The 61,316-nt window shown below is 40.1% G+C and overlaps 2 protein-coding genes across 3 annotated transcripts; one reads left to right on the top strand and one right to left on the bottom strand.

Annotated features, from left to right (window-relative positions):
* Positions 1-8,125: 8,125 nt before the first annotated feature.
* On the bottom strand, positions 8,126-34,809 carry CCDC170 (coiled-coil domain containing 170). 2 transcript variants are annotated; one of them, XM_053461379.1, is made up of 13 exons: positions 34,592-34,809; positions 31,811-31,887; positions 31,114-31,141; positions 26,940-27,071; positions 24,374-24,630; positions 23,813-23,957; positions 21,572-21,757; positions 20,989-21,306; positions 14,466-14,666; positions 13,805-13,978; positions 13,119-13,361; positions 11,537-11,773; positions 8,126-8,605 (listed from the first exon to the last, which is right to left on the bottom strand). In XM_053461379.1, the coding sequence occupies exons 1-13, from the start codon at positions 34,748-34,750 to the stop codon at positions 8,468-8,470; spliced, it is 2,295 nt and encodes a 764-aa protein (XP_053317354.1). In that variant the 5' UTR covers positions 34,751-34,809; the 3' UTR covers positions 8,126-8,467. The 2 variants fall into 2 exon arrangements, with proteins under 2 accessions (XP_053317354.1, XP_053317355.1); XM_053461380.1 differs by having other exon boundaries at positions 34,676-34,788.
* Positions 34,810-52,486: 17,677 nt separating this feature from the next.
* ZBTB2 (zinc finger and BTB domain containing 2) lies at positions 52,487-59,602 on the top strand. The gene is made up of 3 exons (XM_053461383.1): positions 52,487-53,052; positions 56,714-56,902; positions 57,821-59,602. Exons 2-3 carry the CDS (start codon positions 56,730-56,732, stop codon positions 59,187-59,189), a joined length of 1,542 nt encoding a protein of 513 aa, XP_053317358.1. The 5' UTR covers positions 52,487-53,052; positions 56,714-56,729; the 3' UTR covers positions 59,190-59,602.
* Positions 59,603-61,316: the final 1,714 nt, after the last annotated feature.

Below are 61,316 nucleotides of genomic sequence, written 5' to 3'. Positions count from 1 at the left end.
AACATAAAACAAATAAAACCAATAAAACATCAATATGTTCTCTGTGAAGATCGGTGGTAGGGTCCACGATACAACTCAGGACATCTTCCAATACCCCTCCAGAGATCTTAAACACTCACATACAGAAAATATATATTTTTTGCTTTTCTTCTCCTGATACTATATTTTTTTTTTAAATATCTACTTGCAGACCTCAGTGGCTGTTTCCCTTTCACTTCAAAGACACGGCATGAAAAATGACTAATATACAAACGTAAATCTTTAACATGATTGCGTAAATCAAGTACAGGAAATTATACCCTATCAACTGCGATAAGCTGAAGTTTAGATTTTCACAGAGTGAATCAGACATTCCACGTAGAGTTTTCTGCAAATATTTCCCTTACTGAAAACCGCTTTTACGTGTGGATTATTAAACATGACAGTGGTTAGTGGTATGAAGGAGGTCTGGCAGATTTGGCAGGGGGGTTTAGATGGCAATGCCAGTCATCCTCTGACAGTTGAACTGTAAATCAAGTATGCAAAAATAACATGTATTTATGTACCCTGGGAGGAAGGTTTTTCTTTTGTTCCTGGCTCAAGCAAAGTATTAAAAGGTGGTTCTTATGCGGGATTTCAAAGGTTCTTATCACAATGGCAACCAATAAAACTGGTAGAAGCATTCCAATGATTGCTAAGAAGATAAGACCATTTTTTTGAAGTGGCACCAAAAGTCCTTTTTTATACATACCCAATCACATGTGTAGTTAATATTATATATTAATATATGTGAATCCTTGCTTTCCCATGTCTCAGTATTAGCTTTGTTTTTTCTCACAAAAGGTGAGTGGCGACTACCCCCCCCCACTTACTCCCACCCACTTTTATCCCACTGCTACACACAGCTATCCCTTCATGAAGCCAAAAGGGGAGATCTCTGCCTAGACACACCTTGGGAGGTTCCCAGGCATGTCTGTTATTTAGGTATGCTCATACCTGGGAACTCTCCGGGTTTGACCCAGAGTTTGCGGGGCGAGCGCTGCTCCTCCGGTTCTCCGGGTCAAGACCCGAATCCTCCCGAATCCTCCTTGACACACCCCGCTCCCCGCCCATTTTTTCTTGAAATTAGGGTGTTTCCCGCTGCCGTCAGCAGGAACGCCCCCAACATCAGCGGACACTCCCAAGACGTCAGCAGGACCGCCCACAGACATCAGCGGGAACGCCCGCTGACGTTAGTGTGCAGTCCTGGCCGCGTCCCACAAGGAAAGGCTCCGGATAGGTGGAGCCGAGAAGTTCCCAGGTATGGGTATGCTATATATTAGAGGATCATGAGACTGACCCCGCCATCTTACCCCCTTCCCAAACAGCTTAGACTGTGTTCAAATTTTATTTTAGTATGTTTAATCTAACGATAACAACAAAGCATACTTTCTCGTACCATCTCTACTACCCCACACGCTGCAGTATTTAATCCTCAAGCCAATCCTGTTGTATATCCCCCCTTAACTTGCATTGCTTATTATGTAATAGGAGAAAACAACCTGATCTGCTAATCGTGTACAGTAATGCAAAGCCTGCCTTGAGCTTGATCTTCAAGATTGCAATAAAAAGAATACAATTCAACCGAGAACATAACACTTAGCAGTCTGAGTGCTCGAGGCAACCTGTTCCCATTCGAATACGGAGGAGTTAAAGCAGTTTAACAACCTTGAATATAATTGGGAGCAATCAAGAAACATACTAGACCTTCACCACTAAAATTCAATATTCTTTTTTTTCCTTGTACAAAATGAACATATTGATTTGAATAGGTGGGAATTAGAGAAACCAAATGAAATCAAGACATCAAACTGAAAAATAACCACTTTAAAAGCACTGGTATGTATTACTGTTTTTTAGGAACATGCTGTATCTAGTGAATTTAGTATCTTTAGCTAATTTTATTTGGTTATTTAAACTATTTTCAATTTATGCAATCCAATTAATCTTTAAAAAATATATATTTCAACTTTATGTAAACAAATAATGGGCTGGGTTCTACTTCAGAGATAAGTTTATCCCAAGTAATTAAAAAAGCTTTCCTGCCTTAGATTGCAATGGGAATAACAGAGCTATATTGGCCCAGATTATTAGCCTTGAATCATTACCTGAGATAAAATGTTTGGGGTTTTTTTTATATAATTCTCCCATTTGCAATCCATGGTACTATTGCTATGAAAATACTTATGATACATGTAACTCCAGCACAATCTCTGGTTTCATGTACATAAATTTTTTAGAAGATTTGTAGACCAGTGCTTCCTTTTCCCAGATGATTAATTTGGTTTGACAGATTATGGTCATCGTCTAATCCGTTAAAAGGCAGAAAGAAAGGTTTGGGGATTGTACAAAGATGTACTATGAATCCAAACATCACTATACTTGCCACCTCTGAATCAGGCAGGGCATAAGTACACGTTATTTTTTCTCATAGGCATTCCCTGATCCCCAATTCTGATCCTCAAGGCCCTTACCAATGAAGACTTCAGAAGATAGTCAAATGCTCAGATTAATTAGGACATATGTATTTCTTAGGAATAATGAGTTACTACGTGGAAACTACAGCAGATATGGCTTCGATGAAGTGACACAAGGCATGTGTCAAGAAGATATTGCTATATAGGACTAGTTGGGTTTAATTAGTGCCCTAGTTGCCCAGCTTGTCTTGAGAGTATCCTATTAAAGTATCACGGTGCTACAGGGTTCTACAAGCCAGGTCTGGGTCATGGCAAAGTTATAGAGAGAGATGACATGTTTTCTCAGATTTTACAAAGTCTGTGCGTTTGAAAATGCTGTTCATAGAACTTGGGACTATGGGTAATGTCTAATAGACTATCAGTTATATGGCTATCCAAATCAAATACAATCATGAGCAGTGCCAACCGAATAAATGTTCTCTGTATCTGCTTCTGCCTTGGCCATGCTGATGTTATATTGATATAATTTGTAGGAATAATACCTTGTTAAATTTAAAAATAAAGAACACAGTACTCCAGATTGCAAACTTGTTTAACCTCTTCACAGCTACTGTACATGACGTTACATGCCGTTATGAAAAGGCGTGCCTACAAATCTATAATGACGACATGGAATATTATGACTACCGGTGCAGAGGACTGTCATTGATCCCTCACTCCCGCGCAGGAAGTCTCCTTCCCATATGTATAAAAGCTTTACGTTTATACAATACACCAGGCTCCAAATCAACGGTAAGGGTGTGTCGCTTCATACACATCAAATATCTATAGTTAGATCAACTGGCTGGCACACAGAAAAAAGTTACGATCCTTTTCTGTGCAGAGGATCAGACACTTACCACAACAAGACTCCCCAGCCACATTCCCCAATAAAAAGCCCACAAACATATACAATTCTTCTTTTACAAATAACTTACCTTTAAAATCATCACCCAGACTGATGATGGGAGTTGTAGTCCACAAAAGTACATATACCAGAAGAGCAAAAAGGGCAGCATAAGTGTTACCTAAATTGTATTTGTTTAGCCTGCCCTATGTGTTTTTTCCCTCCGTGAGATGAGCATGTTATGCAATGCACCCTTTTGGAAAAAAAAAACACTAATAAATTAGCTTGCGAGCAGGGCTCTCTCCACCTAATGTATCGGTTTGTCTTAGCCTGTCAATTCTTGTCTTGTCATACCCCTTGAATATATGTATTGTATTAAGCGCTGCGTAAACTTATAAATAAAAATATAATAATATATAATATATAAATAAAAGATAATAATAATTATTATAATGGCTAACATTGGCACTGAATGATCCCCAAATGGCTGCATGGTATAAGCCAGACAAGGGCCCCAGTTGAGAGCTAGGCTTTTTTTTATATGATTTTGTTTTTGTGGTGTTTGTTTTGTGCACCTAAATTCTTTGCTTGAAATAGGTTGTTCCTGAGCTTTTTATATTTAAGGGTATTTTGATGAACCATACAATTTTAATGACAATTATTGCAGCAACATCATACAAAAACGAGGTTGTTTTTACATTCTTTATCATTTAGAATTATTTATTCTGAACTCTGTGCTATACATCTAAAAAGTACTATCTGTCCTTGAAAAAAAAAACAACAATGTATAATTTGTGTGGGTACAAGAAAAAAATTTAAAAGGGAATCACTGTTGAGCAACCACATTGTAAAAATGTGAAGATTCCGGTTTTTAGGTACTCTCAGTAAAGAAGGGGTTAATGAGGCACTAAACGTTAAAACCTGTTTTTTGTTTCTTTTAGAAGCAAACTCTTTTACAATGTGCCATACATTTTTTTTTTTTAGGAATTAGCAATTTCTAGGAAAACAAAATAAGTCAATATTATTTGTGTCCTCACAGCCATCCGGTCAGCCACTGCTCCTGCAGATAAAACTTGCTTTCATCCCAGACTGATCAGACTCAAGACATGTTATTAGGTTGCTGAAGTCTGGTCTGGAGTGAAAAACGAGAGTTTCCCAAAGTCATTGCAGGAGTAGTGAGGGAAGATCTCTTGCTCCTAATTCCCTCTGCTAACTAGCTCAATGCATTTCCATATGCCAAATTCATCTTAAAAATAGCTTTTTGTTTTACTAAAGTTTTTTTTTAGAAATGTTAGCATTTTAGGGGCAGTTTATGGATTAGCTACACACACCGCAAAAGCACATTCAATGTTGTTTATTTTAGATGTTTTCAAAGTGTGTATGCTTTTTGTTCTGATACCAAAACCTCGCAAACATGCTCATAGTATCACTAACCTTTTGAAACCTACAATAGGCAATATTGAGTAATCCAGAAAATACGAGCTTCCAGGCCATTGACTTCTTCCTGGCAAAACGGCTTTTGCCAGTAGGTAAAAAATAAAAATTGAGTATTCCTTTTCAAAAGGTAGACCGTTAACCAGTGTTTTCTGGTATGTATGTTATTGGTAGATGCCTCTTATGTTTTGTATAGAATCTAGAATTACGGTCTGAAAAAAGTATGTAGTGACCATCACTGTAAAAAATATGAGCAGGATATAGCAAAATTGATATGGCTATGTTGCTCCAAGAGGGAATGGAGGTTTTAGTCAAACATGATAACATTTTTGTTTGCCCAACATAGAAAAATATGCAAAGTCCCATGAGCATTTGGGACCTGCAGAATCATGACTTTTCAGGATAACCAATTAAACAAGAAACATCTGAGATCCAGAAAGCTTGTGTGACTCGTATTTTTCAACCTTGGCCCAGTAAAAGGTATCATCTTTGACTAAAGACTTTGTCCGAGGTATGAACAAGCATGCACAATGTACCTAACCTTTGATGGTCAACCACCAAGACTACTGATTCTAATAACTTTGTTTAAGAAGAGATTAACTAATCTAGTGAATAAAAAAAAACATTAAATGGAAATATTTGAAGACATTATCTTTTTACAACAGTTGATGACTGGATGTTTATTTTTTTATTTTTGCTTGTTACTTTATACAGTATGTCTCTACCATTCAAGATAATTAATCGTGCTATAGGTTAGTGGGTAAAACCTACCTGCATTGTAGAGGAGAGAGCTAATCTTATAGAGAAATTACCATAGTAATAGAACAACATTTTATTAGAGCTTTCACTGCTTAATTAGGAATGGATTCAGGAAGTAGAAGCACATATTTCCGTTTTTCAAAGAAATTAAAGCAACAAAATTGTTGTGTATATACAGTAGTTTCTGTTCTTTATCATTACTTTATTCAATTTAATAATTTGACTCCAAAATTACAAAAGAAAAATAATTGACATGGAAATATATATATACATATGTGTGGTTTTTGAGCTAAAGGTTTCATAAAGATCATATTATATGGCATATTCTCGATAAAACCTTCTATGAACCCTCATTGGAATAAATTTAAAGAAATGTCCCTGGTCATAGTGACCTGTCAATCACGCGTTTAAACAACAATTTGCAATGTTGCCAAACGGACAGGAAAGTTCAACTTTGGCCTAAACACACATAATTGCAAACTTTTTTTCTGCAGTCCTGTGAAGAACAATCTCTGGTGTCTAAATTTACACAGTGAGGAATATCACACCAAGAAACATATGCGGGTATTATTTAGCATTCATAAAAAAAATGTTTTTAACTCTTCAGGGACAAGAAAAGCATCTTGGGTTTTTGGGTCTCTGGACAGTATTTTTGTTTTTTTATCTTAATGTGAATATAAATGTGATATATTTTTTTCAAATTCAATACTTCAAATAAAACTCAGCTTTCTAATGTACGTAAAAACATTGTTGAAGGTAGTAAATAAGGCTTAATTTCTGAAAGTGCTACAGCAAAAAATGTTGTGATGTCAAAATTGTATAATGTCACAGGTCCCCAGATAGTACTTGAAAGAAGTCACAAGAGAGATCTTGGCTAAGTACATATCTCCTTTTTCGTGTTCTGCCCATGGATTTGATCTTCACATGAGAGACATAGGAACTAAGAGGAAGGTGCAAGAATGGGGGCTACCAAAGGTGTGACAGAAGTCCAAGGTATTCATAGAATCAATTCAGCCACTGATTGCTTTCTTACGATAGTTTATTCACTGTACACTATTAAGGGGTGTGTTGTGTGTTATGTACATCTTTGTCGTACTTTGTTTTTGTATAGTTGTGCAGGTGACCTAACATGTCAGAGAAAACGTTTGAACATCTGGCACATTTGCCTGGCCAATCGAAAGAGCCTTATGGGAATCCAACAAATGTCTACAATTAGCAGATAAACAAACACTTGAAATGCGTAATTTTAAACAGACCATTTAGATAAGAGATTAATCTAATATGATGTTAGTTTGCAGTCATGAACTAAACTAAATAATTTTTAGTTTAGAACAAAATGTCAGAAGCGACATACTACATGACCATCAGAATGACATAGTGTGGCAGTATGGTCTACCATGATGCAGGGAGGCCTCATTCTTCACCTGTGTAATGCTACCATTGTGCCCATGCTGCCTACTACCAGTGCCCAGATTATCCTTGCATACATGGCATTGATCCGAACAGGCTAGGATAAACTAGTACTGTTTGTTTGATAACATTGATCTTAAAGTGTATATCAACTTGAATTTTGGAGAAAAAAGAAAGAGAATCCCTGTTTGCTTGTATGGGTAATTCCTATACCTAAAAACAAAACAATGACCTAAATTGTTTAGAAGTAGTTAAGCACCATTTATATTTCTTGTGTAAAATGGCACTTTGCCATCTCAAGGCATGTTCTTTCAGGACAGATTTGTGGAGAAAGATAAGTCTCATCATAGACAGTTATAGCAAACATTCGATTGGAGTTATTGCTGACAGTTATTGGGGGGGGCTACTTATTCCCATGGGTGATAAAAGTTTTGATTAACTCTTTATCTTTAATAAATGAAGTGATCACTTAAAAATGTAATTTTGTGTTTACTCAAATTGCAAAAATACAAGAAATCGCAGCGCTGCAAGTGGGCATAGTGCATATGTCAAGTATTTCCATTGGGTTCGTTATAAGGAACTATGCATCAATAATAAAAAAAGCCATGAATTATATTTTATTGAAATGTAATATAAATGCATTCGGGGAAACATTATTTGTTACCTTTGAGTGTATCAGACGTAAATTCTCTTGAGGCAGGACACTTAAGACAATTTCATTCCACACATTCACCTGCCTTTTCTATTGTAATCCTGTAGCGGTACCATAGGTATTTGATCACACAAAATTTTAGTACCCCACAATTAATTTGAATGTAAAAACCGTTGAAAAAATTATTCACTTTTTTTAAAACTTTATTAAAAAGAATGAAATTTTAAAATGAATTTAATTACATTTAAATTTATATAATCTCTGCCACTGCAGTTTTTTCCTGTATAAATATGAATATTTATCCAAAATAAATCTGCAGGAAGCAGCCGCCTTGTTTTTCTAGTTGAATTTAGATGAGGTAGATTTAGTATGAACATGTCAGGAAACACAGTATAGGAGATCTACGTGGGGGGGAAAAAACACAAAATGGCAATTTTCCGCAGTCTATTTTTTCTACTGTTTGTAAATCACACCATAATACAAATTTTGCACATTAGCCAAAATGAAGACAAAAGAGACAATACTTTGTAAATTGAGGCTGACTTACAATAAGTCAGGAAAACAGGAAATAAATAAACAGGAAACTATTCGTAAGAAACTTCCCCTATGTCTTCGGGCCAACCGAAGCCTTGGTAGCTTTAATAGAACAGTTTAAGAATGCTGTTTTGTGGAAAGCAGTGAAAATAAGGCACTTTATTATACTGCATTATGATTTTTAATATAAAGTAACAATATTCTAGTAATTTGGCTCAATTAAAAGAAAATTATTTAAAAAACAAATTCTACACAAATGGCACATAACATTGCTAAGAAAATGAATAGGCCAGTTGTAGCGGTCTTTTCCAACTGTTGGTATATTATAATTCTTAATCCTTTTACACCTTTAAGTGTTTAGGCACATGAGACTACATGGTGGCGGTGGGTGTGGATCAGTCCTTCAAGCCGTTTTATTATTTCATAGTCTGGAAGTGCAAGGACGTTGACATTCAAGCCAAGCATGCGAGACACCACTTCGCGGAAGTCTACCAGCTGTAACCAAAAGGAAAGGATTAGTTAAAACTCACGTGAGAATGCTTTACTTTTCATTGTTCTACCAAGCCATGCAGATAGCATATAATACAGTCATTTAGTGGGAAGTCTATTCAATTAGTTGTGTGGGGCCTTGGTCTAATGCTAACAAACACAAAAGAAAAGTGTTGCGTAACAAGTCTACTTTGAAAAAGCGAGCAAGTTTATCATGTAAAAACGAGTAGAACAATTTTCATGTGTGTCCTTGGTTGGACAGAGCTGCTGCATCCTCTATGTGTCATTAATGGCTTCAAGGTAGACCCCTGTTTGTGGATTCCACTGCACAGAACCATGAAGTATCACCAAACTAAAAGGTGTAAGTTTATAATGGCTGGGGTGGAATGCACAAGTCTAGTAATAAGCACCTGTTTGGTATAATTGACTTTAATCATACACGTAACTATTTGCCTACAAATCCCTGACTTTGTAGAAGTGTACCTAAAAGAACTGCTGTTGCTTTGAAGGGTGGTCACACTAAATATCTGATTATGATTTCTCTCACTTTGTATTTTGTTAAATGCTCAAAAAACTGTAAGCATGATGTTAATAGCACAAATACTCATCTCTCTCTATGCAAAATATATTATAAATTGCCAATCCCAGTAAGTTTCTACAGGATGGTGGCTTACCCTACATAGTGCACAGTTACTTTGATGAGATGTCTAAAATTTATTCTCAGATCTTTAACTATGCATTTTGCCCTTCCACCTGAAGTCCATCAGTGTGTTCCTTGTAAAGTGTGTATGTTTAGTTAGAAATGCTCTGCCTCACAAGCAACCCTTTAGTGTTTTAACCACAAAGAGGAAATAACCTTCATCTGCAACAAGATATTTGCTACTTTTTGACTGTGCCTACCACAAGAAGAATGACATTCTCTGATGAGGGAAGCCGTTTAGAACCTTTTTTTCTTGGTGAGCGATTACATGCTGTCATGACATCTTGTTTAAGGGAATAGTACATCTAATTCCAGGATCCAGAGAAGACCCAGCTTTAATCATGTACTGGGCTTCAGAATTTAGCATTAATTCTGTTATTCTGTCTTAAACTTATGTAGCCCAGCCACCCAGTTGAGCTTGTTTATTGTAATTTGAAGTGCAGCTCTGATATAAAAGGTGTATATTCTGAGTGATCATGATCGGGCCTTCCCAGAAGGCACAAAGTGCACCGGTTTTAGTTACTAGGATCTATTGTAGACCAGGGTAAGGATAAATGATAGTCTACAGTGAGGACATGTATCAGACATTCTAGGAATCTTGTGTATCCCAGTCAGGGAGCCAGGGAAAAGGGACCTGTTCCAATTTATTCAGGAGGTAAAATAATAAAATATGGTATGTACCCTATGAAATAAAGATACTCTTCTATCTACTATGTTGAATTTAATATTTTTCTAACTATATACAGCAGTAGTAACATTTTTCTGAGGTATTGTTGAATGCCCAAAACGTCCACTGAAATAATTCTTAAATCAAATAAAAATCTGACTTTTTCAGAATTTTTGGTAGAAACACTTGGCACGTGACATAAAGGCAGCCACTGATGCTGTTCACATAGAAACGAAAATGTTCCTTTTTATTTAAATAAACCTTCAGATTATAGACTAAAAGTTCTACTAAACTGCATTTGCCCAGCATAATAGGAAGTACATGTTTTTTGTGGAACATGTTTTTTGTGACAACGGACTCCCTCTGCTCTGATGTGAATGTATTGCTACTATTAATAAACCCAAGCTGGTATCTAATAATTCTTGATGCACATTTGCCTGGAACTCCTGATGTTTGTGCACAGTAATTTATCCAATCAATGAATTGTCCACCCCATCACACTGTACCCTAATCAACACAATCATTAAGCCAAGATGCTCTAAGAACCCATGCAAAAATGAGTGTTAAATAAACGTAAGAGTAAAGAAATTGGAGTTTTAGGAAAAGTAACTACAAATCTAATATAAAATATACCTATGAATGCCTTTTGGTAACTTAATATGTGCACAAAATTTGCAATATTTTTTCACTAAATATATAAAAAATTATGTTTTGGTGAACAATTCAACTTGTCTGACAGTATAATGACTTGAATCCAAAGGGTAATTTTCTACTTCTCTAAAAATACAGTTTATCTCTTGTCCTGTCTTGTACATCTTCCAGGCAGAACTCATTGAACTATACCATTCATTGCAACCTGGTACATTCTGTTTATTTATTTGAACTACTTCTTCTTACATACACCATAGTCTCATCTTTTCTCTAGGATTGTCTGTGGTCCTCAACGCTGCACCTGTTTAGATGGTTGCCCAGGCAACAGAGACCAACAGAGAGCCATATTACATGCCACCCACACCACTCATGTCTTACCCCTAATCCTTGAAGCAACTGATTACATCAACAATATGTAAATGAAACATATGAACTGACTTTTGACAGTGAGTGGCAGAAGAAACATATTGTTCCCAGGCCGGAAATATGATGTTTCCATTTAAAGTTAAATTATCACGTTTAAAGAGCATGTAGAGGTCCTCATCCAGTAGGTCAACACATCTGGAAGACCACTCATCAATTCCTGAGAGTCTTTATGCAGGACTTCAATATCATCATTATGTTCCCCCCTACCCCAATAACAAAACAATCAAAACTGCTTAGGTGTGTGTGTGAATATTTTGGACCTGAACAGTTTTTTTAAAACAAAAGAGAGCAAAGTTTACAACGATAACTAAGTGTTTGGACTGGTTTTTTATCCCCGTGCTGCCAAAATCAGAGATGAACCTACAGTGCTGGTAGTTAATGTTTGATATGTCTGGCAATTTGAGAACCTGATTCCATTAACTGCCTAGAAACGTCCCAAAAGCTGTAAATTGGTAGAAAACAGATTACTTGACTTTAAACTGCATTACATTACCTGCTTTTCTCTCTTAGAAACCTCTTCTAATGTTTTCTTAAGGGTTTTCAGTTCACTGGTGACAACCTCAAACATATTTCCAGCTCTCTCCTTTTCTTCTTTAGCCTCTTGCTCGGTGAAATCTAGTTCTGATTTAAGAGAGATCAACTTCTTCTGAGTCTTGCCTTTAAGTTTTTCTATGTGATCCAAAGATTTGCTCAGCTCTTCTATGGTTTTATGTTGCTCAAGTGTTTTAATCTGGCAAAAAAAACATAAATAATTATTTAAAAAGAAGCCCTCATAGTTGGACATAGAATATAACTTTAACTCAAAGACAATCTTATATACTTATATCTTCTCAAAATCATTGAGAAGTATTTTATTGATCCTGACTTGATTACCACTGCATGTTGTAGTCATGTGTAAAAAGTTGACATAATCTGAAACTGAACATCTTAAATTTAAAATGGATGTCTGCAGTGAATAAAGACACATCATTTCAAGCTGTACACCCACATAATAGAATAAATTATATCAGTAAAATATTTTTTTAAATATGCAAACCAAACAGAAATGATTCTTAGACTTAAACCAGACTGACCTCTAGTGTTCTTATTGGTTTATAGAACTGAAATAAAGTGAGGATACTGCCTGAGGCCTACCTTCTTCTTTTTGTATTTGGTATACCAGAAATGGATACTGTATATTGGTTTCCACAGAAGATAATCCAATGAAGTTTTAGATACATTTCACTTGAGCAATGTTCATAGAGTAAGATGCACTGTGCATAAGTGTGCATAAGTATGTGAAGCAACTCTGGATGTTTTAAAAGCTTATATGAGAATTAGTGATATATTTAACTTGGGTGCTGCCCTAGGCCTGACCCAGGGCAGTACCTCATGTTCCCATCCGCCCCATCTCCCCTGCCATTTCCACTGCTGAGTGGAATATAGAAACACAGAATTTTAAGGCAAATAAGAAACATTCAGCTTATCTAGTCTGCCTATTTTTCCTGATGAGTAATTGGTCTCGATAGTTTCATGCTCTACTTATCAACAACTCACTTAGTAAAGGAAAATGTCTTTAAATTACATCTTATATCTCATGTCCTTTCACTTCATGCTCTAAAGGCTGTGTTGACTTGGCACGGTCCTCTATAGTGTAAATGAACCGGTTGGGGAGATCAGAGATCCTCCTTGTAACCAGAGCATTGAGCAGCAGCACACCGGGAGGGCCTGTTCACCCAAAGGGCAATCTGACCCCAAGTTTCTGACAGAGAGACTGACCTGCCACTCTAGGCCTAAATATGTCACTGATGACATTGTATTTTACTCTATGAATGTTGCTCTACTTCTTTAGAATGTTCAAAAAACTTTTATTAAAGATAATCACAGTTATATTATCATGTGCTTGATACCCAAGTACATCTACAAAAATACCTGTTAGTTGTTCATTGAAGAAAGGTAAGATAGATCTAGCATCATGAGGGTCCTTTTGGGGCACTAGTCTGATCACAGCAACCACTACTGGTTTTTAGTTGAACAATCAAATAGTCTTCCGTTGTCTTCTATCTTACACTACAGAGCATCTAGTCAGTACTTGCCTTTAGCTCGTTAGTGTCAGACAATCGTGCTTTAAGTTCAGTATTGGATCCCAGAGCTGTATTCAGCTCCTTCTGTAGTCTCTCCACCTTCTTTTGTAGTCGCCTGACTGTCATGTTTGCCTCATCTCTCTCCACAGCAAGAGCTGTTCGTACTTGTTTCTCTTCCTCCAACTGGGCAATCTTTTTCCTCAAAAGTTCCATATGAATTTCTTTGCTGTCGATTTGTTCCTTCTGAGCTTTTAACTATTTCGTTTTGAAATATCAATACAAAACACAATATTTAACTTGTAACTGGTATTAAATAAAATTGACAAGCATCCCAAATATGAGCCAGACAGACAACATTACCAGGGCTTGACTTACATTCGAGATGCCACTAGGAGCACCCATTCAGGATGTATCACCCACATATTTTTTTAGTAGGTCTTTAATGGTGTTCCAATGTGAAGGGCAAAACAGGGAAAGTACTGGAAAAGGGACAGAGCTTGAACAAAGTAGGGTGAAGGATTGGCAGGCCTTGCTGGCATCACAATAACCCTTCTCATTTGTTCTTTAAATCAATAGATCTTATGCTTCTGCCACAAAACTTTTGAAATAAATATGAAAAAAGTAAAATTGAGATTGAGGGTGGTTGTTTAGCAGGCTATTACCTAAACTATCCCAACTATCTGCAAATCTTTACTTACCTTCCTCTGCAAACCATGAGCCAGAGTCTTGTTCTCAATGACAGTGTCCGATTCCAACTTAACTAGCTGATTAGCTCGGGCAAGAATTGCATCAAGACGCATGTCAAAACCCACGTCAGCCATTACTCTTTCTACCTTCATCTTATCAGACAGTAGCTCCAAGAACTTCATGTACTACACAAAGAAAAAGAAGTACAAAAGTAAAATTACCTCAAAATATTATGAAAAGAGCAAAAATGTAACAGACAGTTCTATATTAAAAAAATACCTGTTTAACATACTGTATGCTTGTACAGTAACTATCTAATTATGACAATTATTGCCTTGTTGACATGACTTGGAACCTTATTGACTCCCATGTTCTCTTACATGTACCCTGGTTTATTCACTACTCTGTTAGGATTGCTTCTGTCATGATCTTTTTGTGTTATGTTATACATTACATGATTTAAAGGGACATCCTTCCAGTGGTGATGATGATGCAAGTGAGATGTATTTTCCAAAATAGGTGGAATTACAAATGTAGGGTACTGTTAAAAGCTTTTACCGTGACAAAGTGGGACCATTTTTTGTAAGTCTACTTGATAAAAGTCTGAGTTCCAATTAATCTCATAAAAAATATTTCTTATAACGAGTAACTTTCTATGTTAAATGGGCTTACCTTCTGCTTGTCAGAACTTAGAGTGTCCCTCATAACATCCCCTGATACCAGCTCCCCTTCGGCTAATTTGAGGCGACCTCTGAGATCTTCCAGATGCTGCTCAGCTTTCTTTGCCCTGTGCAATGCTTCCTGGTGGAGATCAGCCTGATTCTGCAGTTGTTCATGCAGTTTGCAAACTTTCGATTCTAGCTGAGCTACCATCTGTTAGATAAAAATAAACATTTTTGTTGTTAAACAGATTTTCATTACACCACATTTGTTTAGAAGAAATATGACTACCATTCTCAAAGCCAGATTCAGTAATCCTTAAAATTACTCTCATTTGATCCACCTTTCCCTTTGTCTATCCAAACTGGATTAGGCTCAGATTGCTAAAAGAATAATACAATGTTAAAAGGATGGAACACGAAACAAAATTTTAAACCATGTATTTATCCTGCATTATATTTTCTGTACAACAAGGTCAAAGGTTTATCTTCAACCAGACCCAAGGCAAGGCTTCAACCATCCGTTTTACAGATGAAGAGGGATGGATTTTTGGGGCACAAAGGCTTGAGATGAGCAGCATGCCCACGCACAACAATTCAGTCGTCCATATGTAGTTTAATAAGACGTGACTCAGGCACTCCAGGTAACAATTTCCATTTTCAAGCAGGGCATTTTTGGGGCATTGTCTTGCTAAGATGCATCACCATCACTCTTTTGTGGACAGTGAGGGTCATGGGCTGGTTAGGGAGATCTCTCCAGATGCCTTGCTGAGCTGTAAAATCGATTTTTAGCACAGGGCTCAGCTGTGTATCAATATGTATGGAACCAAAGAGAGGGTTTGGTTCCAGGGGGGAAGTTTAATATGTGTTGCACTGCAGTTAACCAGGATGTAGTTAAGGGGATGAGACACATGTGCACTGAGTAGAAGTTGGAGTTGAAGTTTATACAGTATGTTTTAAGAAGATCTGTTAATAAAATCATTAAACACTGCAGCTGGAGTCTGACAGCACTGTTAATGCACAGTAACATTGAAACATGGTGGCAGCAGATATTTGAGCACTATACTAAGAGCAGATATGGAAGGTCTAAAACCACCAGGTTTGCTGGATTTTCAGGCAAGGAATCTGTCTCAGGCATGGAGGAAATGGAAAGAAGAAATTCTCCTATACACAGACCTCACCATGACTGGCAAACCAGAGGAGCTGAAGGTAAAACTGTTCCTGTACTTACTTGGGGACAAAGGCAGAGAGGTTAAAGACACCCTTCTCCCTGGAGTGGCAGCTCCCTCACTAGCACAGCTAATGAAAGTATTTGATGATTATTGTGAACCAAAGCAAAATGAGACTGTGGAAAGATATCATTTTTTTTTCACGGAATCAGAGGGAAGAGGAAGGAATAGATGCATATGCCACAGAGCTGCGTACACTGGCAGCTACTTGCAACTTTGGTAATATCAGAGACTCATTAATAAGGGACAGGATTGTATGTGGCACAAGGGACTCTAAACTCAGAGAATGCCTACTGAGAGAAGTGGATTTAACACTGGAAAAATGTGTACAAATAGGTAGAGCTGCTGAGCTGTCTAAAGCAAGGGTGCAGCTCCTAGAGGGTTCCAGTGCCAGTGCCGTGTCAGTCCACGGGATGGAAACAAGGTACACCCTTAGGAAGGGTCACAGCAGAATGTCAATGACTCCAGACAAGATGATACAGTGTATATATTGTGGGAAGCGTCATGAGAGACTGAAAGAGAAATGCCCAGCATTTGGACAACAATGTAGAGGGTGCGGTAAAGCCAATCATTTTATTAACCAGTGCCGTACCAATACACAACACAGAAAGCCAGCAGTACAAGCTGTTTATAAGGAGTCAGAAGACTCAGAGCAATATGAAGACATTCTAGGTCTGACTTTGGAACCAGCTTTTCAGATTTGTGCATTGAAGAAAACAGTAAGCAGATTTCCATCAGCTTTATTTGCTACTATGCTAATCAACCAGGAGGCTGTTAGATTCCAAATGGACTGTGGAGCAGACTGTAATGTCATACCAGAAAGGTTGGTAAAAGACAAATCCAAAATAGTACCATGTGATAAGTTGCTACGGATGTACAATAAGAGCACACTGAAACCAGTAGGGTTATGTAAACTCAAAATAAGAAACCCATGCAATCAGAAATTGTATCAGGCCGAGTTTGTCGTAATTGACACGGATGTGTGTCACCCTATACTGGGAAGTAGAGCTATACAGGCAATGGGACTGATCTCGGTGCAGCACCAAAATATCCTGAATGTGGAACAAGATGGTGACCTACCACATGCCGCTGGGTGGGGTTGGCCAGCCATCAATAAAGAGTATGCAGATATTTTTCAAGGAGTGGGCTGTCTAGAAGGAAAACTGAAATTGGAAGTGGATGATCTTGTACAGCCTGTTAGACTTCCAAAAAGAAAGGTTCCTTTGTCGTTACTTAAACCCCTTAGAGAGGAACTTACCTGTTTAGAGAATCAGGGTATTATTACCCCTGTAGAGAGAAGCACAGACTGGATTAGTAGTATGGTAGTGGTGAAAAAACCATCAGGGAAGTTAAGAATTTGCATTGACCCTAAGCCTCTGAACAAGGCTTTGAAACGAAGCCATTATCCTTTGCCAACAATTGATGACATACTACCAGATCTAGCAAGAGCAAAGATTTTTTCAGTGTACGATGTAAAGAGTGGATTTTGGCATATTGAATTAGAGGAAGAATCTAGCTATTTGACCACTTTTTCTACCCCTTTTGGCCGTTACCGCTGGATTCGAATGCCTATGGGTATCAGCCCCGCCCCAGAAGTGTTCCAGCGAAAACTAAATCATGCATTGGAAGGGCTACCAGGTATCCGGATAATTGCAGATGATATTCTGATTGTAGGAGAAGGAGATACCGAGGCCGAAGCCATTCATGATCATGATAAAAAGTTGAAGAACTTGCTAGAACGTTGTAGAGAAAAACACATCAAACTAAATCCAGAAAAATTCCAGTTAAGAAAACCTGAAGTGCCGTATATTGGACACTTGTTGTCAGCCAAGGGACTTCGAGCAGACCCAAACAAGGTAAAAGCCATTACTGAAATGCCCAGACCTTTGGATGTTAAAGGAGTACAGAGATTTTTAGGGATGGTAAACTATCTCTCAAGGTTTTGTGAGAACATTTCTGGTGCTGCTGAACCACTGCGACAACTAACCCAAAAGAATGCAGTATGGGAGTGGACTGATGTGCAGGAAGAGGCATTTCAGCAGATTAAATCAAAAATCAGCAGTGCACCTGTACTTAAGTTTTATAACCCAGATGAACCATTAGAACTCCAATGTGATGCATCAGAGAAAGGTCTGGGAGCAGTGCTTATGCAAGGTAAACAACCAATAGCTTTTGCAAGCAGAGCAATGACGGAGACAGAGCAAGGTTATGCACAGATAGAGAAGGAGCTGTTAGCAATCCTCTTTGGAATGGAAAAATTCCACCAATTCACATTTGGGCAGACAGTAGCTGTACAATCGGACCATAAGCCCCTTGAAAGCATTATGAAGAAACCCTTACTTAAAGCACCCAGACGTCTTCAGCGTATGATGTTACGGCTTCAGATGTATGATGCTTGTATTAGATACTGCCCGGGGAAGTCTCTGGTAGTGGCAGACACATTGAGTAGAGCTTATCTAAAAGAAGGTTCCATGGAGGGCTCTGTGGAGCACCAGATTGAAACTATAAACATGCTCCAATATCTACCCATCTCAAACAGGAGACTGGTCGCTATACAACAAAGCACGGATAAAGACAGGTCTTTACAAGCAGTGAAGCAAATTGTTTTAAGGGGATGGCCTCATGCAAAGGAGCAGGTACCCCTGGAAGCATTGCCATTTTACCACATACGTGATGAACTGAGTGTGCAGGATGGTATTCTATTCAAAGGTGAGCGAGTAGTTATTCCATCAGATCTTCGAGCGGATATTATGTCTCGGATACATTCTTCACATTTTGGTGTGGAAGGATGTCTACGGAGAGCCAGGGAGAGTGTTTACTGGCCAGGAATGAATGCACAGTTGAAAGAATATATTGACCAATGTGACATATGTCGATCATTTGATACTAGACAACAGAAAGAGACATTAATTCCTCATGAGATCCCAACTAGACCGTGGGAAAAGCTTGGCATTGATTTGTTCACATTTAATGGAAAGGAATATTTAATATCAGTGGATTATGACTCTAACTTCTGGGAGATAGACCATCTGCATGATACAAGATCTACTACAGTAATACGAAAATTGAAGGCCCATTTTGCCAGATATGGAATCCCAGATACTGTATGTTCCGATAATGGACCCCAGTTTATAGCAACAGAGTTTAAAGACTTCAGTAAAGATTGGGATTTTGAACATGTTACCTCGTCACCAGGATATCCTCAGAGCAATGGGAAAGTGGAGTCTGCAGTAAAGACAGCCAAGAGACTATTGCAAAAGGCTATGTCATCCGGAAACGATCCTTACCTAGCATTGTTAGATCATCGAAACACGCCAACACAAGGCCTGGAGTGTAGTCCTGCGCAAAGACTGATGGGTCGAAGAACCAAATCATTACTCCCGATGAGAGGGAGTCTATTACGACAGGATCATGTGATGAATGGACGGCACCAAAACCTATGCAGGAATCAGCGTGCATTGCAAGCTGCTCAATACAACAGGGGAGCCAAAGACCTGCAGCCTCTAAATGTTGGTGAACATGTGTGGGTACAGCCTCCAACAAACCAAGGAAAAGAGTGGCGTAAAGCATGCCTACGAGCTCCTGTAGGAATCAGGTCATATGAAGTGGTGACGGAGTCAGGACAAGTTCTGAGAAGAAATAGGAGGCATCTAAGAGGTACTGGACGCTACATGCCTCAAAGAACCCAAGAAGAATCTCACTTCGAGAATACAAATCTGCCGTCATTGGAAAATAGCCCAGCAGAAGTTCGAGAAGAAACAAACATTGAGATATCAGACACAGATGTGCTACAGGGTGACAACAGAACCATGCCTGAACAACCACAGGAATCTAGAAACAACCAAACTAAAAGTGGGAGATCTATCCGAAAACCAACATATCTAAATGATTATGTAGACTAATGCTCAGCACCACCAGAAGAGAGGAATTCATATTCCTTCTGGAATGGAACTATAAAGAGATCAACTTTCCCAAAAGGGAAAAGATGTATCAATATGTATGGAACCAAAGAGAGGGTTTGGTTCCAGGGGGGAAGTTTAATATGTGTTGCACTGCAGTTAACCAGGATGTAGTTAAGGGGATGAGACACATGTGCACTGAGTAGAAGTTGGAGTTGAAGTTTATACAGTATGTTTTAAGAAGATCTGTTAATAAAATCATTAAACACTGCAGCTGGAGTCTGACAGCACTGTTAATGCACAGTAACATTGAAACAAGCTGCAGCTCAAACATGGTCACCACAATATGATGTGATATTCTGGTTCATTTCTTAGTGCGGTGGCTGGAAATGTAAGGCAGGTTGAAGGTCTTGCCCCAATGGTGTCATCATTCAACCACCCATGTTGGTGGGTGTGTAACCAGTATATACACACCTTTAAGCTGGATAGTGTAGAATGCTATAGATAAGACATAACAAATCTATGGCACACTTTTGCAAATGGCAGTGGGAGCACAATAAATGTGTTGGCCGTTACTATGGGTTTACTTCATGGGAGTCTACAAGTAATAGTTTTATAGCTGAAAATTTTACTTTTATGTTTCAGATTTCTTCAGATTTTGTTTTCAAATATTTGTGGTGCAAAAGACGAATAAAAATGAAACAGCCTATTAACTGTTTTGCAAACTGGATTGCCATCTACTGGATGTAAAGGTAAATGCAGCCTGCAGTGATAGAAAATAAAACATGCATTTTTTTATCATAGAATATATTTTATTGTGTGCCTGAAATATACCTACGGTTTATTCTCAGATCAACACGTAATTAGAACAAGATATGCTTGTAAATATAGGCATTTTCCTGTACATAATCCTGAGGGTGTATTTTGGAGGGGGTCTGGGTTCTGTAGCCAGAAGCTGACCAATAGCAATTTATTAGGCTTTCAACAAGGTTCTATATGTCATCTAACTTTGACATAAAAAATGAAACTATATAAAATTCCCTATAGTGTAAGTGCTGCAACCAGATATAAATTACATCTAAAGGGTAAACACTTGGGTAACAGAAAAGGACAGAAAGCCAAGTGGACAAACTATAATGGAGACAAAGAAACAGCAGGAAAGGATTAGATCGGGAGGGCGAGAGGTTAAAGAGATTGTAGAGATTCCTGAACAAGTGTAGTGTGAGTTATAAGATTTTGGAAGCTTTGGATAGGATCTAAAAAGGGGAGAGAAGACATTTTCTGAAGTCTATTATAAAATCATGAAGCAATTCTGCTTATTTCCTTAAATTTACACCGACATAGGGCAACCTAGATTATGGTTAGCAAAACTAAGCATAGTTTAGTGAGACATGATGCATCAACGTACCATGTTTTTGCTTTCTATTCTGTTTACCAAGTCTTGCAGCTTTTCCAAAATGGCCTCTTTCTTTGGTTTCACAGTTGTTGATTCTCGACTCAGGACTGCTGCAACTTCTTCTTTGAACGACTCAAACAGACTGTGAGCTGCCTTGGCTTCCCCAGCTCTGCTTTTCAACGTTATATCGAGCTCAGCTGAACTTTTCTTAGCCTGGTTTAGCTCTTGTTTGCTGGCTTCAAAAGCCCTTTGGGAAGCATTTAACCTGTCTTGCAGTAATTTTATTTCCCTCTCAAGACTGTGTTTGGCATCTGTGGCACTTTCGAGATCCTGAAATACAAAGTTCCGTAAAATGAAATTAGATTATCCAGGCTTCTAGGAAATGGGAACGTGAAAGGGTTACTGAATACAATCTTGTTACTAGGGACTACGTTCAGCTTTAAGATGGGACAAAATGTAATTACAAAGCGCAGTAGCTCCTGTTGCTATCAGTTGCGGCATGTGTAGTTTCAACCTCCCGCCCTTTATAATAAAATTAGATGCATGAACAATATTTAACATTTGCCAAAACACGGAGGGGATCTGCTCTACGAACCTTGTGAAGAACATCCATTTGCTGAGTAAGCGATGAAACTTTTTTTTGTTCTCTGCTAACTTCTTTAACAAGCCTCATGATAGTTTCTCTGCTGGCTCTGGATTCTGCATCATGGACATTATTAGTTTCCTCCAGAGTTGCCACACGGCCTTTTAATTCAGCATTATCTTTACAAAGTCCTACAACCTACAGTAAATAAATAGACATCATTAGATCATAAATCATTCCCCAAAACATAACAACATTTATGCAGTATTCAACATGTGAATCTTCCCCTTTTCCTTTTTTGCAAGTATGTATTGGTTATGTCCAAGCCCGGACTGGCCATCGGGCACACCGGGCATTTTCCTGGTGGGCCGGGCGGCCCAGGGCCGGATTGACATAGGGGCTGATGGAGCTGCAGCTCCAGGCCCCTACCTTAAAATAGGCTCAGTCAGGACCCCCCTCCCTTAAGTAAGCAGCAACTGCAACCGGGTCCGCCACTCTAGGGGGCCGGGCAGCCCCAACCAGGGCCGGCCTTAGGGGTGTGCGGCCGCACAGGGCTTAAATTAAAACATCGGGTTTTTTTTTTGTTTACTTTATTTAACATCCTTCATGTTAAATAAAGTTTGTTTAACTTTATTTAACATGGAGGATGTTAAATAAAGTTAAAAAAAAAACCCCGATGTTTTAATTTAAGCCCTGTGCGGCTGCGCACCCCTAAGGCCGGCCCTGGTGGGGGCTGCCCGGCCCCCTAGAGTGGCGGACCCGGTCGCAGTTGCTGCTTACTTAAGGGAGGGGGGTGCAGTGAGAGGGGGGAGAGGGGTAAGATAGAAAGAGGTAGAGGGGATAGATAGTGAGAGGGGGTACATATTGAGAAATTGGGAAGGGGGTACATAGTAATAAGGGTGAACATAGTTAGAAGGGGCAGATAAGAAGGGGATGAGGAGAGGGGGTAGTGTGAATGCGTACAAGAATGAATGAGTAAATGTGTGGATGAAGTGTGTGAATGCGTATGACAATTAATGAATTCATGTGTGGATTAATTGCTTGAATGATTTGTGAGACTGTATTAATGAGTACGTGTTAATGATTTGTGTGAATGAGTGAGTAAGTGTTTGTGTCTATCATGAATGCTTAAGTGATTTGGGGAAATGCAGATGGTACATGAAGGGTGGGCTTTAACAATAAATAAATAAAAATGGGCTGCTCAGTCTTAAATGCCCGGGCCTATTTTTTGTCCCAGTCTGGGCCTGGCTATGTCAATGTTATAATTATCACTTTCATAACAAGGGTTTTTAACACCCTACCGAGCAGAGATTGCCATTTTTATCATATGCTTGTTTAATTCAAAGTATTCATCTTCAGTATACATACACACATTTTTTGACTGGAGATTCTTTTGAGGTGTTTACAGATATCACTGGGGTCCATACAATGATTTGTTTATACTAAAATGTTATTGTATTTTTTATTTTATTTTTTAAATATAAAAAAAAATAAATAAAGAGGAAAAAAGTCTGTATCCATCTCCTCACTTTGAATCCCACTGCAGATGATCACACAGTGATCAAAAACCATGGCTATATAAGCCTGCATTTTTTATTTTGTACCAGAGATCAGACAGCAGGGAGGTCATCAGAGATCAACGCAGGGTCTGGATAGACCCTCTGAATCTTTTTCTCATCTGTTTTCTGGAAGACACCACCAGAACATAATACCTAACTGTGAAATCTGATCTGATTTCAAGTATAACTGGCCTGGTACCCGTGGGGAAATGTCCCGCTAAGTGCTAAATATTTATATCCCAAGGGTCATTTGAGACACTTATTTTAGGGATAGTACAATAATAGAATTAGTAATACCCCACCTATGAACTCCTAGTCCAAAATGCAGGTCATTCCTTCTACACAAGAACATTTGTTTGGATCATTTGCAAGATACTTTTAGGGTATTTAGTTGATAAGCTCTTGGCTCTATGAAATGTTCAACCAAGTACACTAACAGTTCTTAATAGGTGGCCTGTTAATGCCCTATTCACACAGCATAGGCAGTGATCCATGCTTCCAGACACAGCAAAGCCATAGAACTATGCCCGCCAGATACAGTCCAAACATAAAGGCATGCCCCCCAAATGCAGCCCAACCATAGTCATTCCCTCTAGATACAGCCCAGCCATAGAGTCTTACCCTCCAGATACAACCCAGCTATGTACATACCCACCAAACACATCACAACTAAGTTATGCTTTCACGTTAGTACCTTTGAAATCAGCAGTTCTTCTGAGTCATCTTTTCCTTTAATGTCAAAATCCAGACAAGCAGAGAGTTCGGCCAAAAAATGTCCATGGCTTCTACTGTACCGTGATACTTGGCTCTTGCTATCCTCCCACTGAGTCAGATAAGTCCTACATAATAATTGACATAAAGCAATAATAAACAGAATTGTTCTAATTAGGTCTCCCCCAATTGATGCATTTCATTCTGTATCAGTGAACTGTGCACTATATGTTATCATTAAACTTGGTCCATCTGCAACCAATTGATGAATATAGTTCTTTGTTCAGGGATCAAAAATATTTTACAAAAGCTGCTCCTTTTGGTGTTCAGTCACCAGCAACCTACACTAGCAGAACTGGTAAACAAGGCTGCAAAAGCGGAAACAATTTTGGGGCCACTTAAAAAATACTTTCCCATATCAGTTCTCTACAGTTGAATTATCGGTCTGTTACTCATTAAGGAAATCTTTGCCAGCTTAATGTTTTTTAGATATTCCTTTTGTAAATTGAACTAACACGTTTGACGAAAAACACCATCCACTTACTTTATCCTAGATTCCAAATCTTGGATTTTTTCCTTGAGGTCTTGATTCTCCTGCAGAGTTGCCTGCATGGCCAAATCTGCTCTTGTCTTGGAAGTGGCAAGCAACCCTGATTGTTCTTCTGATTCCTGCATCCTGCCTCGTAGAGAGGTAATTATTGAGGCCTGTCTTGCATTGTTTTCCTTGTAATTTTCTACTTCAGACTTTAGCTCCTGAAGGGAAACGTCTCTGGAGGACAGCCTGCTCCTGAGATCGAACAACTTTGGAGAAAATAATATGAACTGAACAATCTTCTAGGGTTTTTTATTTTCTCCTTCTCTGAATGAAGTTTGCTTATGTGATTATATTAAAGATTTTACACAACTTACCCTGAACTTTCTGAAAAGCCCACCAAATATGCAACCTGTCATATGGCAGCCTCTACAGTATTCCACATTCTGGTGGAGTGTAGACTAACCAATGTGACCAAGCCTCTCACAGAAAGCCCCAATGACACCTTTTCTGTGTCACATCAAATAATTAAGCAAGGCCTTTTAGCTTTATGGGCATCAGAAATAATATTACCGTATTTGCCTGATTATAAGACGACCCCCCAAATCTTAATATTAATTTAGGAAAAAAAGAAAAAGCCTGAATATAAGACGACCCTATAGGAAAAAAGTTTTACCAGTAAATGTTAATTCATTTAAAAAAATTTTTAATAAAAGCTATGATTGAGAAAAATATTTTGGTTTTATTTCCTTCTATTTTCCAACCTGCCCCCCAGTTATGCACATCTTCCCCAGAAATGCCTTATACCCCCTATATGCCACTGTGCCCCATGATATGCCTTTTAACCCTCTAAATGCCACTGTGCCCCGTGATATGCCTTTTAACCCTATATGCCACTGTGCCCCATGATATGCCTTTTAACCCTATATGCCACTCTGGCACTTAGAGGGTTAAAAGGCATATTATGGGGAAGAGTGGCATATAGGGAGGTTTAAGGTATTTCAGGAGGCAGAAGGGCGTATAGTGGGTTAAAAAGGCATTTCTGGAGGCAGAGTGCCCTTAAGGGGGTTAAAAGGCATTTCACAGAGCACCCTGCCTCCAGAAATGCCTTATGCCCACCCATTTAACACCCCCCCGCCCCACTTACCGGTACTTCTGAGTCTCCTGTCATGTAGCTGGGGCAGCGTGTAGACTCACGCTGCAGCCGGAAGGAGGCGTGGCTAGCAGTGGGGGTTGTCTGCGTGCATCGCGCAGACATTCCCCGGCTGTCAGAGATCAGAGTTCCCCGTGCCGCACCGGTGCGGGGAACTCTGATCTTTGACAGCCGGGGAATGTCTGTGCGATGCACGCAGACAACCCCCGCTGCTATCCACACCTCCTTCCGGCTGCAGCGGAAGTTGTCTACGCGAATCGCGTAGACATCTACATGCTGCCCCAGCTGCACACCGGGGACTCTGAAGTACTGGTAAGTGGGGCGGGGGGTTGAGACAGGAGGATCCAGATCCCCTGCAGCTGCGGGGGATCTGGATCTTAGTCGTCTCATAGTCAGACTTTGAGTCAGCATTTGCTCTGAAAAAAACCTCGTCTTATAATCGAGCAAATACGGTAATAAGTTTCCTTTTGTTGTCTGAAGGCTGGCTCCTTGGAGTAAATGGAGAAGCGAGGGATCGATATATTTTTTCAAACTTTTCCATATAGTCTTATGGCTCTGCTTTATTTTTTATCACATGCTTTAGTCAATTAATATAGATTTTTTTGCAAAGTCATAGTATAATTCATGAAGTATAAGTGGGACAAAAATGTATAATTTTTTAGTAAGAACAATACAACAGTGGAAACTGAAACTGTTGAAGTTGTTACCAACATAAAAAAGATACTTACGCTTTTGGGACATCAGAGGCTTTTGAGGTTACAAAAGCACCTATGTCAGACCAATAAGAGGTGTTAAATTTAACAAAATCTTTATTTTCTCTTGGGCTAATGTGGCTATATATTTTTGTTTATTAAGTTTACACCATGTGCGTCAGCACGATGAGTATGTACTGTGAGCTATGGCTGTAAGAATGGATTGCTTTCCCAGTTGTTGGTGTAGAAGATGGCAGAGGGCTCACAGTCATACTCCGGTTCTCCAGGTAATAATCTTTATGATATGGGAGTGGCATCTAGGAACCCCCCCCCACACACTCACCACCATAGAAAGTTAAAGAATTTGTGACAAGCCCTGCCCATAAATGTCATCAGTGCTACCCTACAAACAGTACCAGTCCTGCCCACAAATGTCATTAGCCCCACCTACAAGTGTCATCAGTCCCTCCAAAGAGAGTGGGCTCTGGGTAACTGGAGCATGAAAGTTCCCTATTATGGTCGCAGTGCCTTTGTGTCATATGGCATCATCTGTATTTGCCTCTAACTCTACAAGTAAAGGTATGTTTATTATAGGGAATTTTTGGTGACCCTTGTGGGAAAAGAGTGAGATGTAAGAGTTTATGTACTGAAAAAGCTACTATTCTCAAAACATTTTTGAAAGTTCTTTTAATGACAGGTACATACACTAGTCAGATACCAATATACAACTCACCTCTGACTGTGCAGTCTCAAATTTCACTTGCAGGGCTGCCAGTTCACTATGAGCATTTTCTGCAATTGTTCGGTAGTGATTTACTTGCTCTCGAGTGACAGGAATATCCAGAAGTAGAGGGTCATAGGCGCTCTGGAAAAATGAGTACAATACAATGCAATTACATGCGGTGGATAAACTGCAGAATTTTACTGACTGACATATAAGTAATGCTTCCAACGTAAACTCCTATCCACCTATTAATATAATAGAAATAGGGTAGAAAGAAATATTTTCATTCATTCATATTTTCAGATATATAAATGCTTTTGCAGGACTGCTGTTTAAGTACTAATGAAATAAATGTGGAAGACAATATTATGATATTTTTGTGTGTTACTTACCGTATTTGCTCGATTATAAGACGAGGTTTTTTTCAGAGCAAATGCTCTGAAAAATACCCCTCGTCTTATAATCGGGGTCGTCTTCTAATCAGACCTCAAATAGAGGTCTGATTAGGAGACTAAGATCCAGATCCCCCGCACCGCTGCAGGGGACCTGGATCCTCCTGTCGTCGCCCCCCCACTTACCGGTGCTTCCGGAGGTGAAGTTGGCAGCGGGGGTTTGTATGCGTCCGTCGCAAATACCTTCCCCGACTGTCAGACATCAGAGTTCCAGAGTTCCTGATCTCTGACAGCCGGGGAAGGTATTTGCGACGGACGCATACAAACCCCCGCTGCCAACTCCACCTCCTTCCGGCTGCCGCGGAATGAGACGTCAACCCGCTGCCCCGGCAATACAGCAGGAAATTGGAAGCACCGGTAAGTAAGTAAGTAAGTGTGTGTGTGTGTGTGTGTGTGTGTGTGTGTGTGTGTGTGTAGGTAGGGCATTTCTGGAATGCCTTACACCCCTATATGCCACTCTGGCACTTAGGGGGTTAAAAGGCATATTATGGGGCAGAGTGGCATATAGGGAGGTATAAGGCATTTCAGGAGGCAGAGTGGCGTTAAGGGGGCATTTAATAGTGCACTCTGCCTCCTGAAATGCCTTATACCTCCCTATATGCCACTCTGCCCCATAATATGCCTTTTAACCCCCTAAATGCCAGAGTGGCATATAGGGGTATAAGGCATTTCAGGAGGCAGAGTGCTCTATATAATGCCTTTTAACTCCCTTAATGCCACTCTGCCTCCTGGAATGCCTTATACCTCCCTATATGCCACTCTGCCCCATAATATGCATTTTAACCCCCTAAATGCCAGAATGGGATATAGGGGTATAAGGCATTTCTGGAGGCAGAGTGGCACATAGGGGGTCAAAAGGCATACCATGGGGCACAGTGGCATATAGAGGGTTAAAAGGCATATCATGGGCCACAGTGCCATATTGGTGTGGCAAGCCTGGGGGCAGATGTGCGTAACTGGGGGACAGGTTGGAAAATACAAGAAATAAAAACAAAAAAAAAATATTTTTCTCAATCATAGCTTTTATTAAAAAAAATAGTTTACATGAATTAACATTTACTGGTAAAACTTTTTTCCTTTAGGGTCGTCTTATATTCAGGCTTTTTCTTTTTTTCCTAAGTTAATATTCAGATTTTGGGGGGTCGTCTTATAATCAGGGTCGTCTTATAATCGAGCAAATACGGTATTAGGCAGATAATGCATTGAATTAGAGAAATTCTTCACATATTGAGAGATTAGCATAGCCAGGGCCGGCCCTACAATGGAGCCGACTGGGGCAATTGCCCCAGGCGGCACTTTAGAAGGGGCGGCACTTTGCCGCCCCAAGCGTTTTTTTTGGTTGTTTGTTTTGAAGCGGAGGAGAGAGAGAGGGGCGCCGAGTAGTTTTCGCTTACCCGCTCGGCGCCCCTCTCTCCTCTGCGGCGAGTCTCCCTGTTCAGTCTCGGTGCCGGCTTGTAATGATGAGCGCCGGAAGTGGCGTCAATTTCCGGCGCTCAGCATTACAAACCGGCACCGTGGCAGAGCAGGGAGACTCGCCGGCAGGACTCTTTAAAGGTAAGTACCCGGGGGGGGGAAGAATAATGGCGTCAGCGAAGTTTAAAATGCGTCTGCGGGGGGGCGGCATTTTTAACTTCGCCCCAGGCGGCGTTAAGTCTTCGGCCGGCCCTGAGCGTAGCTTTAAGTTTTTCCAATTTGACCTGAAGTCTCTCAGTGAAGTCCTGCTTCCCAGTCAGTTTGTTCTTTCCTCAGCAGGAGACCGGTGTTTGACCACACTCACTCCCCACCTACAGCTCCCTTACTAAAGGGAGTCTGGGGCTAGCCCTATCCCTATGCAATGCTAACCCCAACCCACTAGTTGCTCACCCTGTCCCTTAATAAATCCACTCTTCTAAAGAAAGAAAGCTCCAAGTAGCTTACCCTGAAAATTTCAAAGGTACTGAGATGAGGCAAAAGGTATAACAGAATTTAATTGTATATTAAAGCAATAGTGTTGCCAAAGCAGCAGCTGTTATCCCATATGAGATGTCATCTTGTGGCCTGCACTGATCGAGTGGTACTGACATATGAAAAGAGCCTATGACAAGGCTTGTTGAAACCACACATTTTTTTTCATTTAAAGTACTCAGAAAATAGAAAATTATTTTTTATTAATATACATCTGTCCTCCTTTGTTGCTCCACTGTGCCAATCAGCTTCTTACCCTGACCTACACAGCTCTTCAACAACTCTGCATTCCCCTACATCTCTACCCTCCTATTCATAGGAGACCCCTAACTGCCCTCTTCGTTCCTCTCATGACCTGCATCTTTCTCCTACCATCATTACCTCTTCCCACTCCCTTATTCAGGATTTCAAACGTGCTTTACCCCTTCTCTGAAATTCCCTTCCCAGTTTTGTCTGACTTTCTCCCTTGTACGCAAATTACAAAAGCTCTCTGAAAATACACCCCTTTCAAAAAGTGTACAACCTTTCTTCCTAAGCCAGCAACCTAAACGCCATCTGAATGACCAACAACCTCTATACTGACAATCCAACACAATCAACTCATATATATAAGTGAATGTAATGCTGTTAATGTATTTGTGAAAAACTAAATTTCTGAAAGGTGGGACATTGAAAGCCACGACTAGTATTTGTAGTTCAACAAATGGAATGCCTTGAGTTTCCCAACATTGAGTTTGATGTTTGTTTATAATAAAGTGCAATAATTGGCTATGGCAACATTGCTTGACGGATGCCTATATGAGTAATATACCGATAAGGACCTATGCATGAAACACTTGCTTGCTGGATACCAAAAACAAACCCTGGCACAAGCTTCATAGCAACCAGTTTTAGTACACAAATGCCATAATTATGTCATCTTCCTTTACAGATTACTCTGGTATACAAAGGCTAATAGTGTCATACTAAAACACGTTTAAACAAATTAATATTAGAGCCACGATAATAGAAGATGAATCCATCATGTGAAAGACAGGGAATACAGCACATAGAAAAGGTATCTTTCCTCTAGGAAAGCTATCTAGCCTTTTACGTGATTTTTAACTAGAAAGGTTTATTATTTTGACCCTGGAAAAATTAGTAATATGAAAAGCAATTGTTATTGGATCTAGGGTTGGGCAAACATTCTGGATCTATGTCAGGTAAAACTAAAAAAGAATAAAGCCTATGTATTTTTCATAATCCACATTGGTTTTTCCAGCAGGTTTAGGGTCTTAGCACTGCCATTGTGGCGACCAAATGGTACATAGAACCTAACTGGACAGCTCTCTTTTGTGAAGATCTGTTCCAGGCACACATTAGCATACTTGGGAACTCTTCAGGTTTGACCAGAAGCCTCCAGTTGAAACCCTGGTTTCCTGGGTCTCTGGGTTAGCTTAATCTTTCTCACAGCAGGGAAGTGGTGCTTGGCCACACCTAATCCCCACCCACTTTCTGACTACCTCTGCCCATTTCCCACCCACTTAAGTCTGTCTGGGGCTAGCCCTGCCCCTAAGCACAGCTACTCTTGCCTCTTTACAAAGCCACTCCACCAGAAGAGGGAGAGCTCTGGGTAGTCTACCCTGAGAAGTTCACAGGCGTCCTCATTAGCAGCATTCACAGATAATAAAGGCACTTCAAAAATATACTATAGTTAGAATTAGAATAATCTAATATGATAACATAATTTGATCTGATTTCTAAACAAATTGTTAAAATCACATCAATACAAATACAAATGTACTCACCTTTAATAGGTCTCTTCTGCTTCTGCTCCTAAAGAAAGCAAAATTTTAATGTTTCATTAGAGTTTGACATCTCTCCATTAAGATGTTTGACTTCGCTTCGGACACCGAATGCATATGTTCATATTTTTTTTCCAACAACATAAAAATATATATAACTATTTTACCAAAGCAGATACAGATATTGATGTGCCCTGTATTGTAAACCCTACATAATTCTTCTCTCACGCATCCTGAACTCTCCTCCCCTTTTCTCACATCTACTGGTAAATATGCTGAAGACATTACAGGTGGTGCCTTAGTAGTGGAATAAAAGAACAAGGAGGAGTGTACCTGGTGTACACGTGTTTTACCAGGTAATACATATTTTCAACTAATACGCTCATTTTAAATGGATTATACACAAAACTGAGTTTGTAGGAGAGAAGAGCCATTCAAATAACCAACTTCACTACAGATTATGAATGGCCAATCCCGGCAAACTTCTCCTGCAAAAAGAGCTAAAATGCCTTTACATTATGAATAGCTAACCCTCTACTACACCACTACTAAACATTATCTTTGCATTATGCATGGCCAGCTCGGCCTCTTCCGCAGGAGAAACTAAGTCCTTCATAATCAATAGTACATTTGTTGGGTTGTAGGCTGCCATCTTAGTGAATTGATCATTCACTTATCTCTTTAAACACATTGTTCATACCTTCCAGCATTCCGAGTTGAAGATAAATCATCCATGATGTCCATGTTTCTTCTGTATAGGTTAAACTGCTCTTGTGCCTTTACATTTAAAAAGAAAATAAGTGTAAATCAAAGTGTACAAAGCCGGCAAGTGAAATTTGTTAAATAATTTTAATGCAAGAAAAAAAGTACTGTGTGTAATAAGAAATGCCTGCACCATACCTGAAATAGGAAAAAGCCATTCCTGTAAACTTGGGTAAAGTCCTATTTATTCCACCCAGTGTGCAACACTATATGTTTAATTGTTGATCAATTCATTAGAATGTATTCATTACACAACACCTTGACCTGTAATGCAGAGAAAGGATGGATGGGATGGAGAGGCACGGTATGGGGTCCATTGCTCCTCAAACAGTTTGCTGAAAAACAGATCCCACCTGGTGCCTCTCCTCCTTCCATTGTGCATGGATGGTCTGGCAGAGGCACGGGATGGGGTCCATTCCTCCTCAACCAATAATCCCCCAGGGGTTATCCAAGCACCAAGAGGGTAGACACTAAAATGGCGCTTAGTTGTTTATGAGGGTGCACCAGCAGCACCAAGTTGTTGGAGGATGCATTATATTGGTTGAAGAGAAACTTCATGGGGTCAGTATGTCTCTGAAAGGGTTATTTAAAGCAATTTAACTATCCCCACCCCTAGCAGCTAATGAATAGGCTTGTGCATTCTGATTTGTACAAAAGTTGCCTGTTCCATGCATTTGTAGAGCTCTTCAAAAACGAGGGCACTTTTCGACGAAAACTGCCGAAAACCAATTGAAAAAGTGCAGAAATTTTGTCAGGATTTGTCCATTTGATGCCACGTGTAGCTGTCGCTGCCATTACATGCCCTTTTGGCACTCCTTGATGAGGTAAGTTGGGAAGGGACTGTGTGTTTCCTTACTTTTTTCACTCTGGCCAATCATCATTTACAAGGGGAAGGGGCAAGCATTAGATATATAACTGTGGTGCTGCCATTTTAACTTGTCAGTAGCAGCCGTTACAGACTGATGAGTCGGTGTGTGAGACAGAGACAGTTAGTTTAGCAGAGGCTGATATTCACCCTCATTGCTCATTTACAATACTGCAAGTATTGTGACTTGCCTTTTAGTTGTTCAAAATGTAAAACCTATTCTTGTGTAGTTTAAGTTGACCATTTGTCCAATTTGTGGACCGGTTAATTTGTTTATTATCTTTTTTTGGCTTCAGTAACTTTTTTTGGCATATTTTTAGGCAACTTGCATACAATCACTTTTCAATTATGGGGTAAAGATAAAAGTTGAGGAATAGGGTCCATGTCTTGGCTTGGTCTTTAATTTGGGCTAGAAAGTGGGCAGTGAAAGGGTAAAAGAGACAGAGAGTCATCTAGAAGTGAGCAAGGTTGTCCCTATCGTCTGTAGGACCCCACACTAAATTGTCAAACCGGTTATGGAGAACCAAGAACCTTCTTTAATAAGCAACTTATTAGAAATTGTGCCTTCATACAGGTATCAAAATGGGTTTTCACACAACCAAGCAGCTGGTTCTGCACTACAGGTTAACAGGTTGTAAAGGTATTAAAGAATACATTGTAATAAATTCATCAACAACTTTACATTGAATTAAACAGATTTTATTAAATTTATTTTTACTTTATTACATTATCATAAAAAGTGAGACAAGCTCCATATGGCCTAACATGTTTTGCAGTTTCAGTGTAATATTCCCATAACAAATGGTTTGCTTATATTGAAATACTTTTTTTTCCAGTAGTAATTGTTTCTTAGTAGTTTGGTAAATTAAAAGTGTTTTATAAATAAAACTTTTTAACCCCTTAATAATTAAAGTACCTTTGCAAAACACAGTGTTATTTTACATTTTCATACATGAACGGACCGGTTAGAATAATTCATAAAATTTGAGTTTAAAGCAATTCCAGTATTATAACCTGCTTTTTAGTCCTTTTTTTTTCCTTCTGAACTAACGATCTCACTGCAGATTGTATTATATTATGCTGGGAGGCTGTTCCACTTATTTACCACCCTCTCAGTAAAGTTAAGCCTCCTTATATTACATCTAAGCCTTTGATGCTCTAGTTTTAGATTATGACCTTTTGTTCTATCATTTCTCATTATTATTATTATTTATTGTTTTATATAGCGTCATCAAATTCCGTAGCTCATCCTTTAAAATAAACATATTGTAGTTTCTTAACTCTGTTTATGTATTTAAATGTCTAACGTAAAATATTAACTTTTCTCCCTTATTTTAGGTATCTAGAGTGTGTATAATATGACATTTATGTGAAGTTTGTTTTCCCCAAATCAATCTTGATCTAGCATTATTCTTTCTTAGAAATAGAAAAGTTAACCAAATAGACATATCTGCAACAATAAGATTTTTTAATAAACCATGAAAGACATGTAACCATATAAGACATGAAGACACATGTAGTAACACATCAGATGGTGTATCCAAAGGGTTTTGGTCCTTACAGGAAAACCTAACATGTCACAGCATCCATAATAAACCCAATCATTTGAAATATGAACTGATCTTGCACTGTGTAACCTAGACAATGCAACCTTTGTCTCTGGAATTTGAGATTGGAGTTAAACTCTCTAGAGTTCACATGGGAATGGGAATTTTACATTTTGTAGTATACACCTACTGGTCACAATACATTAAATAAGTAACAAAAATAAAGAAGAGTGTATAAAGCGTAAAATGTAAATAATAAATTGACTACAATTGTTTCGCGATGACAAAATAACGTTTGGAAATATACCTCAGAGTCACCTCCCAAAGTAGGTATAGTCGGGGAGTGAGTGCGAAAAGCTGCATTGCTATTGGCGTCAATACGTCTGCTTACATGGGCTGCATCTGCTCTTGGGAAGCTGGGTAAAGACGAGTGATCGGCATCGAGGTTCAAGCTGCTGGTGCTCATCCTTGGGGGGAACAAATGGAAGTCCCAGGGAAATTGGAGTCTGGCTGCAGGATGTCTCTGTTCGAAAGCCTTTAACACAAGTTCTGCTGGATACACTCACAAGGGTTTCCAGGAGACATCACCGCATAGCAACGTGTAAACACACAGGGCAGGGCTTTGTTGATAGGATGAAAGAAAGGAAGTACTAACTTCTGGTATTAAAGCACACTGGAGAACAATACGTGTGCTAAAGGAGAAGAAAAGGGCTCCAACATTGAGGCCATTAATAAAAATTAACAATCAGTATTTAAATAATCTACCTATTGAGCCATATATTATATTATTACAAGAAATTCATTTGCCACAGATATCCATGCTGAACACAGAAGTTTCTGATCAATAACTTGGAAGAAGGTTGTATTCCAGTCCCAGCAGCGCAAGAGTATTGTAAAGTAATACCTTAGACAATAGTAGGGTTTTTTTCATTCTTTCTTTATTAACAATTGTGTTTTTTTATCATTTTTTATTTATTTTATAACCAGGCTCAGATCTCTGGGGCAAACAAAAGTGAGTTAGTGAAGGACTGTACAAACATTCTCCAAAAACGCTTGCCTCGTGGGTAATCTTGGCCATAAGCCTGTAAACTAGAAAAAAATTATTAAGGAGGATATTCACTTTTTTAAGAGATTCAGATAAGAGCAGGATGACCTATTCCCCATTTTTGCACTATAATGATCTTTGTTTCTACTGAACTACCAGTAATGTAGGAAATAGCCTAATGCAGTTACATTTACATAGTACAAACTACAAAAATATACATTAATCAAAAAACATTAACCTTCCCTATGCTGTGCTTACCTTATTTAACAAACTATTTACAGTATATATATATATATATATATATATAATGTAAAAATAAACAGAGTATTGCAGTATGATACCTTCTTTATTGAACTAACATGATATTTAAAAGACAAGCTTTCGAGAGTTATCCTCTCTTCTTCAGGTCTGAAGCAATACTAATCAACATGACAGAGGTTATAACTTAAAACAAGTGATGGTATAAGGGAAGGGGAGGGGGGTTGAGTGGGGTGTCATAAATAATTAGTCTGGAGGTGAAAAATGCAGAGTGGTTGAGAGATAAACAAAGGCCAGAACAAATAAACATAGGATAACCAATTAACACATGTATGTTCATATAAAGTTCTTGTAGTGTGTCAGAAAATCTGAATCTACATTAAGTCCCTGCTTTATGGTTTGAAATATGTTATCATTTTCATCTCAAATGTTTTCTCGGGAGTCTTTAAAATTCCCTTTGAACCTACCGGGTTGCAATATTTGTCTTCCTCATGGTTTTTGATTCTGTGCAAGTTCATTCTGAGATGCAGCTTAAGGCCCGTTTCCCCAATGTAGCCCCCTTTGTCACATGCTGTATCATGCTCACACATACACAAAATGACACATCCATGTTCACCCACAAAAGTACACATCCTTGCTCACACACACACACATGTACACATCCATGCTCTCTCTCACACACACAATTACACATCCATGCCCACACACACAAAAGTACAAATTACATGCAAACACACAAGTACACATCCATGCTCACACACAAGTACACATCCATATATATATATATATATATATATATATATATATATATGTATATATACACAGGCAAATGCCCGGAGGGCCGGGCGGCCCAGGGCCGGATTGACTTAGGGGCTGATGGAGCTGCAGCTCCAGGCCCCTACCTTAAAATAGGTCCAGTCAGGACCGGACTGACTGGACCTATGTGCCGTCCTTAACGCAGGGCAAAAGGGGCACCTGCCCCTTAAGCCAGCAGCAACTGCGAACGGGCCCGCCAATCTAGGGGGCTCGGGCAGCCACCACAATCAATTCCGCAGGGGCCCGCTACTTACCTGGCAGATGCGCACGAGCAGCGTCTCTTCTACCGCCAGGGGGACGCAGGAATCTAACTGAGTCACGTTACGTACGTCACATGACCCTGCTGCACGTCTGCTTCCCCTGTGCAGTAGAACAGGTTGTTCGCAGAAGTCTGCGAGCGGTACGTACATCTTCAGTTCAGGTAAGAGGGTGAGGGAGGCTGTATGAAGGAGTATGTGAGATTTAGTGAGTGAGTGAGAGTATCTGTGAAGGAGTGAGTGAATAATTGCTTGTGAATGAGTATATGTAAATGAGTATCTGAATGAGGGAATTAATGAGTATTAATGTATGAATGAATATCTGAATAAGTGAATCATTATCTGTGAATTAGTGAATAAATATTTGTGAACAAGTGAATGAGTATGTGTGTGTGTGATAGCATGGATGTGTAAGGGGGGGGCAAAGATGCCACAGGCAGGCTGTTTTGGTGGCAAATATGCCACAGGCAGGCTGTTTTGGTGGCAAAGATGCCACAGGTAAGCTGTTTTTGGGGGCAAAGATGCCACATGCAGGCTGTTTTGGGGGCAAATATGGCAAGTCCTATTCTTTGAATCTGGGTCCTAGGCAGGTCTGGGTGCCAGATCTGATTTGATCCTAAAGGGGGGGTGGCTGGCATAAATACACAATGTGGGGCTGGTTGGGGGCAATATGCAAGGGTGTGGGGGCATTAATTCACAAGCGGGTACTGGCTGGGGCATCACATAAATCAATACTAAAGTGGGGCTGTCTGGTGGGATAAATATACAATGTGGGGCTGGCTGGGGGCATAAATACACAATAGGGGGCTCTCTGGAGTGCACAAATACACGTGGGGGCTGGCGGCATCAATACACAAGAGGGCCAGCTGCAGCCATCACATAAATCAATACCAAAGGGAAACCATCTGTGGAAACCCACATATGCAGGTGTCAGTGTGGCAGAGCCTCTCCCGGTGTTTGCGTTTGGGTGTCAGTGTGGCAGAGCCTGTCCTGTTGTGTGTGTGTTTGGGTGTCAGTGTGGCAGGGCCTCTCCTGGTGTGTGTGTTTGGGTGTCGGTGTGGCAGAGCCTGTCCTGTTGTGTGTGTTTGGGTGTTGGTGTGGCAGAGTCTGTCCTTGTGTGTGTGTCTGTCTGGGTGGCAGAGCCTGTCCTGGTGTGTATTTAGTCACCTGTTTTCTGGCCCTTTACTTTCTGTAGGAATAAATTGAACTATTCAATTTTTACTTATCCAGAGATAGAACGCCCTCCTGAATTTGTAGTCACTTCAGAGGACAAAACATTCTAGGCCCAGAAATCAGTGAGAGTAAAAGTAAAGGTATTGTGTTATTTACTCTATTTCAACCTAAAAAGTTTTAGTGGCACTAAATTGTGGCTTCAGGGGTCCCATGTATGATGACTTTTTTTAGTCACATTGCTCCACCTAGAGGATTGGCTGAGCGCCGCAATTCAGTTGGGGTGGTCTGAGTTTCTTCCCTGCTGTGCTGTGAGGGAGGGTGATCTGACCAGCCAAGGCCCAAGGAGTGCCACACTGCCACTAGTTTTTTTTCTAAGTACTAACTAAATGGTCAAAGATTAGTTACTGTTTTGAATCTTTCATTAAAGATATAGCGCTTTATAAATTGCATGACATTATGATTCGCCAGAAGAGGGAGAGCTCCAGGTAGCCTTTCCTGGGAAGTTTCTACCCTTTTTGTGTCGGAGGTAGAGCTCCAGGTAGCTTCCTCTGTGAAGTTTCCACCTGTGTTGTGCCATGAGTCTATAACAGTGTTCTACAGTCCTAAAAGTCATATTAACTTGTAAAGAAATACAAGGAAGTGTGCTTATAAGTGGAATTGAATAAATAAAATTCTTAACTATACTTCTATTTGCCTTGCTAAATTATATAGTTATCTGTGAGGCACAAAGCCACATCAAACAGAAGTTGTCGTTAAGATAATAACCATTCAACCCATCTAGTCTTTCCATTTTTCCTGACGCAAAGATTTAATCAGACCTTGGTCTTGTCTTCAGGATTCAGGATAGCTTTATGCCTATCTAATACATGTTGAAATTCCCTCATTGTATTCGCCTTTACCACTTCTGCATGGTGGCTGCTTAATTGATCTACCACCTTCTCAGTAAAGTAAAACTTCCTTACATTACAAATAAGAGTAGAGTGCCATGGCCAGGCAAAGATCTTAGTACTGTAAATGAATTGGTATAGCCCTACCCTCTAAAACAAAACAGTCCCTCTCTGACCATTTGAAAAGTTGCAAAGTTCTACATATAGAAGTTGCATGCCGGTGGTCATCAGGGTGTCCGTACACTGACATCCAGTGTCCGTCCACCTTAAAGAATTCTGGTGTGTGCCACTGGGATCTCCGGAAAATTAAAGAGTAGCACATTGTGGCGACCTGATGCAGTCTTTTTAAAGGCAGTCTTCTTTCTTTATTGCGCTCTGGCAAGTGAGTAAGAGTGATAACTGCTAGGATACGAGTAGGACCCTGGATATGGTAAGTACCAATGTTTATTTTTTTCTGGGGAGCGGGAGGGGTTAGTGTTGAGTGCCTGGTTGTGTTGGTTTGAGTGACTGGGTGTGTTAGTGTGAGTTTCTGGATGAACATGTGTGTGTGCGTGTTAGTGTATGCATCTGTGTGCACGTGTGTTAGTGTGAGTGTTCAGGTGTGTATGAATGTGGGTATGTTAGTGTCTGTGTGTTAGTGTTGAGTGCCTGATTGATGGCGTCAGTGCATGTGTCAGGGCTCGGGTCAACAGATCGGGTAGGAGCCCAATTGCTGGGGATATCTGAGGCTCTGTCTGTAATCCGAGATGCATATTGACAGAGAGGTAAGTACAGACAAGAGATAACAGTTACACACCAGGCTGGTATACAAGAACAGATTATATTGATGAAAGCTGGCAAATCAGAAACAGGACTAGTATAAACAGTAGAATAAAGCACAAACAGGATACAGTTAATCGTAACACATTGACTGTAAAGTCTTGGCGGACAGGCCTCTGGAGGGGCACACAGCAGGAAGCCCACTGGCAGGGCACACGGCAGGAAGCCCACTGGCAGGGCACACAGCAGCAAGCCCACTGGCAGAGCGCATGGCAGGAAGCCCACTGACAGGAAGCCAAAAACGATATGCAGGAGAGTGGTCACAATCAAGCTGGGTCAGAAGCTGAAGATCAGAAGCAGGATACTAGGAACGATTCAAGGCCAGGTACAGAGCCACAGCAATAGGCTTCTAACACTGCAACGCAAAAGGCCAAGACTGAGGTGCTGAGCTGCTACTTATAGTAAGGGTAGGTCCCAAGTAAGCAGGTACAGGTAGTTGGGTGAGATGATTCCTGACTCCTCATATGGGAAAGTAGCCTCTAGATCAGGGGCGTCCAACATGCGGCCCGCGGGCCAAATGCGGCCCGCGAGACCTCGAGGTGCGGCCCGCGTAAGATCGGCAGCCAGGGCAACCGATCTTACGCGAGCCGCACCTCAAGCCCTGCTACTTACTTGTGGGAGGGTCTTCTGGACTGCACAGAGGAAGCGGAGTTCACGTGACATCCTACTTTCTCTGTGCTTTAGCAGAGAAGGCAGAGGGAGGCCGCGCCCCCTGCTGAAGTATGTAAGCGGCATAGAGGAGCTGCAGTGCAGGTAAGGGGGTGGGGAGGGTGTTTGAATGAGTGTGTGTGATTGAGGGAATGAATCTGTGAATGAATGATTATATGAATAAATGAGTGTGTGTGTGTGTGATAGCATGGATGTGTAAGTGCTGGAACCTAGGCATGATGGGACTGTGATTGCTGTTAGCAATCACACTCCTATCATGCCAAGTCAGCCAGTACATGCTGAAACCTGGCCAGCTGCCCCCCTTGTGTATTGATGCTGCCAGCAGTATGGGGTCTGCACTTACAGCCACCCTGTACCAGCATGTACTGGCTGACTTGGCATGATATGAGTGTGATTGCTAACAGCAATCACAGTCCCATAATGCCTAGGTTCCAGTATTTACTGGATGGATGTGTAAGTGCTGGAACCTAGGCTTGATGGGACTGTGATTGCTGTTACCAATCACACTCCTATCATGCCAAGTTAGCCAGTACATGCTGAAACCTGGCTAGCTGCCCCCCTTGTGTATTGATGCTGCCAGCAGTATGGGGTCTGCACATCACTTACAGCCACCCTGTACCAGCGTGTATTGGCTGACTTGGCATGATAGGAGTGTGATTGCTAACAGCAATCGCAGTCCCATCATGCCTAGGTTCCAGCATTTACTGGATGGATGTGTAAGTGCTGGAACCTAGGCATGATGGGACTGTGACTACTGTTAGCAATCACACTCTTATCATGCCAAGTCAGCCAGTACATGCTGAAACCTAGCTAGCTGTCCCCCTTGTGTAGTGATCCTGCCAGCAGTATGGGGTCTGCACATCACTTACAGCCACCCTGTACCAGCATGTACTGGCTGACTTGGCATGATAGGAGTGTGATTGCTAACAGCAATCACAGCGAGCACAGTCCCATCATGCCTAGGTACCAGCATTTACTGGTTGCCTGGGTTGCCAGCATTTACTGGTTGCCAAGTCATATTGCTAATTTTGTCCAGTTGTGTGTTACCTACTTTTATTAAAAATGTGAGTTTTTATTATTATTTTTAACGGTGGGGGTCATTTTCGGTTTTGGCTAAGGGAATCCTGAATTTGTAGTCGCAAAACTTTCTAGGCCCAGAAATCAGTGAGAGGAAGAGTAAAGGTTTTGTGTCCTTTTACTTTATTTTATAAAATGAGTGCGGCCCGCGCACGTATACAATTCTGATGAAGTGGCCCACTGCAGAAAAAACTTGGACACCCCTGCTCTAGATGTTGCAAGGAAACATGACAAGGGTATGATACCATGAAATACAGGGTGGCAGGGCAGAACTCTGACAGCATGTGAGTTAATGTGTTTGTGAAAGGTGGCAAATTGGGGCTTGAGCCGCCTTGATAAAGACCCCGAAGTGTTGAATATATTGCCTGTCTTTTTATGGTAAGCCAACCATTTAATGGCTTAGGACAGGAGTAGGCAATCTTCGGCTCTCCAGATGTTGTGAACTACATTTCCCTTGATGCTTTGCCAGCATTATGACTGTAAGAGCATTATGGGAGATGTAGTCTACAACATCAGGAGAGCTGAAGATTGCCTACCCCTGGCTTAGGATAATATGGCTTACTGTACAAAGACGCTTGAGGTGTTATATAAGCTTATAATACATTTAAGAAATCCTTAACAGCAACATTTTGACACGTACAAAATGAAATATTTTTTTGAGACCTAATTTTTATATTTCATTGCTTTCTTTATTATTACTCATAGACTTTTTTAAATAATGGCATCATTATTTGCAAAATGCTTAGCTTTACATTGTGTTACATTGGTTTTTGTATGAGAAAAAGTACTGTTTGTGTGTATCTGTGTGTAACATCAAGTGAGGTCCGTTCTGTTGCACCACAGACCTCTGTTGTTGCTCCCACGTGGCCTCCTTCAACTCCTACTGCTTTTACATGTTGGCCCAATAAAAAGTTTCAACTTTAAGTTGTTTATGTTTTCAAATACAGGACAGATAAATAAGTGTTTTCGTGCCTCATCACTTCCAATGGTCCTGCATTTTCCTTGACAGAGATTCTCAGTTTACAGTCTGGTGTTCACTGACCCTTGGTGCTGAGCGACAACACGATATCGGATAACTCCCCGAGTCTCACTATTTAGCACTGTTTAGGGGGATGGTAGCTAGATTTTGAGTGTTTCTCTCCTGTATTTAAAATGCATTGTGTCTCTAGCCATACCTGCCCTTTACTTCCAATTCTTTGGCTCATAAAGGTCTGAAGAACTGGAAAATGTCCACTTCTGCCCCAAAAACATAAGTTATGTATAAGCACTCTGCTGTCATGATTGGTGTATTAGTAAATTCCCATAGGTATCCTGAACTGGTAGCATGCAGGCATATTCATGAAATAAAATATTTTAGTATGGACTGAAAACAGAAAATATAGACCCGTCCTAATTATTGAACTTTCCAGCCACACCCATTGCTAACAGGTATATAAGATCAAGCACATAGGCAGTCATCCCCAAAGGTAAAGTTTGGCAGTAGAATGGGTCGTACTGAAGAGCTTAGTGACATTAAATGTGACACTGTTATAGGATGCCACCTTTTTAATACAAGTCATGTAACGGAATTTCTGCCCTGCTAGATCTACCCAGTCCACTGTAAGTGCTGTTAGTGTGAAGAGGAAGTGTCTAGGTATAACAGCTCAGCCTCGAAGCAGTAGACCATGCACACTCACAGAGTGGGCAGCCGATTGCTGAAGCACGTACCACATAAAAACCACCTGCGGTTTGCTGCAGCACTCACTACAGAGTGCCAAACTTCCTCTGGAAGCAACAAGAGCACAAGCACTTCATGATGATTCCGTAGCTTCATGAAATGGGTTTCCATGGCTTAGCTGCTGCACACAAGATGAAGATCCCCTGCACAAATCCAAGTTGCAGCTGGAGTGGTCTAAAGCACACTGCTGCTAGAATTTGGAGTGATGAGTTGGTCTACACTATCTGAAAAGCTGAAGGGTGAATCTGGGTTTGGCGGATACCAGGAGAATGATACCTACAAAAATATATATAGAGCCTAATGTAAGGAGGGAAAATGGTCTAGCGCTGTTTTTCAGGGTTTGGGTTAGTTTCAGTGAAGAATAATGTTGATGTTACAACATATACAGACAACTTTGTAGCACCAGTTTGAGGAAGGCCCTTTCTTGTTCCAGCATGACTGTGTCCAGTCCATAAAGACATGGTTTGACGAGTTTAGAGTGGAGAAAATGGAGTGGCCTGAAAAGAGCCACAACCTCAACTCCATCGAACACCTTTGGAATGCGTTGGAAGGCCATGCCTTCTCATGCAACATCAGTCCCTGACCTTACAAATGCTCTACTGGATGAATGGATGAACAGTCCAACAAAAACACTCCAAAATCCAGTTTTCCCTAGAAAGTGGAATCTGTAAGTTGCAAAAAGCAGAGAGTCTCCATATTAATGCCCATGGTTTTGGAATGGGATGTCCAACAAGCTCATATAGGTGTGATGGTCAGATGCCCATATACATTTGGTCATATATGTTAATACCGTATGACACCATCCTCCCAATTAACAATGTAAGATTTAGTATACTTTCTTTTTTACATGAAGTCATTTAACAAAAGAAGACAAAAATTACAGAATTTAAATCTAAAATCCTATTAGATTTTTTGAATAGCTTAAATTTGTTAAAAAATGTACTGTAGTTTGGGGTAGCCGTATTAGTCCAGTGTATACGAATGCAAAAAAACAGAATGTTGCAGAATCTTGTAATACCTTTTTTATTGGACTAACAGTATTTAAAATAATAGACGAGCTTTCGGGAGTCCTCCCTTTGTCAAGTCAAAAGCATTTCTGACCAAGCAAGTGAAAAACACAGTCAAATAAAAGCAGTAGTAAAAGTACAAAGCTAAAATCCGCAGCTTTTTCCAGAGCTTTTGGAAACCTCTGAAGAGAAGATCTGAGGTCCCTATAATGTTATCACTTTACATCTTTTTTCTGTGTAAGCCCAATGAAATAAACTAACTAAGTTTTATACATCATGTTTATTAAAGGTCTCATCTGACAGCAAATGTATGGATAATATGATACTTATTTAATGCCACTTCAACACACGGACAACAGAGAGAAACAATAAGTGCATGCAGCATACTCACAAACATTTCCTTCCTGTATCCCAGGACAAAGGGGCGGGGCCTAATGGGAGTGGGGCCACACACTCTGCTTGACCCTGCAGCATTGAGCTCTACGCTACCCAGTACACATACTGGCTAGTTTGGAGCTCATTTACAAACGTTTAGGCTGTTTGTGTCTTAAGCATACACAGTTAAAACGCAATGCTGCCTGTAAACAGTGTAATTGTAACTAGGCTGTATTTTTATGCCGGGACAGACTCAAATTTGACTGGGCAGGACCCCAAAAAACAGGACTATCCTGGGAACTATGGGACTGTTGGCGGGTATGATGCAGGCACCAGAGTGTGTCACCACAGTCAGAACCACCATTTATGAAGCACAGTGCATCGACTGAGAAAGACATGCTGACCCCTATGACATTTTCCTACGACAATATCAATGTAATTATTAGATATGCGTAACTCTCTTTCGTCACATAGCATAAATGTTTTTAGTAACCTACTTTACTTGGGGGCTGCCTTGGATCCTGGTTCAACCAGTCTTATTCAGTGCATATTTTACATGCCTGTTATTTTTTTTTTTTTATCTTTTTAACACCTCCTTTCAGTTCTCTTTATTAGAAATTCTCTTTCATGTTTACACCTAGTGTACTAATATAGATTATTTATGAAAAACTGTCATTATATTACTGTTTGGAGCTATACTAAGTATTTGTATGAGACTCAAATAATAAAGCTGAACCTTTTAAGGGGCCTCCAGAAAAACTGGTTAAAAAAAAAAAAACCTAGCTTAGAAATGGCACCAGTGAGTCTGTTCCCCTCTCCCGTGACCTGCTCTGTGGTATCCTGCGGTGCTGATGGACTTTCTTTAAAGCATTTGTCAAATTTCCAGATCCTACAATCTACAGTTCATCGCACTAAGTAGCATGTAATTGCGATTACAGATACAAAATATATATATGTATTAAAACCCCAGTTAATATGCGTACCACGGTGAGCAACTATTTTAACTTCCTGTTCATTTGGGTGCTTATTCCTCGCCATTAAGTTTTTTTCCGTGTTTGTTAACGTTCTTTACCTAAGCAATTACAGGAATTGTTACAAAGCGGCTGCAGTTGGTATGATTATAAAATGTAATTATGCTAATAGCTTTGCCGCCAACAGTTCCCCTTTAAACCCTACATTTGTAAATGTTATCATGATTAGATCTTATCTAATCTCTACATTACATCTTCTGAAGCACAGTGTCCAGCGGAGACTGTAATCCTGTCCCTTGTCCCTTTCCAAGTGAGTGTGAAGCATAATGCACTTTACATTACCATGAGAACTGTTTCTGTTGTAAATTTTTCTTTTTTGGTCTGATGTTTTTGTTCATTTGCACTAAGAAACATATAAAGTGACGGCAGATAAGAACCATTAGGCTCATCTAATCTGCCCAACCTCTGAGTACTTTCCTTAGTACCTGGCCTCATCCTATATCTAGCTTGGCCTTATGCCTATCCCATGCTTGCTGTATTAACATCTACCACTTCTGCTGGAAGGCTATTCCATGCGTCCACTACTCTTTCCATAAAATAATATTTCCTGATGTTACCATTAAACCTTTGCCCCTCTAGCTTAAGACTATGTCCTCTTGTTGTGGTAGTATTTCTCCTTTTAAATAAACCATCTTCCTTTATCTTGTTGATTCCCTTTAAGTATTTAAATGTTTCCATCATATCCCCCCTGTCACTTCTTCCTTCCAGGCTATATAGGTTAAGATCCTTTAACCTGTCCTCGTAAGGTTTATCCTGTAATCCATAAACCATTTTAGTAGCCCTTCTCTGAACTTTCTCTAACATATCTATATCCTTCTGGAGATACGGTCTCCAGTACTGTACACAATACTCCAAGTGAGGTCTCACCAGTGATCTGTACAGCGGCATGAGCACTTGCCTCTTTCTACTGATAATACCTCTCGCTATACAACCAAGCATTCTGCTAGCATTTCCTGGTGCTCTACTGCATTGTCTACCTACCTTTAAATCCTCAGAAATACCGTATTTGCTCGATTATAAGACGAGGTTTTTTTCAGAGCAAATGCTCTGAAAAATAACCCTCGTCTTGTAATCGGGGTCGTCTTCTAATCAGACCTCAAATGAGGTCTGACTATTAGACTAAGATCCAGATCCCCCGCATCGCTGCAGGGGACCTGGATCCTCCTGTGCGGTAACCTCAGCTGCTGCCGGCGTCTATCACCGAGCGCTGGCGAAAGTGCCGGCAGCAGCCGAGGTTGCATAAGCGCATACCTTCCCGGGATAGCCCGTCCACTGTGGGGAAGCAGAGCCGGTTGGGGAGATTCATCCAGAAGACCGGAACCCGGCGGTACTGCGCTGTCCCTGCACAGACCTCTTCAATTTTCTGGAGGAGGCGGGGCCTAGCGGGGTCACACAGCGTCATGCTGTAATCCCGCGGGAGCTGCAGCAAGCGCTGAGGCATCGCAGTGAGTGAAGTGCCTGAGTGAGTAGGTAAGTGTCTGGGTGGGTAGGTAAGTGTAAGTGTCTGGGTGGGTAGGTAAGTGTCTGGGTGGGTAGGGAAGTGTAAGTGTCTCAGTGGGTAGGTAAGTGTCTGGGTGGGTAGGGAAGTGTAAGTGTCTCAGTGGGTAGGTAAGTGTCTGGGTGGGTAGGTAAGTGTCTGGGTGGGTAGTGTCTGAGTATGTAAGTGTCCCCCTATATGCCACTCTGTCCCATGATATGCCTTTTAACCCCCTATATGCCAGAGTGGCATATAGGGGGTTAAAAGGCATATCATGGGACAGAGTGGCATATAGGAGGGTATAAGGCATGCCTGGGGGCAGATGTGCATAACTGGAGGGCAGGTTGGTAAATAAAAGGAAATTAAAAACAAACAAATAGTTTACATGAATTATTATTTATTTACTAGTAAAACTTTTTTCCTATGGGGTCGTCTTATAATCAGGCTTTTTCTTTTTTTCCTAAATTAATATTCAGATTTGGGGGGGTCGTCTTATAATCGAGCAAATACGGTAATCACCCCTAAATCCCTTTCCTCGCACGTTGAGGTTAGGACAGTATCAAATATTCTATACTCTGCCCTTGGGTTTTTATGCCCCAGATGCATTACTTTGCATTTATCCACGTTAAATGCCAGTTGCCACAGCTCTGACCATTTTTCCAGTGTACCTAAATCATTTTCCATTTTGCTTCTCCCTCCAGGAACATCAACCCTGTTGCAAATTTTTGTGTCGTCAGCAAATAGACATATCTTACCATCAAGACCTTCTGCAATATCACTAATAAAAATATTAGAGAATGGGTCCAAGTGCAGATCCCTGAGGTATCCCACTGGTAACAAGACCTTGCATTAGGTAACATTACCTTTTTCATGTTTAGAACATAATATTATTCAGGATGTTTTTTTGTTAGATTTTCTGAACACTCGAGGTGCCTTGTGCATTTACCATATCAGGTCTCCGGTTTTCTTCTTCTATGGGGATATGCAGCGTATTCCCTTCCTCCCTGTCCAAAACTTAGGAAGGGTCAGCTCTCCTTGGGCCCCCCCCCAGGAATGACCCACTGGCTGAAGTCTTCAAGGAGGTGGTGACCAAAAGACACAACCCACCACACACCAAAATCAAGTCTTCAGGGACCCAGTTCCAATGTAGTTGATTCAGTTGAATTCAGTGAACCAAAAATCAATATAAAAAAAAGTGTAAAAAAATGCTTTGGACAAATTGTTTTAAGAGAACTAATTTTGTTTCCTCTCCTTTCGGTTAGAATGAAATTCGGAGTGCTTTACTCATTCAGAAACAAAATTTGTTGTCACTCATATACTCTGTCTAACACGCTCTCACTCACTCTTTCACATGCTCTCTGTCAATATCTCCCTATATTCTCCATGGCTCTGCTTCTCCTTTGCTTTCTGTTTCTTCTTTCTTCTGTGGTCCGCATGTCTTGGCTCTCTTTAGTGTTATCCCAGCCTGGTGGAGTAGTTCTTTGAAAGGGCAGAGCCTCGGCACACACCCTCTCCTCTGATTGGTACGAAAGCTTGATCCTGAATTTTTAGGTCAGATTAGACCTTTCACTGGCTACCAGTTTAGGCAGGTACCCAATTTACAAATAACAGATTATGTGCATTGGAACTTGTCATCCATGCACTTGAGCAGCAAGTCACTAGATGATTTCCTATCATATTTAAAGGCAGTTCTAGGGATCTTAAATAAGAAACATTTGCAAAATGTGTCAGGAGCAATCAAACACAAACTTCAATAGTGTGCTGACCTTTTTGTTTTGCCCTAGGTCTGTTCCAGTCCAGCACCTCCAGCTGCCCCCTCTGCTACAGAGTGTCGACAGAGGGGGGCCATATCCTGGCCCTCTGTGTCTTAAAGAGACAAGGCAACTTTTTTAATGCAGTCTAGGGAGGCTGTGCTTAGCCTGGAACAGCCTACATAGTATAAATGGGCCAGTTGGGGAGATCATACTGAATATATAGTAATTCTGGTAAGGCTGTGTGCACATTAGCTTTAAGTTCAATAAACATTGCTTATATTCAGATAAATGCACTATTAGCAATTAAATATATTAACTTGTGCAATTGACTGTTACAAATTATACCTTCTTTTATTACAATGACTCTTTTGGGAACTTTCTAAAAATGTAATTTTTGGTTGTGGAATGCAGATTTAATCTCCCGGGAGGAATGACTCCCCCGACTCTATTCACCAGCATTCACACAGCATGCATTCCTTACATCCAGAGGATGCATAGTTCCTGAGTTTAAATCAATATGATTAATCACAGTGGACTCTAAGATGGACTCTCTTACAAACATCCACCAGTGATTTAGAAGTGACAACTGAAGTAGCTAAACTAAGTGGGATCTACAACACTATATCTCCTGTCTGATTCTGGACCCATCATTAGTGCATCAGGACTCATTTAATAAGATCTTTCTTACTCCCAGACGTTTGGTGCCTAGACAAGCCATAACGCACACATGGCAAATCCCTGGTGTCAGGCTGCAGACTATTTTTCAGTGACAGAAATGATAAAACGGCATAAGCTTGAGCATTTTAACTGCCTGGGGCATGACTGGGGTGTTAATTTGGCCCATACTATGGATTCAACTAAATCTCAGTTATCATGGTCATTCAACCTTGTGAGCTGCAAGATTTCTACATTTTGGATGTATTCATTAAGAGCTAAACCTGACAAATTATTGCCCAGAGATGAAAATGTTCACAAATTCCTTTAACATTTTGCATTTATCTGTGTTACATTTCCCGTTTATCTTTAAGAGTAGTTAAAACAAAAGTTTGGGTTCATTTAGAAATGCCCTTGTTTTTGATGGGAAAGCAGATATCGTCCTTTTGTAATAACATAAAATCGACGAAAAGCTAGAAATGTATTTTCCATGAAAACAGCTAAGTGGCCCCAAACTTTTGGTTGATTGGGTGTGTGTATGTATGTATATCACTCTACTAAAAGAAACATTCAAATGTTATCCAACTACAAACAAGATTTCTGTTAAAAGAATATCACTATTTACATATTCGGTGGGATATAATGTGTTATTGCTGACATTGATGTTGGTATAAAAAGCAAAGAAGCAGAGGCAGAACATAAAATGTGAGCTATAGTTTTAAAAGGCAGAATGCACACATGGTCACATGACCATTTGTTCAGGCAAGTAGAAATTATTAGTATAACAGAAATATGTTTCTCTCTTCTCTCCTCTAGGGGGATTTGATAGAAACATCTGAATACCTCAAGTGATTTAACAAAGAGGGAAGTTTATTTCAACAGAGGAGGAATGTTAGAATAAAAGCTCACAACCTAAAACTAGAGGGTCACAGGCTTGGCAGTAATTATTATATTTTGTTTATTCAGCACCAACAATTCACACAGTGCATCTTACAACAGACACATTCAAAGGGTAGCCCCTCAAGTAAGCTAATCTCCAGAGAGAGAGAGTGATGGATACCTGGAACAGAGGCCAATACAGTGAACAAATTAAAACATGCATGAGGTAGGCATGAAAGCTATACTGTGTCCAAGATAAGGCCAAACTTTTTGCTGCAGGGAGAAGGGCAGAGTAGATGGGTCGAATGGTTATCGGCTATCAAAGTTCCATAAGACCCCATGATGCCCAGCCAGCCAAATGGTTTTTTTTTTTTGTGTGATACTTGCTGAGCATCATAGGTAGTTCTCAGCAGGATATATTAGAAACTATGCTACATAGTGATGGGAGTTAAGCTGTACCACCGTCTGTGTCTCACTATATAATGACAGAAGTCATGCTGTACCACAATATGTGTATAATGATAGCAGTTATAGCGTACCACAACGTCCTGCTCAGTGTATAGTGATGAGAGTTTTGGTATCAGCAACTGGCTCAGTATATAGTGATGGGTGTTATGCTGTACCATCATCTGTGTCTGGCTCATTATAAGACAGGAATCATTCTGTACCACCCCTAGTGTGTATATATTGATAGGAGTCATGCTGTACCACAGTCTGTGTCTGGGGAAAAAAGTGTTTTACCATGCTTTTTTAAAATTATCTGCATGTGATATCTGAAAATAACCTACCTGTGTGGCTATTTTTGGGACTGTACAAACAGCAAAGGGAGTTAGAATGCTACTATAGTGATCATTATTAAATGGACAGTTGTTGAGACAAGACATCTTCCTTGTATCACACAAAGAAGTATAAAGGAGTGTCAGCTCTCTCTGTAAACCATCTAATAAGTCTGTGGAACACTTTGTCAGAACGGGTTTAGAAAAAACAAAACATATTACATTTTAAGACTATTATCCAAAATATTAGGCCTGCATGTGCTTTCTGCCTCGTGTGGTGGGCCACGCACATTTACATGAAAGTATAAAGTTAACAAAAATGTAAATGATGTAAAGCATCATGGTATTTATTCACACGTCAGTTATTTACACGCAAACAGTAAAGTAAATTTAAAGTACTACGATCACCATCAGACAAGCTTGTAGATGTTGGCTTTTTTTTATTTTTATTCCAACCTTTATACATTTAAGAATTGTGTGACAAATTGTTGTGATTTTCCAGTTGCAGCTCTTCTGTGTTAAAGTATGTCTTGAATACCCAATTTTAGAGTTTCAAGCGATAATGGGAAATACATTATAATTCAGACTGCGTGCTGTTCTTTCAAGTGGAAGGAGGGGGAAAATTGGTATACTGACTGGTGCAATAATTTGTACATTTTATCCACTGTTAAAACAACACACGCCGCATTTGTGTTTTATTAAACACAGTTACATTTCCACTACTGGAATTTGTAACATAATCCTGAATCAACACTTGTGCATGTCAATGCATCCTGGAAACATAAAAACGACGAATAATCTAACAGCATCGACATTTTTTTATTTTTTTTTTACAATAACCAAGAATATACACTTTCACAATTTTAAGCAGTTTATGAAAGTTTTCGTATAAATAATAAGCAACAACTTTAAAGACAGAATCATAAAGCGTACAAATAACAATAACCGGTAGCAAAAGCTCTATTTTACTCGCACTGTCAACTGTGTATCTACAATATGTTATACGCCAGGATATGCTTTATAAACAGCGTTAACTTGCCAAGTAAACACTAGTTTTGCAAGCAATTTGTCACTTGATCATTTCTTGGACGTATGTACATGCGATTTTTTGTTAATAAATCATTCCCAATCAGAAAGCATGTGTGCGCATGTTTATATATAAATATATATAAATAAAAACCACAATGGATCTGATCAAAAAATAAAACTTCACTTAGTATTGAACCTGTGGCATAGATCACGTACAGCAGATAACTATTTTTTTTGTATGGCGCCATCGTATTCTGCAGCGCTGTACAACACGTAAGCAAGGCGTAATGAATACCGGTATCACACGAGAATCTGATTTACAGAAACAGGGGGGGGGGGTCCGGCTCAAAAGAACTGACAATCTATAAGCTTTTAATGCATTGGCTAAAGAGAGAAAAAAAAATCAGAAGTTGGCATTTCCTAGAGGTCACATGCAGATAGAAAGAGACAGCTGTAATCATATAGAGTAGTTTGGCAAACTAAGTGATGTGTGTAGAGTGGTGTGTGTTTAGGATCAGGAGAGAGTGTGAGAGTGTACAGGCTCTTTTTTATATATTAGCGTTCCTGGTTGTGGTTGGTCAAATAAGAGCCGTGAAAGTTTGTCACAAGCCAATAAAGCAAACGCCATGTGTGAGGCTGCTATGAAGCACTTTGCAGGGGCACGGCTGAAACATGGAGCACGGCGAATACAGAACGAAATGGCGGCGGTGGTGGCGGGGCCGAGCGGCGAGCAGCCTCGCTTGTCACGCATTCGCTCTCATACACATTGGGAGGGTTGCCCGCGGGGGGGAGGGGGAAGGCGGCTCTCGTCTAAGCACCCCCGGCGGGACAGCTTGCAAAGCTTTACTGCACGACTTTACCCTCCTCCCCCGCTGCCGGTCATGTGACCTTAACGTAACCGGACAGGAAAGCACCGACTGTTTTTTTTTTTTTTTTTTCTGGTGGACTCCCCTCCTCTCGGAGAGAAAGAAAGCTGCGACGGAGAAGGAGGAGACGGTGTTTTTCTCCTCACGGAGCACGGTTCGCGCTGCCACCGACACCTCTCCCGTAGTATCCAGCTGACACGAGGTGGGTGCAAACGGGGCTCGCGCACAGGCTCGGCCACCACGTGGGCCCTATACTGAGGGGAGGGGGGACTCTATTGGGCCCGTACGGTGAATAGACGTTGGTATTAGAGGAAGATGACATGGTTCGTGGTACACGAGGTGCGGGTGGGAGTAACGTGTGGCCCCGTTGGTAATAACGGAATACCATAAACGCAGCTCACGCCTTCTATGTGCAGTACCCGTGTGTATAGCCACGCGTGGTTTGTGTGGCGAGGCCCAAGCCGTTACATGTGCGTTATCGAGTAAGTGCGTTGTATGGGGTGCATGCAATCTGGTATTCCCTACGTGCGACCCTTACCCCCCACCTCCGTTATCCGTGCGTGCAAATGGCTGGCGCCGTGCTGTACTAAACGTTAAGGAGCGGGTAGTCGCTAAACCCTGGTGTCCCGGGCCGCGGACAAAGGGAGGCCGAGTGCAGCCCCTGTTCCCTCTCTCCTCTTCGCTCCCCCTCCCTCACCATACCACAGCCGCCGCCATGGGTGTGCGGCGCCCCGTCCGCCTCCTCCCCTCCATACCCCGCCTCCTGCACCGCTCAGACCACAGCCAAGACGGGAGCCATCTTTGTTCGTTATTTTTTTCCCACTCTCCTCACACAGCTGCGCGGAAGTGGGTTGCGCGCTCTGGCTCCTCCCTCGTGTCGGTGTGGCCATGTGTGAGACTCACGCCCTTTTCCTTTCAATGGCATTCACTGCTCGGGCGGGGTTTGTTTCGTCGGGTTAGCTGCGACCCGGGCCTTGTCTGCTTGTGCTACGTCTAGTGGCGGGTGTTACCGCATGCGGGCTGTTTGTGACACCCACCAGCCGTCCTGCTTACCGAGGCCAGTCGTGCCTTTAAGGTGCAGCAGACAAAGGGCTCAATAGATCACAGCCCTGTAATACAGCTCCATGTAATGCCGTTTAACATTGAACGTAACCGCTCATGCTTACGGAAAGTACGTAACGCAGAAATTCCATCACTACGCATACGATTAAAGATGTCATTCCCAATGGCAAAGTGTACATGGCTGGTGTGATAGTGTATTTTCTTTTAGTGGAGTGTAGTAGGTTGTCTTGTAGTATCTTTACAGTATTTTGTTTAGGCTTCAATTTCAACAAAATGAACAGGACCTGCTGGTGTGTGTACATCGGCTCGCTCCACATTTTCACCTAGAGACTCCAAGTGAAGCCCTGCTTCTGTTTGGTCTCTTTCTCTGGCTCGAGGAGCGGTGGCCGTGCTTTCCTTTCACTCTCTACACACAAAAGGCTGTGGAGGACAGCCTTGCCCCTTCACAAAGCCACTCAGGAGAGTAACCAACCTTCTGAAGTATGCTGATGGCTGATGTGATTACCAAGGTGTGAGTGATACTACCACCACCGCGTTGTTTGGTTTGTGTCACGCATAGCTTGTTCTGTTTTGGCCAAAAGCTCTATCTTGACCTTGCGACCAAAGTCATTTTCTCACGCTCTAATGCGTTGCAGAAGATCCCACACATGATGCCATGATAGGATTGACTGGTGCACCATAAATCTGCTCCCAGCCCATGAACTCGGTAGCCTCTTCAGAGTTCTTATTGGCCTCCTTGTAGCTTTTCTCACATGTCTCCTTGTTTGAGGGGGTAACCTTTTCTTGGTCTAGCAATACAATGGATGGACAGCTCCTCATTTTCCTTCAGATACCCAAGCCTAAACAACGAGCCATCAACAGTGACCTATTAAGCCTGAAATGAAGACATCCTGCGTACACTCGTAAACTGAAGTTGAATTTTTATCCAAGCAGCGTTTACTTTATTCGCTACACATGGTTTTACCAAAATAAAACTGCCACCTTAGCAATAATTGGATTTGGATTTCATAGATTTTATATATCGTATGGAACAAAACCTCAATGTACTATTGGTAATTCAGTAGCATGAGAAAATTGGTAAAGGGTCTGAGTGCTTTTACAAGGTATTATATTTGTTTCAGGGAGATCTACATTTAGCAGTCGGTCTTTGTATTGACAGGAAACACTAGCCACATACTGGCTTCTCTTTATCGTTTAGTAAAGGAAGTGCTGGTCGTTTTCCGTTATTTGGTAAAATGGGCCAGGATGTTACCGGCCCAATGAAGTAGAAATAATGCATGTATATTGGCATTGTATCCAATCAAAGCTTCCCTCCACTTATGTTGTGTTAGGGGAAATGGTATATTTGCACCTAAAGGAGTAAGACGATCCAATCAAATAGTGTAAAAGCAAATTACAAGATGATGTCATCTGTATGAGATTACATTTTAATCTTAACATTTTAGTTTCTATGATGACTACTAAGTGTCTACATGATTATGTTTTGTGAATATGCATGTGAAGTGTCAAATACGCTGTGAATACACATGCAGGCAATTCGCCAGCACAGGAAGAAAAAAAATGTGGCAACAATATAATTTCAGCAATTTGAGTTGGATAGATAGAATTATTTTTATAAAATAGTGCTTGCCAGTAATTGAAGCTCAGTCACTGGAAATAAAAGTAATATTTATAAAATATACACAGATGTGTGGCTTGCTGTGTCTGGTTTTCAGAAAAATGTGGCTTCACAGTAGTACATATGCCTATCCTGTATCATATTGCCACTGAATGCCAGGCGGCCGAGGGAGGCAGTTTCTTACACACTGTCAGTATTCCAAGATCACACAATTACAAATAAACTCCAACACCACTACTTGTTTCAGATCAACCCAGTGCCAAGTAGAACTTGTATGTCAGGCACATTGATACTTGGCGTGTAATTCCCTTTCTAAATGGGTGCTAGTAGGGATTTCTGTATGCAGTGGTCCTCTGAATGATTTTTGTATTGCCATTAGTTTAACACTACAGGAGTGTTTGCATTTTATTGCAAAGTAACTATATTCTAAATAGTCTTCTGTATGTGTATTTCTTGTAATTATTTTTTCCCACTTTGGAAAGTTTCCCAATGAAAAGGTTTAAGATCAAAGTAGAAAAAAAAACTGGGTAAGGTACTTACAGCACCAATGAGAGTAGGTGAAGGGTTAATCCCATGCAGCTTTTCTATCCAAAAATGTAAAACATTTTGTACTTGGTTAGAATCCACATTACACAGCATTTAAGACAGCTGTGAGTGATGCAATTCCCCCAGTGTTTTACATTTTTAGTAGAAAATTGTGATTCCCTCAACCATAATATCGAACACCTGAAGAAACCACAGTGCCCGAATGGCCCACATATTTTGTGGAATCTACTTGGGTGATAATCTTGGGATTGTTTTTAATTCCATTTCACTGCTTTACAAGATTTTCTTGTTCCTCCAAGCGTATTCTGGAAATGGGCTTTGCAATAAAAAATGTTGTCCAAAAATATTATTCTGTTTTAATAACAAAAAAGTGTAGACACATAACTGCAAGACTCATTGCATACATTATTTAATGAAGGTAAAAAAAACACACCTGACACATTTTAAACGAGATGACAACTTTAATACCTATTTGAAATATTCATATTTGTAGGGTCCCCCCCCCCCTTCTTCTCCCTCTTGCTTTATATTATATAATCCTGTTTGATGAATGGATGTTTTCTTCCAAGTAAATAAGAAAAAACGCGATAGTCGGCCCCAATTCTTAATCAGTTGATTTCTATGTTCTTCTTTTCAGATTGCGTTTAGTTAAGATGGATTTGGCCAACCACGGGCTTATCCTTCTGCAGCAACTCAATGCCCAAAGAGAGTTTGGCTTCCTGTGTGACTGCACAGTTGCCATTGGTGATGTCTACTTCAAAGCACACAAGTCTGTCCTTGCATCATTTTCCAATTATTTCAAGATGCTCTTCGTCCATCAGACAAGGTAATGCTAAAATTGCAGGTTGTTTTGTTATTCAATGTAAAGTACTACATATTTATTCTTGACAGTTCTATTCCAAATCAGAAATTTTACCTTCAAATTACTATACTTTATATGGAGGGAGTTACAGAGATTGTGCCACAGTTTGTTTATAATCATTGTGAAAATAAGAACCTGAAGTGTAACAAATCAGTCATTAACAGAGAAAATCCACCGGACCTTTCCATGAAATATACACATTGAGTTTGGCAATATACATAGTTTCACTGATGCCTCTGATTTTTGCAAACATCATCATACACTGAGCTAAATTCTTGTTTGTGACCAACGCTAGATTTGTATAAAACAAGCACAACGCTCCCAAGATCCTCTTTTAAACCAACCAATGTGTCGGTTACCCAAGTATGTCCAAAACCATATCTGTATAACATTGTGGTCACTGTACCATATACCAAAGCAAAAACCCCTTAGTCTGCAAATCTGGTTTTCATACATAGTGTTTTGTCATACTGTAAGAAGTGCCATGTAAATTGTTGGCATTATATAAATAATAATATCTATGGAATAGCTGCAGCATGTTTAACGGTACAAAGATTAAAACCAATGAAAACAAGGTTGCACGTTTGGTGTTAAGTTCTGCATGAATTTGTCCATTTACTACTATGTTTTTATACAGTACAGTAATAGTTGTATTTTTAATGCACATAATGCTTGTGTTTTAGCCTGGGAGACCATTTGACTAGTGCAAACTTGTGGCGGGAACCTCAAACAAGTTTTGAATAGTGTTGCTTAATAAAAGACCAACATAAATGGCTAAGTTAACTTGTATGTTGGGTTCTTATATTACATGGCAGTGTGTTCATGGCACACTTTAACAGAAGATTTTTTTTTTTAAGCATTAATTTTTTTTCTTTCTTACAGTGAATGTGTCCGCTTGAAATCAACAGACATCCAACCAGACATCTTCAGCTATCTTTTACACCTGATGTACACTGGCAAGATGGCACCTCAGCTCATCGACCCTGTCCGCCTGGAGCAAGGCATAAAGTTTCTACATGCATTTCCTCTCATCCAAGAGGCTAGCCTTGCAAGTCATGGTGGGTTTTCTCACCCTGATCAAGTTTTCCCACTTGCATCTTCTCTATATGGCATTCAGATTGCAGATCACCAAATAAGGCCTCCAGCAAAAGTTGCTGCTGCTTCTGAAAAGGGGAGCCGTGATACTCGGCCACAAACTTCTAGGTTAAGTCAAGATACTGCATCTGAAAATGCTCAGATATCGCAGCTGTCATCTGCATTACCTGCCGCAAACCGGACAAATCTCACATTTTCTGAGCCTGTTAATACGCCGTTGTCTCCTGAGCCAGCCTCTTCTGTACTCCCCACAGCTGCCTCTATAGACGAAAACAGTATGGAGGAATCCCCGAGCGAGGACCAGAACACTTCTCTGACAATAGCTCATGTTAAGCCCAGTATTATGAAAAGAAATGGAAGCTTCCCCAAATACTACGCCTGTCATCTTTGTGGGCGGCGCTTTAACCTGAGAAGCAGCCTACGGGAACATCTTCAGATCCATACTGGAATACCATTCACTACCACAACTGGCCAAACAGAGACCAGCCTTTCTCCTACATTCTGCAACAATGGAGCTGAAATTGGAAAAGAGTCAATGGATACAGCTGAGGGAGGTATCATTAGTGACAGTGACATGCCACAGATCTCGGACTCTCCAAACATTGATGGGCAGCAGCAGTCTGACACCCCACCTCCTACAGACATAGCAGACATAGATAATTTAGAGCAAACAGATCAAGAAAGAGAAGTAAAGCGAAGAAAGTATGAATGTACCATCTGCGGGCGTAAGTTTATCCAGAAGAGCCATTGGAGGGAACACATGTACATTCACACGGGCAAACCATTCAAATGCAGCACCTGTGACAAGAGTTTCTGTAGGGCAAACCAAGCTGCTCGACATGTGTGTCTTAAGAGCTCGGATACCTACACGGTAGTGGACAAGCAGACTCTTGAACTGTGCTCGTTTGATGAAGGCAGTCAGATGGACAACATGCTAGTCCAGACAAATAAACGTTACAAATGCAACCTTTGTGACAAAATATTCTCTACACCCAATGAGGTGGTCAAACATACGTGCCAAGGCCAAAGTTCAGATGTCTTTGCATTGGAAGAGGAAGGGAAGTCCATGTTGAGTGGTGGGGACTCAGAAGCTGCAGACAATGAGAACTCTATGATAACTTCTATTAAGAAAGAGCAAGAAACGGTGCTAGATTAGTTTTGATTGCTATGATTTTTTTTTTTCTTGCTAAGTACTCCCCCACCCTTAAAATGTCTAGAATTTTCCGTCCCTTTTACCATTCTCTGCAACATAGGTTTTGGAGTAGAGGGCAAATCCCCAACTTTTCACGCAAAATGGAGAGGAAAAAATGCAAAACACCTGTCCTTGGTAAAACGTTTATAAACTCCACAGTGTATTGCATATTTTATATAATTATGATTTTTTTATTTGATTTTTTTTTGTAATAGAACTGGAAAGATTGAATGGCCTCTGTTTATGTCCGTAGAACTACTGAGGTTTAATAGATTAAAACAAGTTATTCGTAGATGGGGATTGTTGAAATGTTTTTGTGTATAATGGGAAGCGAGTATTCTCAGTGAGATTAAATTTAATAAATTTAAATAAATATACATGTTTATTACATCTTGCTTCTTGGTGCAAATGGGACAAACTTCATTTGTAGAAGACTGTTCATGGTAAAACAGATTTAGACAAGTCAGAATAGCCCTTTTAAGAGATTTTGTTACTCAAAGGTTACTTTAATTGCATCTTCGACTCCCTTGTAAAGAAAACTTGACATAGCTTATTAAGTCCAATTTATAACCATAGAGGGGGTATTCTTTTATTTCTCTATCATTGACTTCATTAATATTTCATAGAGCTGTTGTCAGGTAGGACGGCCACCACCAGGATCACATTTGAAGTGTGTTAAATACAGTCTCCACATGAAATTTAAGATTATTCATGTCTGTACCTTTAATGCGGCTCCAAAACCTAGAAAACTTGGAGTAGTATTCCAAAAAGAAAAGCCATATTTTAATAATATGGTAAAACTTTTTAATACCATTTTTTCCCATTAATTGTTTGAAAATCTTTTTTACAATATGAATTTCTTCCCACTAAATGCCATTGTTTTTTATTTTTATTTATCTTTAATCGAATGCATGTATATTGGAACATTATTGTCAATTCCAAAATATTTTCATACTAGCCTGTTGTGCCTTAAAGCTTCCATAGCTACCTGCATTGATCAAAGTCATATTCATATTTCTTTTTTAGGTCATTTAAAGACCCCCCCCTTTTAATTGCAAAAATAACTAAAGGTGAGGCTATGTCCTGCACACATGATCCTTTTATTTCTTTATATTACAAGTATTCCATTGTCACTTAACACCTGTTTTCGAAGCTTTATTTGTTTTACTTCCATATTTCGGAAAGAAATCTAAATGTGAAATATTGTGGGTTCTTACATGGCTCCCCTTTTTTAATGTATGTAATGCTGTTTTATAAACCTTATTGGTTTCTGATTGTTTCTGGGATGTTCCATTGTTCTAGTTACTAGCTCCTTCATCGAAAACAGCATGGATTGTTTTTTTATAGTTTTGCTATGTCGCCTTTATTTTTAAATAATATTTAGAAGCCGCACGTCTAGGAGAGACCCTTCCGTTAACCTGTTGCTTGATATATGTTGTCACGCATATGAATTTTATTTTCTTCAAAATAAAGCAATTTTTCATAAAGTTTTGAATTTTTCAAACCCACTTGGTTACTATTTTACTAATATCTTCCCTTTAACCCCTTCACGACCGGGTTTTTTTGTTTGTTTTTTTACCACGTTTGCACTAAAGGACCAGAGCGTTTTTGTCCTTTTGCTATTCAACTGTGATTGCCCACTAACTCATTTAGTGCACCCCCACACATTATATATTGTTTTTTTCAGCACAAGTAGGGCTTTCTTTTGAAATAATAATTATTTATATATAAACCATCATTTAGTATGGAAAAATATCTAAAAATGTGGGGAAAGGTATGGAAAAAAAAATGAAACTATATATATATAACGAGTGCAAATGGGGAAAAACCTCCAAAAGTGTACTTAGGTATTTGTCCTGTTTTTGGCCTCATATGCCTGGTATTTTCATTTATTTTGGCACTTACAGGGTTAAATTAGATTTTTAAAAAATGTGGTATGCTGGGAATAGTGCCCCAATAGCGGCCAGGAAAAGAAAAACTGCTAAACAAAAGTATATATTTTTTGAAAGATGACATCCCAAAGTATTTTACTGGGGGCATTTTAACACTTTTGATTTAACCATTTTAGTGCCAGTATATCCTAAACATTGC

The sequence above is a fragment of the Spea bombifrons genome, chromosome 3 (genome assembly GCF_027358695.1).
Source record: "Spea bombifrons isolate aSpeBom1 chromosome 3, aSpeBom1.2.pri, whole genome shotgun sequence".
In the NCBI taxonomy this organism is placed as follows: domain Eukaryota; kingdom Metazoa; phylum Chordata; class Amphibia; order Anura; family Pelobatidae; genus Spea; species Spea bombifrons.
Note: the sequence above shows the minus strand (reverse complement) of the source record. Positions and strands in the feature narration are given on the sequence as shown.

Excerpts from the sequence above, each read along its gene's own strand:
- CCDC170 (XM_053461379.1), bottom strand. The coding sequence starts at position 34,750 with ATGAGCACCAGCAGCTTGAACCTCGATGCCGATCACTCGTCTTTACCC. Across the intron at positions 31,888-34,591 it reads CTTTGGGAGGTGACTCTGAG|GCACAAGAGCAGTTTAACCT; the intron begins GTATATTTCCAA and ends TTAAATGTAAAG. Across the intron at positions 13,362-13,804 it reads CTCATGGTTTGCAGAGGAAG|TTAAAAGCTCAGAAGGAACA; the intron begins GTAAGTAAAGAT and ends AAAACGAAATAG.
- ZBTB2 (XM_053461383.1), top strand. The coding sequence starts at position 56,730 with ATGGATTTGGCCAACCACGGGCTTATCCTTCTGCAGCAACTCAATGCC. Across the intron at positions 56,903-57,820 it reads CTCTTCGTCCATCAGACAAG|TGAATGTGTCCGCTTGAAAT; the intron begins GTAATGCTAAAA and ends TCTTTCTTACAG.